Source organism: Mixophyes fleayi, chromosome 8 (assembly GCF_038048845.1).
Source record: "Mixophyes fleayi isolate aMixFle1 chromosome 8, aMixFle1.hap1, whole genome shotgun sequence".
Taxonomy (NCBI): Eukaryota; Metazoa; Chordata; class Amphibia; order Anura; family Limnodynastidae; genus Mixophyes; species Mixophyes fleayi.
In genome coordinates, this window is record NC_134409.1 from 85,018,705 (window position 1) to 85,090,793 (window position 72,089).

Sequence of the window (72,089 nt, forward strand, 5' to 3'; positions counted from 1 at the left end):
GTGCTCATTACCTCATTGCCTGATCTTGAGTCTCATTCCCTGTGAGTCTCTGAAGGTGTCTCCTGTGTTCTACTAGTGTCTTCAGTTTCCTGCTGATTCCTGTTCTACTCATCACTGGTCTCCATACCCGCTATTGTCTCCTGTGTTCTACTAGTGTCTTCAGTTTCCTGCTGATTCCTGTTCTACTCATCGCTGGTCTCCATACCCGCTATTGTCTCCTGTGTACTACTAATGTCTTCAGTTCCTGTGGATTCCCTGTGCTACTCATCGCTGGTTTCCATACCTGCTACAGTCTCCTGTTTCCTGCCTGTGTCCTCAGCTGGACTCTGATTACCGGATCTACTCACCTGTGGTTCCTACACTCGTCTCTGCCGTTCAGCGTCTCTGCAGTCCCTGCACCTCCCTGTGGACAGACTGTTCTACTGAATAGCGGTATGCCTATCTGTTATTGACTTTCTACGTTTACTCTGCATATCCGCTAGGACAAGTTTACATTCTCAGCAGCGGTATCCATACCCGCTATAGACTGTTATTGTTACGCTGCATATCTGTTTGGAATTAACCGTACTACTCAGTCGTTATATGCATAATTGTGATTGACTATCCTTTATTGGCCTGCATATCTATGCTGAGCAAGTCTCAACCAAGCAGCGCCACACATACCGTTACAGACTTTGCTGGATACGCTGCATATCTATTGGGATCAAGTTCCCCTGTGCTCTCAGTGTCTGCATCCTATTATCCTTTGTATGCTTCCACTCATCGACACCTGTACATATCCTCACCTATTAAGCAGTGGTACAACTTGCTGTACGCAGACCACTGACTTCCCTGCTACCTACCTGCACCCGGACAAGTCTTCTAACCATAAGCAGTGGTACAACTTGCTGTACGCAGACCACTGACTTCCCCGCTACCTACCTGCACTTGGACAATTCTTCTCACCATAAGCAGTGGTACAACTTGCTGTGCGCAGACCACTGACTTCCCTGCTACTTCCCTGCACCTGCTCACGTCCATCCTGATCTCCGTGTTCATATCTGCCTTTCCACAATATTAGCTAGTCGCTGACTCATTGACCAAGATTGCTGCAAGTCACTGACTTTCCTATTCTTTATTGGCATTCTCTTTCCATCTGCTGTGATATATGTTCCGCTAGTCACCCTGCTACCAGAGGACCGTTGTGTTACCGTCACCACTCTGGTAAGCCCAGTCATCTGGTGAATTCCTGGGCAAGACTCCTAGTGCCCGTGACAGGTGGTATACCAACATAGCAACCCGAAACCCCAATCTACATTCAATCCCACCTATCTTAAGGGCCCAGCCATAGAAACCTTTAAAAAAAACGATTATGCATGATGTTTAAGCATTAAATATTTCCAACAAATTTAGAAAAAATCAATCTTACTAAATCAGAAATACAAGCTTTACAAGAATTGAAAAACAATCAAAACACAATCATTAAACCGGCCGATAAAGGCGGTGGAATTGTTCTACTCGATAAATCCTATTATATCCAAGAGGCCAACAATATCCTACAGGACAATAGGACATATAAAATTTTAAAAACCGATCCTACTTCTCATTATCATCAACTACTTTCGGCCCTTTTGAAAGAAGGATTCGAAATGGGAATCCTCACTAAACATGAATATTCATTCATCAATACAACACATCCAGTAATACCTGTATTTTACGAATTACCCAAAGTCCATTAGAATTCTACACATCCCCCCAGCAGACCTATAACATCAGATATAAATTCAATTACATCTAACCTGTCGCAGTACATCAATTTCTTCCTTCAAAAATATGTTCAATATCAAAAATCATACATGAGAGATACATCACAAATACTAAACATACTACAAAACATACAATGGCATGAAGACTATTGGCTGATCACCAGCGACGTAACATCTCTATATACAGTCATAGATCACCAGCAGGGCCTCACCAGCATAGAACATTATTTATCTTTAGACCCATCATCCCATCCACAACAGACACAACTTCTTCTTGACAGCATCCAACCCAGAACAGGCGAACCTGGTCCTATGGAACAGATACATTGATGGCATAATTTTTATATGGAAGGGGGATGAAGTCTTACTGCAAAAATTCATTCAGACTCTAAACCATAACGCTTACAGCCTACAGTTCACCACGAAATACAGTAAAGAGAATATCGAAGTCCTAGATTTGTCCATTTTCATACAAAACAACTGCATCCACGCCAAGACATACCAAAAACCGGTTGATGTCAATAGTTACATTTTGGCATCCAGTAATCATCATCCACATTAGCTCCACAATATCCCTTTTGGACAGTTTACAAGAATCCGTAGAAATTTCTCCCAACTAACTCACTTTGAGGAACAAAGTAAAGCCATAATTCAACAATTACAGACAAGCTATATCCAATCACAACAATAAATTCAGCATACAAACAAGCATTATCAAAAGACAGTCAGCAAATTGGATAAAGTCATTTCAATTAATATCGAGGAAACTTGATTGTCTTTTTTTGAAATTATGCGTACAGCACGCTACGGCGTGGAAGGGCGTATCCAGCCGCAACACGTGCAATAACAGTTTTTACACTTTAGTATACATTCGCACCAACACACACATTTGTAAATAGTACACATTAATCGTAGTTGCAACACATAGTTATTTATGTCGAAATATAGTAGTGTTTATGTGTAATATTATAAGTTATATGCATATTAGTGATACATATCAGGTTAAAGTAAAAGTGTCATGTCTGATATCATATTAATCCCCTTTACATCAGCAGCTGTTTGGTGCATTCGGCGAAGAGATCACACATTGCATACTCTAGTTATTGATGTTAGGGAATAAACCTTTAATATTATGTTGACTGTAAAATGCTAATGGACTGATTGTAATTGGAGTTTTGGCGGGAAGAACAGAGCTCATCCCCTGGAGAGATGACCCCCACCTTTGGATTCCTTAGATTGAATCAGCCTATGATGTGCAACCCCCTGGACCTTCCTTAAGTCTGGACCAATAGAAGCAAGCTATATCATCTGCATTGTTTCACTGTATCTCTGTTTGCATATAAGCAGTAGCTCTCATGTAGTGTTCAGTCACATTGACCACAGTCTTCAGACCTGAATGACTGTTCACTGTATCCAGAGCGCCTGCGATAAGTAACGGCTGTACTTATTATTATTTCGCTTGAATTATTCTGCTACTTTTTGAGAATAAATATTTGTGTGTTGGAAACACAAATCGAGATTCGACAATCGTTATTGGATAGCGACAAAATGCTCATAACAATTTGGGGGCTCGCGGCGGAGGTTTCGTTGCCAGGCGATACGCAAGACCAACTGATTTCGGTTCCTCAACAATGGGTGGAGACGCGTCATATACGGGTAAGAACGTAATGTGTTCAAAACCTGAATTTTACTCTGTGTTGTGAAACCGACTGTCCGTTTTGCATAATCTGAAGGTGCGCTAACTAGAATCTAGGGACAAAAGAGAAAACTGTTTCTTTTTCTGTCATATTGCGTTTTGATATAGTGTATTGCATAGCGTATGTGTACTTCCTGCTTAGCGTATGTGAACTTCCGATAGATTTGCCACGTGGTTAAACAATCGTTTTGATAGTTATTATATGTGCATAGTATAATTACTTGTGAAAGCCTCTGAGACATTATTACTATTGTTGGGAACTTTTGATTTTCTGCGCAGAAAAGGTGTATAGTGTGTGATTTTGTAACGTAGATACACTGTTTATTGTTGACGTGCTCAGTTGCTGTCTGACGAAGCAGGTTGCCCAACTGAAGGACGGTATACAGGGCAGGTATACCGGGAGCGAAAACAAAGGAAGTTTTTGCGCGCGCTCCCAATAGTAATCACAATGTTTATTTATAGTTAGTATGTGTAAGCGTTGCGATCGGACCGCACGGCAAGGAAAGCCGTGATTGTAACTTGGGAAGGCAGCAGGGAGGAATTACATTGGAAAGGCTGGATGATTATATCGACTTTGTGCCACCAGTTGTAATAAACTCAACAGATTTTTGTGGTTTAGCCAGGGTATCGAGGAGCTGATAGCCCTTGGGTCCCACAGTGATATTTTCTGTGTTAGGGGTCCTCGTTTGGTACGAGAGGAAGCGAGTGGACGTGGCTTGAGCAAATACATCCACGGCCAGTAAGAGATCTCTAGCGGTTGAGTGTTTGTAGCATAGGGTTGAACGTGTTTGTGGAAGTGTGCTCTGCATAGACTGGTACTGTTCAACATGGGTGCTAAGCATACGCTAAAGATGGCCAGTGTACTGCCTAAGGAAGGGCCTATTGGTTCAGCACGGTTTCTTATGTGCAAGAAATATGGTGCATACGCAACTGCGTATTGTGACACGTGGGTCGAGATGACCAAAGAGTGTGCTAGGCCTTTCCCAACAATAGGGAGTTTTAATGCAGAGGTACTAAATAACGTAAAAGATAAAGTGTGGTTGATTAAGACAACGAAAGTGAGAAATAAACATAATGATAGTTTAAAATTGTGGCAAATGGAAGACAACACGTGGCAGAGCAGCGAGTGCACAGCGGAAGTAGGCGTGGTGAAAAGCGCGCGCACAACTGAAGTAGCCGTTGAGAAGCGTGGAGAACTCAGCGCAAGCGCGCCCCCGCCACCATATGTGGCTGGAGGAGTAAGTACAGCCATTATTAAAAATGGAAAAAAGGAAATTGCTAAGTTATATCCTGTTTTAAGTCAGTTTAAAGCAAGTGTTTCTGAAGAAGAGGATGAACCCACTGTAATTTCAGACACTATATAATCAAGACACTGAGACACCAATCCCACTGCAAGCCTTGAGAAAGTCACGATCACGTGACGAAACGCGTCGGCATATTCACGCCCACTTACGGTTATCGCCATATGCATCCTACTGTGGAACGCTCACTCTCTGTTTGCTAATCTACACAACACAGCCGCTGTGCAACGTTTGGAACTATCGCTATCCTTTATTCATCCACTGGTCGTTTCCTCCTTTTCATTAAGGATCTACCGCAAGTATTGTTTTCTTTCTTTTTTGCTACATAACACTGAACAGTTTACTGGATTTCTGGATACCGTCATTACCACCATCAGGACGGATATACAGCTAATCATTCATGTTTAGAACTCTGGACATTACTAATTATATCTTGGACATTTATATCATCATCAATTTTAACAATATCTATTATCGTTGGTATCAGCGGACTGTGTTTTGTTTTTGTTTTTTTACCCACATTTTATCATGGTTTTATGTTATTTAAACATCAGATTAAATTGTTTGTTAACCCATATTGTATACTATCGATTTCTCCATTGATGTAGCCCATACACATTAGACCCTTACATACCATTGACCTCAGCTACACTGTTTTATACTGCTTGATATCTCTCCTTTGTGCCATTATGCTGCTGTTCACAATGGAGAACCAACATGTCTGTCTGTGATCAGTGTGAAATATGTTAAGATCATGGGGAGAGGAGACATTTATTTTTAATAATGAGGGTTATGGTTTATTAGATATTTATATAAATTGTGTTTTTTTCCTTTATGAGACCTATGTGGGGTTAATGCAATTGCTTGAAAGATCACAGTTTTGTCTCTCCCACATCACCATTTAAATTGTTGCAGCTATTTAGCTAATTAGCTGATTTTGTTGTGATATATTTGTGTGACCCAGAAGAGTTTTGGGTCATTATGATATCCCTCTGATGAAGTTACCTGGTGCAATGAAACGCGTCAGTGTTCTTCGCTTTTTGGAAACATTTGAAGTGGAACAATTGTCCACCTACTCAACTAGAAGTGATCACCAATCAGATGAACCCTTAATTACTTTTGTTTGCTTGTGTCAGTGCTAATCACTCCTTAGAGCAGGGGTTGGCAACCTTTTTCTATCAGAGTGCCGGCTAAATTCTAGTGAAGCCCAGGTGTGCCAGTTGGGTGTGATTATATATATATAGATATATATATATATATATATTTATATACACACACACACAAGTTAACCTGTGCAAGATACTCATGCATTCTAGTCAAATCAAGCTACTTAGGGTGTTAAAAAGGTTCTTGTCATGCATTTGGGGCTAGGCCAGGCCTCCTCAGGGGAAGAGCATTACTTCCCGACGTAAGTGCCCTTTTTTAACGTGGTTTTGTCCACATGTCACCTCCTCATCATTCTTCTCCATCACCTCATCCTTCATCTTTATCGCCACATCCTTAATCTCCATCGTCTTACTGTTCTAAAACCTCTCGATACACAACGTTTCTGCTAAACACCTTATCGCTGTGCTCAATCAGTCTTCCTTGAAGGGCAGTATTCATGACCTGCACTTTCACATCACTGCTTCTCCGTACTCGTGAAAATGCGACATACAATTGTCCATGACCAAACACAGGCTCTGGTAAATAAATACCCACACGGTCAAGAGTTTGAGCCCTCAACTGGTAAATTTAGCCATTACTACCCCTCCCACGGGGGGAAGCGGACATGATGGAAGTTAACTGACTTCACTATTATAATTTTTTTGTCAAATAATGTCAGTATACCAAATTTCAGGTCAATTGGATTAGCCCTTTCTGAGAAAATAGTTTTTTACACACACACACACACACACACACACACACACACACACACACACATTAACACACGCCGCTAGGCTTATATATATATTAGATATATACACACATACATACATGGCTGCCTAGAGAAATTCATGGCCCCAGTACAGCAACTTCATGTGTCCCCCCTTATAGTCAAGCATGGGGAAAAAATGTTGTGCCGCCGCAACATTTTTTTACCATGCAAGTGGTCGTACAATTGGGGCCGTGGCAGTGCATCATTGGGGGCATGTCTAGCAGATGAAAAGCACCAGGCCACCCTCTTACAGAAAAATGCATTACTCACACATTCCCCTTTGCTCAGCAGCTTTGCTCACATATGTCCCCTCTGCCCACATGCTTTAATCACACTTGTCCCCCCTCTGCCCAGCACCTTTAGTGACACATGCCCCCTCTCCAGCACACCTTCTTCTTACCTTATTCTCCAATGCACAGCATGGGAAGATATCCAGCAGCCCGCCGATTAAGATGTGACCACTGCAGTCACATGACCAGGCGTCTGAAGATACCTGAGCTGAAGGGGATTTAGCCACTACCAATCCCCCCTGCACTCAATAAAAAAAAAAAAAAAGTACTTTTAAAATAAAAAAAATATTTTCAAAGATAGGTCTCCAGTGGGGACTCGGGCCACCAAGCAGGCCTGGGCAATTTGTAGCCGCCACCTTCCCTCTCGGATATATATATATATATATATATATATATATATTTGTTTATGTCTTATTTTATGAGGCTAATATATTAATAGTAAGGGACCAGCAAAAAAACGTTATGCCGCAGTAGTGCACATCATACCTCATAATTGTGTCCCCAATTCATCTTATGCTTCATAGTTGTGCCCACAATTCATACTTTGCCACAGTTGCCCCCAGAAACTCATAGTATGCCACAGTTGCCCCCAAAAAACACATAGTATGCCACAGTTGCCCCCCGAAACGCATAGTATGCCACAGTTGCCCCAGAAACGCATAGTATGCCACAGTTGCCCCCAGAAACGCATAGTATGCCACAGTTGCCCCCAGAAATACATAGCATGATACAGTTGCCCCCAGAAATACATAGCATGCCACAGTTGCCCCCAGAAATACATAGTATGCCACAGTTGCCCCCAAAAATATATAATATGCCACAGTTGCCCCCAAAAATATATAATATGCCACAGTTGCCCCCAGAAACACATAGTATGCCACAGTTGCCCTCAGAAATACATAGTATGCCACAGTTGCCCCCAGAAATACATAGTATGCCACAGTTGCCCCCAGAAATACAAAGTATGCCACAGTTGCCCCCAGAAATATATAATATGCCACAGTTGCCCCCAGAAACACATAGTATGCCACAGTTGCCCTCAGAAATACGTAGTATGCCACAGTTGCCCCCAGAAAAATATAGCATGCCACAGTTGCCCCCAGAAATATATAGCATGACACAGTTGTCCCCAAAAATATATAATATGCCACAGTTGCCCCCAGAAACACATAGTATGCCACAGTTGCCCCCAGAAACACATAGTATGCCACAGTTGCCCCCAGAAACACATAGTATGCCACAGTTGCCCCCAGAAATACAAAGTATGCCACAGTTGCCCCCAGAAATACATAGTATGCCACAGTTGCCCCCACAAATACGTAGTATGCCACAGTTGCCTCCAGAAATACAAAGAATGCCACAGTTGCCCCCAGTAATATATAATATGCCACAGTTGCCCCCAGAAACACATAGTATGCCACAGTTGCCCTCAGAAATACATAGTATGCCACAGTTGCCCTAAAAAATATATAGCATGCCACAGTTGCTCTCAGAAATACATCGTATGCCACAGTTGCCCCCAAAAATATATAGCATGCCACAGTTGCCCCCAGAAATATATAATATACCACAGTTGCCCCCAGAAACACATAGTATGCCACAGTTGCCCCCAGAAATATATAATATGCCACATTTGTCCCCAGAAACACATAGTATACCACAGTTGCCCTCAGAAATACGTAGTATACCACAGTTGCCCCCAGAAATATATAATATGCCACAGTTGCCCCCAGAAATATATAATATGCCACAGTTGCCCCCAGAAATATATAGCATGCCACAGTTGCCCCCAGAAATATATAGCATGCCACAGTTGCCCCCAGAAATACAAAGTATGCCACAGTTGCCCCCAGAAATACAAAGTATGCCACAGTTGCCCCCAGAAAAATATAGCATGCCACAGTTGCCCCCACAAATATATAGCATGCCACAGTTGCCCCCACAAATATAAAAGTATGTCAAGTATAATAGCGCTTCAATTTGCTGCTCTTACTTACCTTGTAGACTCGTCTTTCTCAAGAAACCTGGGTGGGAGCTGCTTCAGTAAAGCAGCCGAAGATGGCCAAAACGGAGCTTCTGCGCATGCGCAGAAGCTCCGTTTTGGCCATCACTGGCTGCTTTGCTGACTGAAGCAGCTTCACTGTGGCATACTTCGTTAATGAAACAGCTTCAGTTAAGCAGCTGGTGATGGCTGAAACGGAGCTTCTGCACACCGTTTCGGCCATTATCGGCTGCTTTACTGAAGCAGCTTTTGCTTTGGCGTGCCAGCCAAAAGTGGTCGGCGTGCCACGTCTGGCACGCGTGCCGGGGGTTGCCGACCCCTGCCTTAGAGACAGTGATAGCTCTGGTTTAACAGCTGATTACTGTGAATGGATGAGAAATCATTTAAATAACCAAAGTACAACTATGAATAAATGGATTTAACAATCAGGAAACACAAATAAGTCCACATGATGCATGTCAAACGATCAAGAACAGAAGAACAGAAGAATGTATTGTCCTCTGTAGTCCATGCTGTCACATTATATTTATTTTCAGCTTTCAGCTACAAAATATTTAAAACAACTTATTTATTAAATATTTGTTTACCGTAAATTACATTTATTCAGATAAATAACATTTCTTTCTTTTGGTACCTTTTAAAGACACTACTGTAACTCAACAGCTTTGTACCGCTTCTTCCACTTGAAACCACTGTTTTCAAACCATCCATCTGAGAATGGCGTTAACAGAACAGCTTGTACAACCTTGATACTTAACTAGGCTCACCTAATTGAGCTATCGCTGACTTGTGAAAACAAGCTGTTTTGCATTTTAAAACACTTGTTCTCCATCAAAAGGCTTTTTTGAGTTCTTTTTTTAATTAGCCCCTGAGTTCTATACCTAAAACCTTTTAAGGATAGGACGCTGTTAGTGCTAGTGTGGTGTAGTTGCCACTCAGCCCCTGGTTAATCAGTTGACCCACATTTAGGACATTTAGATTCTGTCATGAATTGGGGTCTTAGCCCTGTTTACCCCACTCGGCGGTATCATATCATCATGCATCTTCTGCCTGTCACAATGTAGCATTCCAAATCCCGGAACAAAGTGTGACTTCTGTCTGCTGCACTGGAGGCTGTCCTTGTGGGTGAGATATTTTGCAACATCCTGCCTGTTCTGAGCACCTGACTTCGTCCACCAATTAGTTCCATCTGCTGACTATAAAAGTCACCTTTCTACAAATGGCCAATGCAACATATTCCTAGTTCCAGCTTACCACCGTTTTTGTTTTTCTGCTGTCGTACACACTTTAGCCATTAACTCTTCATGTGGATTCTGCTTGCTGCTGTTATCTCAGTATTACCATCTGCTGCTGTACAGACTCCAGCCATTAACTGTTCGTGTGGATTCAGATTCCTGCTGTTACTTCAGTATTACCATCTGCTGCTTTACAGACTCCAGCAATTAACTCTTCATGTGGAGTCAATTCACTTCTCACATTATGACATTGCTCCATTTTATATAGCCTTTCCCATTAATTTACACAAGTGGATAGGTCATTGCCCATATGATCAGTACACCTATCGCCTGACATACCCTGAGCACATGTTAACATTCAGATGAACTGACTGATTGCAGAATGTTCTGTCCCTGCCTACTTCAAAACTGGGGACACACTGATGAGCAATAGATGAAGATTAATAACAAAAGGTGCTATGACCCTAATAAAAAAGTACCCTTTACATAACTATACAAATTGAAAGTATGAAAATGCTTTAACATAGAGACAAATATATCAAACATTATGCGGAAGCAAATTTATTCCATAAAAGTCACACTTCGGAATGTGTGATTATACTTATTATGCACTAATATGTAATAGCATGTACAAACCTTTAGCATATCAGTTTTTTATTGTTTTACATAGATTCCAGTGCATACCAACATCAGATATACGCAACGATACCTGTATCAAGAGATTCTGAAAAGCAGCAACAAGGTACAGCGTGCTCTGTATTGTCAAGGGCTGAATAGCAACTTGCATTTCTGTCAGGGCCTGACCTTCCTTTTCAGGATGCATGATGAGGACAAGAAGAGGTGAGGAGAATTTTTGCCTCAGTAATGTGATAAACAGCTGAAGAAGGCTAACTGCAATGCGAATGTAATACAAAATGTAGATGTTGACATCATAATTATTTTATTAAGATAAATTAAACATACTTATACATATCAGTATATAATTGGAAATAAATACACAGCAAATTCAATGGCAGTATATTATATAACAATTTAAATTTGAATGATCTAAAGTATGAAGAATATTTTCCTGTATTCACTTAATCATTCTGACTAGTAGGATTCATTCATGACATTTCTCAAAGCTGAATTGAAGGGGCTGATGGACATACTATTAAACCTGTTAGATTGAAATGATCAAATGGAGGTGGAATGTTTTCCTTGGAAAATTTAAAAGTCGTAAAAAGGTCTTATGTGCAAATGCTGCTGTACAGAACTGCATTTATTGTAAAACGTTTGGCAGTTTGCAGACAGAAATAAATGTTTTTTAACTTACCCAAACTGCACGTGACACTATAGAAAAGCTGATCATTAAATATATCACCAGAGTAACAACACTGTATAATATTTTCACTATTCAAAAGACCAAAATCCATTTCAATTACTAAACAATGTTACCTAATGATCACAATCGGCTGTGTGTTGTCATGTGGCAGGTGAAACATTATGCCACAAATTTGCTTATTATTTGCAGTCAGGCTGTATGACTAAATCTTAGCGTTTGTAGATAGGTTATTCATAATCTCCCATTTACAATGTATGAACATTTCCTTACCCATTAGCATGGATGATGTATCCTTAAATTTAAATGAAACTAAATTCACCATATTATGCACATCCACGCAAACAGTTTTGTGGACCTGTTGAGACACAATTTTTAAGTATAAATGTTATGGTCCCTTGCAGCAATACTTCAAAACCTGGTACTATAGTTATAATATATCAGAAATATTAAACACTTAGGGGCATATTCAATTGTTGGGAAATCACGCCGCGGAAAAACTAATACAAGTAATACGGTAAAATCTAGCTGGATTTCAGCTCGCGGCTCAGGGAGCTGCGAGCTGAAATCCAGCTAGTAGATTACCGTATTAACGGTTTTTCAGCGCACAATTACCGCAATAACGGTAATCGTGCACAGACCGCGGGATTTTCGGCTATCCCGCCGACAATTGAATATGCCCCTTAGTATTTAATACACATGTTGATTGCATAAAGTGAGTTAGTCGGTCTTTGTAAAACATTTCAGAGACCTTCATCCCAATAGATTTATTCAATTATAAAATATGTAAAAAAAGGTAAATCTCCATTTAGCATCAATGATTGCAATATTTATACTAATGTGGCCCTTAATTCCCTCACTCATGCATTCTGCATGTATATGGCAGTGTGGGGGAACAGGATTCCTCCCAGCTGCCAGTCACTTTGCTGTCAGACTGAAAATGAAGGACAAAAAGAGCCACCACCCCTTTCCCATACAACCATCGCCTACCACTTAATTTACTCCTACACCCTCCTTCCCTGATCTGATCACTTTCAATCTGTCCTCCAATATTCTAAGTGCAACATGTTCATCTTTTCAGATCAACTTTTATTAAACTCCAGTGTTACGGCAACCAATGCGGCATAAACCTATAGAACAGGTAGAAGAGGTGTTCACCTTTAGCAGCCGCCTTTCCCGTAGAGACTGTTTATGCTCACAGATACTCAGATGCCCCCAGGTCTTTAATTCAAAGTAGTATAGGTTTATTGTCACACAGCTGCGTACAGGTGATGACACACGGAACAGCAATCTGCAGACTGGACGGAGCACCAGAGGAGGTGTCAGGTATCGGCGCGGTCAGGGTCACAGGCAATGTTTTGGAATCCAGGGGCAGGCTATGGATCAGAATCACAGGCAATGGTTCGGAATCCGGGTACAGCCAATATGTCAAAGGTCAAAGGCAGGGGTTCAGAATCAGGAAACAGGCAATAGGTCAATGTCGCAGGCAAAGGGTCATACACGGGTAGTCAAATCTAAAGGTTAATCACCAAGAAGGCAGAGGAGCAGGCTAAGGCACAACAACAACTGAACTATAACCAGCAGGGAGGCTAAGCCCTCCCTGCCTTATAAAGCAATACTGGCCAATGGAAAAGAAGATATAATCAGCCCTAGGGGCTGTCTACTGAGAACATCTGCTCATTCTGCTCATTAGCGCGCCTGGCTGCACCTAATGCCGGGATGCGGCGCTATGCCCTGCAGCGTCCCGACCGTTGCCTAGGCAACGGCCGGGACGAGACCTGGAAGTGACATCCCGGTCGTCACTTCCGTCCCGGTCGGAAGAGAGGGTTGTGGCGGCTGGGCACCACCGCGGCTCGTAACAGTACCCCCCTTTGAGGAGGGGGTCAAGGAACCCAGACATCCAGGTTTTCCACGGAACCGTTTAAAGAAATCTTTGAGGAGTTTGTCGGCGTGCAGGCGTCTCCGGGGGACCCAAGAGCGTTTCTCTGGGCCATAGACCTTCCAATGTACCCGAAAATGGGTTTGTCCCTGAACCCTCTTGGAGTCGAGAATCTTCTCTACAATAGACTCATGGGAACCGTGCAAGTTGACTGGTCGAGGTTTGAGTCTTTCCCGAGTCTCAAACTTGGAAGACAAGACAACAGGTTTCAGGAGAGAACAGTGGAACGTATTAGACATTCTAAAAGAAGATGGCAACAGGATTAACTTTTTTTTATAATAGAAACAGGTCCAATGAACGTAGGTCCCAATTTTTTGCAGGGTTGTTTAAGCCTAATATTCCGGGTGGACAGCCAAACTGTCTCCCACTTTAAGAAAACAGTTCCTGCGATGAAGGTCTGCAAAAAATTTTGACCGAGCAGAGGCCTGAAACCAAGGCGGCATGGACTTTATTTCAAATGATTTTGAGACGGGAAGCTGTTTGGCGTACCCCAGGAGATCCAGAAGGGTTGATTGTAGCAAGAGATTTAGACCTGGGATGAAAGCCGTAGTTGCAAAAGAATGGAGATGTGCAGGTGGAAAAATGGCAAGAGTTATTGTAGGCGAATTCAGCCCAGGGGAGTAAAGATAACCAATTGTTATGGAATTTGGAAACGTAGAATCAAAGAAATTGTTCTAATGACTGGTTGACTGACGTTGATGCCAAGATGGTTGCAGAAAGATCTCCAAAACTGAGCGATGAATTGAGAGCCACGATCAGAAACAATATCTTCGGGCAAACCATGGAGACAGAAGATATGGTGGATAAATAGTGATGCCAGAGTTTGGGCATTGGGAAGACCTGCCAAAGCGATGAAGTGAGCCATGTTACTAAAACGGTCAACCACCACCCAGATTGTATTGTGACCGGATGACCATGGTAGATCTACAATGAAATCCATCGATAGATGCGACCAAGGTTTACTGGGAGTAGACAACGGCATGAGTTGACCCGACGGAAAACTTCTTGTAGTCTTGGTTCTAGCACAATCTCTACAATAGAGAACAAATTCTTTACCACCACACCGTGCATAGGTGGATCTCGGTGGTCTTGAATACTCCAGCATTTCCGGCAACCTTGTTGTCATGAGACTCGGACAGTACAGCCTTCCTGAGATGGACCAGTACAAACAATTTACCCGACGGGGTCTCCGGAGGAGTGATTCTTTGGAAATTTTGGAGAACAGCACCCAAATCCTGGGTCAATCCTGAATGAATAGAGGAAGAGGGCACAATAGGGAGCGGCATAGCGGAAGGAGCATGAGAGGACACAAAGCTGCAGGAGAGTGCATCGGCTTTAACATTCTTGAAACCTGGTGTGTACGAAATGATAAACCTGAAGTGGGTAAAGAACAAGGCCCAGTGTGCCTGTCTGGAATTTAGATGTGTTGGCTGTCTCAATAAACAGCAAATTTTTGTGGTCTGTGAGTACAGAGATGACATGAATAGCACCCTCCAGCCAGTGTCGACATTCCTCAAACGCCCATTTAATAGCTAAAGGTTCTCGATTGCCCACGTCATAATTCCTCTCAGCAGCAGAGAATTTTCATGAGAAATAAGCACACGGGTGCAGTTTATGGTCCCGAGGATCCTTCAGGGACAGGACAGCACCAGCACCTCTATCAGAGGCATCCACCTCGACGACAAACGGCATTTCCGGATTGGGATGTCTTAAAACTGGAGCGGAGGCAAAGGCAGACTTCAAAGCTTCAAAAGAGACAATAGCCTCAGAGTTCCAATTGGCGGTATCAGCCCCTTTATGGGTTAGGGCAGTAAGAGGAGCTACCATGTCGGAGAAATAATGAATAAATCTGCAGTAGTAATTCGCAAAGCCTGAGAATCTTTGTATGGCCTTCAAATTGGTTGGGCATACCCAATCCAAGACTGCTTGGACTTTGCTAGGATCCATGAAGAAACCCTCCAGGGAGATAATATATCTTAAAAACTAGACTTTTTGGACCTCAAATTCGCATTTTTCTAGCTTGATGAAGAGTTAATGTTGCTGAAGTATAGTAAGAACCTGTTTCACATGGAGGCGGTGTTGTTCCATGGATGAAGAATATATCAGGATGTCATCCAGGTATACAACGACAAAGCGCCCCAAGAACTCTCATAGAACATCGTTAATTAGATCCTGGAAGACAGCAGGTGCGTTGCATAAACCAAAAGGCATGACCAGGTACTCATAGTGACCTGAATGAGTATTGAATGCGGCCTTCCATTCATCCCCGTCCTTGATGCGTATAAGATCAAGTAGATCAATTTTGGTTAATATTGAGGCGCTTCTGAGTTGATCAAAGAGGACCGATAGGAGTGGAAGTGGGTAGGTATTGCTGATGGTGATCTTATTTAACCCACGAAAGTCATTACAGGGTCGAAGATAGCCGTCCTTCTTAGACACAAAGAAGAACCCAGCTCCTACCGGGGATCTAAAAGGCCTTATAAACCCCTTTTTCAGATTCTCCTTAATGTACTCCTCCATGGCCTGCATTTCTGGAATCGAGAGGGAATACAATCTCCCCTTAGGGAGTTTAGAGTCAGGAACTAGGTCAATAGCACAATCGTAGTCATGATGAGGAGGTAACGTGTCAGCTGCCTTTTTAGATAATACATCTTGAAACTCATGATAGGATATAGACAGCTGATCCAAAGAGACCTGGAGCAGACGAACAGGCACAAAAGGGCAGGATGAGGAACAAGACGGACTCCAGTGAATGATGTCTCCCTTATTCCAATCAATGACCGGATTGTGGAGCTGAAGCCATGGATGTCCCAGGATCACCGGAACGGAAGAGCATCTAATAAGATAGAAGGGCAAGGCTTCAAAATGTAGCACCCCCACGGTGAGTTGTAGTAGTGCCGTTTGTGAACACACTTTCCCACATGGGTTCGTGAGACCATCAGTTTTTTATTGGGAATTAAGTGCGCATATATATATATATATATATATATATATATATATATATATATTTTACATGCTGTTAATAATGGCATCCGATAGGATTATCAATGCCATTATGTCTTCAATCCGGGATATACTATAATTTTGTTCACTCCGACCACCACTGTGCAAGTTATACATTACCATTTATTGGTTTACTTGTTTAGTAGCACCAGCTGAGCTTTCGGGCAATCAAGTGAAAGGCTTGCCGCCGGATCAAGGGCACTATGCATCGGAGCCTCCGGACAATTAAGTGAAAGTTTTTTTTCCGCCTAATTACAGACATCTGGGCTCTATAAAAGGACTGGAAGAAACACCAGTCTTATTACCACAATCCCTGAGGAAGCTCATTGGTCTTTTTGACCACGAGAGAAACGCGTTGGTTAAAATACTATTACCCTACAGATTTCAGCACTGACCAGAACAAAAGAACCCAAGTCTAGCATGCTAGATTTTCATCTATAAATACACTTACCAGACATCCACTGTTTGCGAGGATTACCCAGAGCGTGCATACGCCACCTCCAATACACACGAGCTGCGGGCTTGCGATCTTCACCACCATAAGGCTGACAGGCTAGAGACGCTGCCGCACCACAGGAGGAACCTCTGCTTCGTGGATAACTTCAATTCATCCAGCAGTCATGTAAGTCACACTTGGTCTATATAGACTTTTTGGAACATTTACCACGGACTACACCTTGCTCCTATTTGCTACCTTGTTTTGAGCTGTTGTGCCTTTGCAGTGAGCCCATCGACGCACCAGGACTTTGTATCGGACATTTAGTTTTGGCAATACAGCTGTATCTCACTTGTTTTCCATCTGTTCTTTGGACATTGCTAACTGAATACCGCAATACTGTTTGTATTGGTGTCTTTATTTTTATTTTCATTTTTATTTTTACATTTTGCACAGTGCACCAATCCTACCATTCAGCGATACACCGATATGTATGGACTGACCTATCCATCCTGTAATTTTCGGCTCTGATTGTTGTTTACGTGTATATTATAAACCGTACATGATTGTACCCATGCCATTACATTTCCTCTTTCCGGCCGGAAAGTACACTGTGCATATTGTGGTTCAATAAATGCAATTATCTTTACCCTGCTACATATATTCTACTTTCTAGCGCCTAGAACCTGACATATCTATATTACAAAGGCCATAATGTACATCTCCGGGTCTTCTCTTCAGAAGTGAGACGAAAAGCACCTAGCTGCATGGGCTCAGCGGCTTCATAATGTACAACAGGAGGAGTAAGAGAAGAACTTGAGGAAACAGAGGAGTCCCTCTTGGCCCTTCTTTCTTTAAACCTGCGGTCAATCTTAATGACCAGTTGCATAAGATTTTCCAGTGAAGCTGGTACAGGGTATTGCACCAGAGAATCTTTTATTTGTTCGGAAAGACCCAAACGGAATTGGCTCATTCCACTCGCTGTCTGTGGACCAGCACCTGAACTCCGCACAGTATTCCTCAGCAGTGCGGCGACCCTGTTTCAGGGCCCTGAGATGAGATTCAGCCGAGGCGACTCTGTCTGGGTCATCGTAGAGCAGTCCTAGGGCGTCAAAGAAAGCATCAACAGACTGTAACTGAGGGCTTGTGTGGGCAAGGCTGAATGCCCAGGACTGAGGGTCTCCCTGCAGAAGGGATATGATAATTCCAACCTTTTGAAGCCTGATCCCGATGAGCGAGGCCTAAGGCGGAAGTACAGTTTGCAACTTTCCTTAAAATTGCGATGTAGGGTTCTATCCCCAGAGAACCGATCGTGCAAGTTCAATTTAGGTTCTGCAGAAAAGGCCAAGGGAGTTTGCTGGGCTTGTGAGGCTTTGGCGGATTCCTCTTGTGCAGACAACCTATGTGACAGACCTTGGACCATCTGAGTGGGCATTTGCATTTGGCCCGCCAAAACCTGAGCTGGGGAAATATTTGGAAGGGGGAGAGGGAGAGGGTGCAGTATTAGTTTGCAATGAACATAGGTAATGTTTATAGCTCCTCCGTGATGAGGTCACGTAGAACTGTGTAAATGCACATATAGCGATACTCGTTGTTGCATAAAACGGTATAGCATAAAACAGAAAAAAATGTAGCTTACCCTACATTTCCCTATGCAAGTCCCGGGAAAATGTCCATCAATTTCCTCCGTTGAGGCTGAAATTCTTCTCCGTGAGAGCTGTATTGACAGCGTATCGCCGCACACCCAATGCGGAAGTATGAAACTCAAATGCAACTACGGTGGCTGTGTTAGGTCAAAAATCCCACCGCGTTTCATCCAGTGAAGGACTTTTTCAAGGATGTTGTTCAGTAGGGGAATGTGTTCTTATATAGATGCTACTGTCACCTCATAGGTTAAGCACATAAAGCAGCTTCTTTGATGAGACATATAAGTAGAAATGAGGATAAATGAAGATAAATTTATTAATAATATTAAAAATCTTGAAAGGTCATGAAAATGAAAATGAAGGGTCATAAAATTGCAGATAAAATGCAGTGTGTCACATTCAGATAAAAATTAAAAATTAGATCTTGAGAAATGATCCCAAATCAAAATCGCTGTTAAGTACATAAGGTATAAGGGTTTTTGCCATATATATCCACTTAGTCTCTTGACATAATATATTAGATACATAATCCCCACCTCTCCAGAATTGGCTGACTTTCTGTATACCCAAAAATTTGAGTTTTGAGAATTGCATTTTAAATTGTTCGAAAAATGATTAGGGACGCTGTGTGTCTTAAGTTTTCTTTTGATATTATACAGATCTTCTGCAATCCTAACTTTTAAAGTGTGTTTAGTTTTTCTTATATACTGGAGGCCACATTCACATTCCAGCATATAGATAACGCCTTCTGTATTGCAGCTAATTGGTTGTTTGATATTGAAAGATTTGCCATTAGAGGTAGATCTAAATGTTGTAATAGCTTTAGTTTGAGTTATATTCAGTTCCTCACATGCTTTGCAATTTAAGCATTAACGGAAACCATGTGATGTAATTGGCGATGGTCTAGTCTTCAACATTGGAATGTAGCTGCTGGTGAGAATTTTTGTTCAAATTCTCCGCTTTTCTATATACAATATGCAGTTTATTGGGTAGTAATTCCTTAATATCCTGATCCAGTTTTAAAATTGGCCAATGCTTTTGAATGATCTCTTCCACAGCTTTTGAGTTGAGATTCTGATTATATAAATATTCAAATTCTTTTTTTGATAGAATCCCCAGACTTAGGCCTTCTTCCAACAAATCAACTAAATCTTTTTGATATTGAGCCGTAGGATCTTTTGATAATTCTTTACAGGTATCTTTATCCATTAGTAATCTTTCCAATTCTTCCATATATTTTGTTTTATCCATAACAACAATCCCGCAGCCTTTGTCTGCGGGTTTAATAATTAGGTCAGGATCATCTCTTAGTTCTTTCAAAGCTAGTTGTTCATTTTTAGAGAGATTGTGCTTAATTTTCATTTTTTCTGGTAAATTTTCTAAGTCTTTCTCTACGAGCTTCTGGAAAGTCTCAATGGATGACCCCTTTACAAAGCTTGGATAAAAATTGCTTTGCTTTTTGAAATTAGTGTGAACAAAATGATCTGAATTGGTGATTGTTCTCTCTATTGGATTTCTTTGATAGAATTTCTTCAAACATATTTTACGAACAAAACGGTGCAGATCGATGTAAACATCAAATTTCAGAATCTTCTGACAATGCTATCTTTCTATTAATTGCTGATGCTTTGTTGGTAATATTTTGCATTAAAGATCAAGATGTATCTTTCATATCTTTTCTAGCATGGGATTCACCCTGTCTGAATGATTCAATAGCGACTTCATCAATTTCTTTCCTTTTATTGTTAAAACTAGAGATGGGCGGGCTCGGTTCCCTGAGAACCGAACCCACCCGAACTTTGGCTATCCGAGTACCGAGCCAAGTGGCTCGGTACTCTCCCGCCCGCTCGGAATACAAAATCGAGGCCGAACGTCGTTGTCGGATCTTGGGGCTCGGTTCTCACGATACTTGAAGATTATAAATACACGCATCCACAGCAATCCCTCGCCATTTGACAGAGGGAGAGAGCAGGTTGTAGTCACAGGCTGATTAGAGCAGTGACAGAGAATACAATATTCTGATTCCAATTGTGCTAACAAAAATTGCTAAAGAAGAAAGGAGGATAGAGGATTATTTTTTTTTTCAATATTTGGCACTCAAAGTGCTTTTTGGGTGTCCCCCATTATTTTGCCTAAATATTTCTGGCTGTCAAAATTACTATCTGTCAGCAGTATCTACCAAATAATTTTTAGCACTCCCCAGTGCTTTTGGGGTGTCCCCCATTATTTTGCCTAAATATTTCTGGCTGTTAAAATTACTGTCAGCAGTATCTACCAAATAACTTTTAGCACTCCCCAGTGCTTTTGGGGTGTCCCCCATTCTTTTGCATCATTTTTTCTGGCTGTCAAAAGTCATATTTTTCAGCAGTATCTAAAACAATTTGATGCACTACAAGTGCTTTGGGCTCAGAATGGATTCAAAGCAGTTCACATATGAGCAGAATGAGCAACCAGGTTCTGTCACCAGTCCTGATGGTAGTGTTCCCAGTACGTCATCTGGGCAAGGCGATGTCAAAGTACACAGTGTTTTGAAATCAGTCAAAAAAACACACCCCAAAAATTTTTTCACTGTGTTGAAGCGAAAATGAAGTGTAACTGAGGAAAAGTTTATTTTTTGCCAACATGCAATTCTACACACGCAGTGGCAAAGAGAGAATGAGGCCTTTGCCTTTCCCTATTAGTGGCAGATTCAAAAATGTTACCGAGCCTACAATTGGTGCACAACTACTGTTACGCGTCAAAGCCGAGCTGCAAGATAAAAGTAAGGCATCAGAGGATAATGTTTGCTCTGAATCAGAAATGACACCAATCCCTGTGGAGAGTCCATCCAACAGTGGGATGTCTAATCGTGAGCATTCTGTTAGTGTACCCATAAAGAGCTGCCCTTTCAGCAGTTCTGCTGATGTGTACCTGAACAGCCCGATGTGTACCTGAACATACACCAAGTGATGATGACACTTTGTCTGTAGAAGAGAATGTGGGGGAGATTTGGGTATCCGACGAGGGCGCTGATGATGATGCGGTTGATTGTGTAAGTCCTGCACCAGAGGCAGCATTGTGGCACCAGTGGCAGCAGTTCTGGCATGTGAGGTTCTGGCACCAATTTGCACTTTCCAAACACAAGCAGGGATGATGCAGGTGGCAGACCACAACAGTTTGACACCTGGGCTGGTTTGAAGGATTTGTCAAAAAAATGTGTGACCTTGACTATAACTCCAACCAATCCTACTATTAACATGCAAAGGATGGTGGAGGGCCTATCAGGGATTAAACTGTATTTTTCCTAATTTTCAATAATAATGTTTTGGGTGTAATATACAAAGACAAGTGCTCAATTGCTAAGAGTCATTGATGAAGAGGAAGACAAGCAGGCTTGTCTGTAGATTTTGCAGGCAAATTGTGCTGCATTATATAGATAACACCCAAAGAGAAGAGCTCCATTGCTCCATTGCTAATTGTAATTGCTGAAATAGAAATAATAGGGCTGACAGTCTTGGTCTAAATCTGCAGTTACATTTTATTGTACCATAGCTCTGTCACGAGCCTTGGCAGTACTTGCAGCCGCCGCTGCTCGCTTACTGTGCTCCCCGGCGTCCCGGCCGTCACCATGAGGACCGGAACGTCACTTCCACCTATCTCCCGACCGTTGCCTAGGCAACGGCCGGACGCTTCTGCAGCGCGGTGTCCCGGCGGTATAGGAACCCGGGCGCGCACGCCCATTAGATAAATATATCAGATTCAGCCTGTGTGCTGAATTAGCAGGCATTAGCCTGCAAGTGTGCATGCTAGAGCCAAGCCCTGATTGATCCTCGGGATAGCAGGCAATTAGCCTGCAAATGTGCACAATTCAGGGGCAACCCCTGATTGGTACATCTGTGTACTTAAGGCAGTGAGGTCTGTTACCTCACTGCCGGTTATTGCATCCAGTTTGCCTGTCAGCCTAACCTGTTCCTGCTCCTGTTTTGTATTGGTGAAAACCTGTTGGACTGATTGCCTGTGTATGACCCCTTGCCTGGATTTGGACCCTGCCTGTGTTTCTTGTGACCCCGACCTCTGGCGTGTTTATCAACCTTCCTGTTTGCTTGTAACCCTTGACCTCGGCCTGTTTACTGGATCTGCTGTCTGCTGCCGGCCCTTGACCCTTGCCTGGACTTTACTCCTCTTTCCTGTGTTCTCCCTAGTCGGTACGCACTTCACGACCCTCTGCTAGTCTGCGGCCAAGTCTGTCCCCACCACTAGGGGCTCCAGCGAACACCTGACTGGCAGAGCAGACTCCGGGCTGTGCTGTACTGGCTAGAGGGGTTCCTAACATTATAACCGTCCAAAACAGACGTTCCGGAGACGAAGTTGGGATGGAAGAAAGCGGAACCAAATCGTCTCCTTTTCAAGCCCTGGCGGGCCATGTTGAGACCCTGTACCAGATGGTCCGGGGATTGTCCCAGCGTTTGTCCACCCAAGAGGAGGACCCCCGGACTACACTAGCCATTTCCGGTTCCACCAATGAACCCAAGTTGAATTTGCCGGACCGGTTCTCCGGTCCCAGAGCCCTGTTCTGGAATTTTAAAGAAAGCTGCAAGCTCTATTTTCGGCTAAAGCCTCGGTCTTCTGGTTCAGAACAGCAGAGAGTTGGAATTGTCATCTCCCTCCTGCAGGGTGACCCCCAGTCCTGGGCTTTCACCCTACCACAGTCGAGTCCTATCATGCAATCGTTGGACGCTTTCTGTAACGCATTGTGTCTCCTCTACGATGACCCAGATCGAGTTGTCTCCTCCGAGGCTCATCTACGGGCCTTAAAGCAAGGCCAGCGTTCGGCGGAAGAATACTGCGCTGAATTCTGCAGATGGTCGCCTGACAGTGAGTGTAATGGTCCAGCATTACGCAGCCAGTTTCGCCTAGGACTGTCAGAGAAGATTAAGGATTCACTTGTGCAGTATCCTTCCCCCGCCTCATTGGAGAGCCTTATGCAACTCGCTATTAAAATTGACAGGAGAATCAAGGAGAGGAGGACAGAGAAAGAGGCATCTTCTTCTTCGTCTGCATTTATTCCAGCTTCCACGGATGTTGAGAAGCCTACGCAGTCAGGGCCGCTCCACCTCCCTTCTGAGGAGAGAGACAGGAGACGGTCACAAGGCCTATGTCTTTACTGTGGTAATAAAGGCCACTTCTCCTGCTCTTGTCCATACAAACCTGAAAAAGGAGCATGTCTGGGAAAGGTCCACTTAGGTCTGCAAGTTGTTTCCCAAAGGAATGCTGTCCTGATTCCCGCACAAGTCACTTTCGGTGCCAGTTCCGTGGCCTTGTTGGCCTTAATTGATAGTGGAGCTGCAGGCAACTTCCTTGACATTGGGTTCGCCCGCTCCGCTGGGATTCCATCTGTAAAGCTCAAATCTGTTATTATAGTCTATGGCTTAGATGGGAATCCATTGCCTGGAGGAAAGATTGAATGGGAGACTCCGTTATTACACTTGAACATTGGTTTGAAATTACGACTAATGAGAGATCTCCTCTTTAAAAGGCAGCCCTTGATTTACAGCTTTATTGCTTGAAAAAGTCTGGTCTCCAGACGAAACGCGTCGCTTGTTTCATGCTGCTTTTTACATCGTGGAGTTTACAAACTTTCAAGATACATTGTATCTAAGTGGAACCTTTCCTTTTGAAGTTTGCTGTATATCCGGATTCTGTTTGGAGGTGCGCACCGAAGAATCTGACCGGACCTGCTGATTGCCGGAGTTACGTCCATACCGAGAAGGTAAATCCTTTGTGTATGTTACTAAAACGCCACACGCTGATGATAAGTTCTACCAATTCACTGAAGAGCGTTACTGGACCTGCTGTTTGCTGGAGCCATGTTTATACCTAGAAGGTAAATCCTTTATGTACACTCTGATCACCGCTATACGCTGATGCTAAGTTATATCTAGCGATTTCTGGAGCCATACATTGGAATCTCTACTGTTTAATCGCTTCAGCAATAAGAGGATTCACTTACAAGCTCCGTTGATACTAGTTATTTCAGCGACTAAACCCCAACAATTATTGTGGGATTTTTTGTGTTGACGATAATCAAGACACAAAGGAACGGATTTCTCTTTTTTATATGGAAATGTATTATAACATCTCAAGTATATATTAAGGAATCTCTCTACTTATACACCTAATAATTCACATCCAATATTGGTGTATTATTTGGATCTGAACGAAACTTATACCCTCTATATCCATCTTTACACAAGCAAGAGATTTACTTAGATCTCATCAGGGATTGTTGGACACTCCTATAGAGTCATAACCAATTTATTCTATACACTTCGCATAAAGATGCCATTATTTTATCACGCTTATAGATCATTGTGATATGTATTGATCACATATGATTTTTTTATTGTATTGTAAGATATTTTATTCTTGACCAAGAATTTCTTTTATATGTTTGTATTATTTGATTTTGATTCAAGTGATATTTATCTGTCACTTCTTCTGTATGTACATATGTGCATTAGCTAGTCTAATTAAATTTATTAACGGTTATTCTGCGCATTTCATATGTTTTTGTTTTGGTTTATATCTAGAGACTTAACACTGTCTTTTTTGAAATTGCTGCATTTGATACCGATATTTCCACAGAAAAATACTAGCTTTAGAATTAGCGCCAGAGAATCAAGTTGTTTTGTTTGAACATTGGAGCGCTTTATTCAGAGTCCATAACGTTCCTCCTTATTGACTGCTCATCGGTTCCATTGGTCCTGGGCCATCTTTGGCTTTCTTGTCACAACCCTGTTGTGGATTGGGAGAAAGGAGAAATTGTTCGATGGAGCTCGTATTGTTCACAGTCTTGCTTGACTCTGCCTCTGCGAATGATCCAGTGTATTCCGGAGCAACTTCCCTCACAATACCACGAGTTCTGGGATGTGTTCTCCAAGAAAGCTGCGGATACTTTACCACCTCACGTGACTTCGACTGTGCCATCGAGCTTATACCCGATTCCAAGTTACCCAAGGGACGCTTGTATTCTCTCTCGGGTCTCGAGACCAAGTCCATGCAGGATTATATTGAGGAGAATTTGAAAAAGGGATTCATCAGGCCATCTAACTCTCCAGCAGGAGCTGGATGTTTCTTTGTGTCCAAAAAAGATGGAGTACTAAGACCCTGTATTGACTACAGAGGATTGAACCTCATCACAGTCAAAAACACCTATCCCCTTCCTCTGATCTCCGTATTGTTCTATCAAATAAGAGGTGCAACAGTCTTCACCAAAATCGGTCTTCGTGGTGCATATAACCTCATCCGGATCAGAGAAGGAGATGAGTGGAAGAAGGCATTCAATACGCTTTCTGGGCACTACGAATATCTGGTCATGCTGTTTGGTCTTAGTAACGCACCTGCGGTGTTCCAAGATCTGATTAATGAGGTGCTACGGGAGTTCCTTGGTCATTTCGTGGTCGTCTATTTGGACGACATCCTCATATATTCTAAATCATTATCAGTACATCAGGGTCATGTCAGACAAGTTCTACAGAAATTGTGAGAGCACCACCTCTACGCTAAATTAGAAAAATGTGAGTTCGAGGTGCAGAAGGTATCCTTTCTGGGTTACGTAATCTCTTCTGAGGGATTTTCCATGGATCCAACTAAGGTTCAAGCTATCTTGGATTGGGTGCAACCAAACAATCTAAAGGCGGTACAGAGGTTCCTGGGCTTCACCAACTACTGTGGCTTTGCTGACATGGTGGCTCCCATTGTCGCCCTGACTCACAAAGGAATGGATCCAACTAATTGGTCGCCCCAAGCAGTAGCCTCATTTGAAAGCTTGAAAAAAGCCTTTGTGTCCGCTCAGGTTCTTTGACACCCGGATCCAATCAAAGCATTTGTTCTTGAGGTCAACGCCTCTGACATCGGTGCCGGTGCTATCCTATCACAGAAAGACCTTTATACTCATCGTCTACACCCATGTGCCTATTTCTCCCATAAGTTCTCTTCAGCAGAAGCCAACTACGATGTTGGTAATAGGGAACAATTGGCAATTAAATGGGCCTTCGAGGAGTGGCGGCATTGGCTGGAGGGTGCTCCACATCAGATCTCCGTTATTACGGATCAAAAAAACCTACAATACGTACAGACGGACAAACGCCTGAATCCCAGACAGGCCCGTTGGTCACTATTTTTCACCCGGTTCAATTTTGTGATCACGTTCCGACCGGGTTCAAAAAATGTCCGAGAAGATGCCCTGTCTAGAAGCTTCTTGGCACATCATGTTCCAGTCACAGATCCAGAGCCTATCATTCCTTCTTCCAGAATCCATGCCGGGTTTACCCAAGATCTGAGCATCACGCTTCAAAGGTTTCAAAGGTTAGCTCCTGATAATACTCCGGTAGGATGCTTTTTTGTCCCAGTTCATTTAAGGAAAGCGGTCCTTGCTGAAGCACATGATAATCAGACTGCTGGACATCCTGGAATTTTTAAAATATTGTAAATTCTTTCCCACACAGTATGGTGGCCATCCTTGTCTGCTGACGTCAAAAGTCATGTCCTCTCTTGTGAGGTTTGTGCCAGGAATAAAATCCCCAGGACTCGTCCAGTAGGCCAGTTAGTTCCATTGGTCATTCCTGCAAAACCTTGGACACATTTGTCCATGAACTTTATTGTTGATTTGCCACCCTCTGCGGGACACAATACCATTTGGGTCGCGGTAGACTGCTTCAGCAAAATGGCACACTTCATACCGCTAACCAGGCTTCCTACCGCCCGAGATCTGGCCGTCCTGTTCATCCAACATATTTTCCGTCTCGATGGACTCCCTTCTGATATTGTTTCCGATCGTGGTTCACAATTCATAGTGCAATTCTGGAAGTCCTTTTGTACTCTTCTCGGAATCAGTCTGTCGTCTGCATACCACCCTCAGTCTAATGGGCATACTGGAAGGGTTAACCAGTCCCTAGAACAGTTCTTACGGTGCTATACTTCAGAATTTCATGACAACTGGTCCTCTTTGTTACCCTGGGCGGAGTTTGCCTACAATAACTCATCTCATTCATCTACTCAAACCTCCCCGTTCTACTGTAATTTTGGTTTTCATCCCAGGTCTAATTCTTTATATTCCCTCAAATCTGCTGGTATCCCGGAGATTCATTCCACAGCCGCTGATCTCAAAGTAATCTGGAGGAAAGTGCAGTTCTTCTTAAAGCGGTCCTCATTTTCTGCAAAAAACTTTTCGGATCGCCACAGTACCGCCTGCTCATTCAAAGTGGGCCAGAAAGTGTGGCTTTCAACACGGAATATTAGGCTCAGACAGCCTTGTAAGAAATTGGGGCCTAAATTCATTGGTCCAGTCATGATTATCAATCAGATTAATCCTGTAGCCTTCAGATTAAAGATTCCTGGTTCACTGAGGATCCCCAACACATTTCATTGTTCTCTATGTAAACAGGTACTATACCCGAACCAATCCCAGCCTTCAAGTTTGCCGGTGAGAAATATGAACAAACCACAAAAATACATTATCCAGAAGATTCTCGATTCTAAAAAAGTGCAGGGTCAGGTGCACTTCCTAGTGCAGTGGAAGAATCGCGGCTTAGAGGAGCGGTTCTGGGTCCCGCAAAGACGACTGCACACTTCAAGACATTTGAAGGAATTTTTCAGAAAATTTCCTGGGAAACCTGGGTGTCGGGGTTCTTTAACCCCCCCTGAAGGGGGGGGGTACTGTCACGAGCCGCGGCGGTACTTGCAGCCGCCGTGGCTCGCTTAATGTGCTCCCCGGCGTCCTGGCCGTCACCATGACGACCGGGACGTCACTTCCACCTATCTCCCGACCGTTGCCTAGGCAACGACCGGACGCTTCTGCAGCGCGGCGTCCCGGCGGTATAGGAACTCGGGCGCGCATGCGGTAAATATATCAGATTCAGCCTGTGGGCTGAATTAGCAGGCATTAGCCTGCAAGTGTGCGTGCTAGAGCCAAGCCCTGATTGGTCCTCAGGATAGCAGGCAATTAGCCTGCAAATGTGCACAATTCAGGGGCAAGCCCTGATTGGTCCATCTGTGTACTTAAGGCAGTGAGGTCTGTTGCCTCACTGCCGATTATAGCATCCAGTTTGCCTGTCAGCCTAACCTGCTCCTGCTCATGTTTTGTATTGGTGAAAACCTGTTGGACTGATTGCCTGTGTATGACCCCTTGCCTGGATTTGGACCCTGCCTGTGTTTTTTGTGACCCTGACCTCTGGCATGTTTATCGACCTTCCTGTTTGCTCGTGACCCTTGACCTCGGCCTGTTTAACTGGATCTGCTGTCTGCTGCCGGCCCTTGACCCTTGCCTGGACTTTACTCCGCTTTCCTGGGTTCTCCCTAGTCGGTACGCACTTCACGACCCTCTGCTAGTCTGCGGCCAAGTCTGTCCCCACCACTAGTTGCTCCAGTGAACACCTGACTTTCAGAGCAGACTCCGGGCTGTGCTGTACCGGCTAGAGGTGTTCCTAACAAGCTCACTGCGAAACAGGAGAGGTGGAAGGGTTTAGTGATAATCTTCCTCAAACAATACTAATTCATCCCACCATCATTGGAGTCTGAGTAGTATGATGTAATTGCCGATAATGGCCTTCCAAAGGGAATGACTAGCTTATTTTAGGGCAGAGCTGTCACGATTTTTGGGCAATTCTTTTACAGCAGAGCAAATATCAAAATGTTGTGCGGACTCAACTGCATCACCACTGGGTGTCTTGGGAAAGCTATTTTTTTTACAACAAGCAGTTGCCAGAGAAACTGAAGGAGAAGACGTCCAAACAAGATGTTGATAAGTCTGGGATCCTTGCAAAGAAAATTAAGTATTTAATCGACAATTAAAATATAGTTAGCACATTTACTTTGTTTTATTTCACACTATAATTTTCAGTAGCACCTTTTCAAAATGTATTATTAAGGCAATCACCTGACTCAAGCTAACCGTGTCTGCACTTTCTTTACAGGTAACTACTTCGCTGGACTAAAGTATATTCCCCTCAAATGCTTGCCTTCTTGCAGCTGCTGCATTCTCCTACATGCTGTTGCAGAGACTAGATATTGACCCTAAATGTTTCTGGACACAAACAGCATCTCCTGCATGTCATTTTTAAAAAGTTCTGTAACACCAAGTTGATAGTGTGTGCAAAACAGGAAATGTGATGTAATTCAACCCCGCTGTAATGCTTGACCAATATTGGGGTCGTAATCAGAAATGACATATCCTCAGGAGAGTCCAAGCAGGATTAGCCATCTTTAAATGACATCCCTTAGTTTTTGAAACAGTTTGTCAGCTGTATGCCTCTCACTGAAGCCGCTGATACACAGAGTAGCCTACTTCTCAAAAATGTGACGTACCTGGGTACATGCTGCTGCTGTCCATGCTGGGGAAGGCGAATGACCAACCCATTGGGCTTTCACAGTCATTTAATCTTTAGTTTGCCCAGTTCCGCTTGTACACATATCTGTGGTTAACTGTACAGTGGGTAGAATGCCATTTTGTCGCCCAATAATTAAATTTTTAGGAACTTTCCGGTACAGGAGAGAATTAGCTTTTCTAGTAAAATGGTATAGTGATGACATTTGCTAACAGGGACAGAACACCTCATTTAAATGTCTTAAACCAACTGTAGTAATAGTGGACATTGGACGCAGATCTAACACTAGCATAGTACCTAGGGCGTCTGTGATCCGCTTTGCGACTGGGTGACAGGTTTCATTCTTGCTTCCTCTTGCAAAGGATTGTTTAACTGCCAATTGTTGGTTCAGGGGATATTGATTATGAAGGTGATGAGGGGGAAGATTGTAGGTGCTGGGATGTAGATGAGAGAAGGGAGGTAGATTATGGACTGCTTGTTGTTATTTTTTTAACCTAATTTTCTGATTTTCCCAACAGTATTTTAAGAACTCGCTGAAAAATGACGAAACATGGATGAGGATCCCAGATGGTTAAGGTCTCTACCTCTACTGAGTGTGGCTTTAAAAACACTACAAATGGATAGACAACTCTTGCCAGGATTCGTGTAAAAATAATTCCACACTTAGGTGGATTTTTGGTCTTATGCCCAGGCATGACAATGGCCTCTTTGTTATCACTGGCAAGAACTGCAGCAATTTTTCTTTTCAAGTTTTTAAAAAACATATTGTGACATAGGAGGTGGTCAAAATTGAATAAAAAATGACTGTAAATTAGTGTTAATGAGGTTAATAATAATGTAGCTACAAAATAATAACGTAATTATGTTATTTTAGCACCAATAAATGTAATTATTTTAACAAAATGCAAAACAAAACTAAACAAAACCAAAACCAAAACCAAAACATGCACCGGCGGTTTTGCAAAACCAAAACCAAAACACGACGGTAATCCAAATCCAAAACCGAATACAAAACCAAGACACGGAGGTCAGTGACCACCTCTAGTTAAAACTGAAATTATTTTTGTTATAGGATTGATATATTCTTTTAGTAGTTGCTTGTTCTGGAACATTTTTAATTAGTGTTTTTTTCATGATTGGTTGCTTGGTGTATTTTACTTTCTTGACTTGATGTTGGGAAGTAGTGTTAATGGTTTTTGGTCTCAAAGCACAGATATAAATCTCTTTTTTATCATCCAAATCCCTAAGAAATTTCTTTGATTTTCTATTTTGGATTTCTTCCTCTGATTTAGAAAGTTTATCTTGTGTAATAATTGATCAATTTTTAAAATCTTCCATTTCCTTGAGAGGTTCAAAAGTTCTATTAAGAGTCTCTAATTGAGACTCTAATGATTCTAAAGACTTTGATCTATCTTCTATGATTAATTCCATTAATTGATTGGAACATTGGTCTAAAATAGTATTCCATTTCTTAAAAAAATATCTTTGAAAAGGAATAAAAGTGAATCCAAAGTCTCCTAGGTATCACATCTTTCTCTAGATATTTAGTTAATGTGATAGTTTCCCACCACTGCCTTGTTTCTGCTTGGCATAGTTTTTCAAATTGAAGATATTGTGAGCAAAAATAGTTATTGGCATGAACATTGCTGGGGGCCATAGAAATGTTATCTTCAATAAATAATAGATTCACATCTATGTTCCTATTTTTGTGTGTAACATAGTGAGTGCTGCTCGCCATAATAGATTGCAAATTCAAATGATGTAAGGTAAGCGCTCTCTGGTATGTATGCAGCACCTCTTAAATAATATAGATAGGGGGAGGGAGAGGGCGCAGTATTAGTTTTCAATGAACGTAGGTAATGTTTATAGCTCCTGATGATGTCACGTAGAACTGTGTAAATGCACAGATAGCGATACTCGATGTTGCATAAAACGGTATAGCATAAAACAGAAAAAAAGGTAGCTTACCCTACATTTCCCTTTGCAAGTCCCGGGAATATGTCCATCAATTTCCTCCGTTTATGCTGAAATTCTTCTCCGTGAGAGCTGTATTGACAGGGTCTCGCCGCACACCCAATGTGGAAGTATGAAACTCAAATGTAACTACGGTGGCTGTGTTAGGTCAAAAATCATCCAATGCGTTTCATCCAGTGAAGGACTTTTTCAAGGATGTTGTTCAGTAGGGGAATGTGTTCTTATATAAAGGCTACTGTCACCTCATAGGTTAAGCCCATAAAGTAGCTTCTTTGATGAGACATATAAGTACAAATGAGGATAAATGAAGATAAATTTGTTCCATTTTCATCCATGGGAATAGTTTCCCGTTCTTCACTGGCCGGTTATAATGTTACGGCAACCAATGTGGCATAAACCTGTAGAACAGGTAGAAGAGGTCTTTACCTTTAGCAGCCACCGTTCCCGTAGAGACTGGTTATGCTCACAGGTACTCAGATGCCCCCAGGTCTTAAACTCAAAGTAGTATAGGTTTATACTCACACAGCTGCGTACAGGTACAGGAGATGACACACGGAACAGCGGCGGACCAGCGATCTGCAGACTGGACGGAGCACCAGAGGAGGTGTCAGGTATTGGCATGGTCAGGGTCACAGGCAATGGTTTGGAATCCAGGGGCAGGCTATGAATCAGGATCACAAGCAATGGTTCGGATTCCGGGTACAGGCAATATGTCAAAGGTCACAGGCAGGGGTTTAGAATCAGGAAACAGGCAATAGGTCAATGTCACAGGCAAAGGCTCAGAATCCAGAAGCAGGAAAAGGGTCATACACAGGTAGTCAAATCCAAAGGTTAATCGCCAAGAAGGCAGAGGAGCAGGCTAAGGCACAGCACCAAATAAACTATAACCGCCAGGGAGGCTAAGCCTTCCTGCCTTACAAAGCAATACTGGCCAACGGAAAAGAAGATACAACCAGCCCTAGGGGCTGTCTACTGAGAACACCTGCTCATTCTGCTCATTAGCGCTCGCGCGCCCGGCTGCACCTAATGCCGGGATGTGGTGCTATGCCCTGCAGCGTCCCGACCATTGCCTAAGCAATGGCTGGGACGAGACCCGGAAGTAACGTCCCGGTCGTCATAGCAATGGCCAGGACGCGGAAGAAAGGGTCGCGGCGGCTGGGCACCGCCGTGGCTCTTAACATCCAGAAACTGTGATTGCTGGGGTAACTGATAATCAATTAGAGTACTACACTATTGCCAATTGCCAATGTGCAAGTATAGTTTCTATTGGACCACAAAAAAAATAGCTCCAAAGCCGTTCAGTTATATAAATCAATAAGAAAACTACTAACTTTCAAAAATATTATGGCAAAATTTAAATAATTAAAAAAAATGGCTTAAAAGATCAATTAAACTTTAAGAAGTCATATTAAATACACGTTAAAAACACAAGCTTCATAATTATTATGAAAAAATAAATACAAGGAGCAGAATAAATCAGCAGAGTAGGAATAATCCTCTCCACGCCATTTCTTCAACAAGTGCCGTGGTGGTTAAACTGCTGGGTCCACAATGTAGGTCAATAAGTATAAACCATGTACCATGTTAATTGGTGGCCACCTTACAGAACTACAGCCTGCTTACACCAATGCTGTAAACAGAGCGATTATTATGAAACCTAAGGACTGAGCCCACATCTACTTCACATTGGCCATTACCATAACTCTCACTCACTGTCCCATAAATAATTTGATCTAAATTACTATTTTATCTGTATATTATTTGTTTATTCAGTATGCCTGGTCTTTGTATTTTGTTTTTATGTATCATGTAATGTGTTATGGATCATTGCCTCCTCTATACGTCATGTACGGCACTGCAGATCTCTTGTGGCACCTTATAAATGAAAGATGATAATAATAATAATAATAATAATAATAATAATCATAATAATCATAATAATAATGAGTGATTACAGAAGCAGTTTTGCTGTAGAGAAAAAGGATGTTCAGAAATATTGGTTTGTATGTATTTTCTACAACTATTCTTTCTGAATACAAGAAGTATATTGATTGACATAAAATACATTACAACACATAAGGAAGGATATGGGATTTGTAACACTTAGCGATTCCATTCAGAGAGATAGGTTAATAACATTAATAACAATATTTTTGCTGGTGTTTAAACATTTTTATCTTGTAATGGTCATTATGACGAACACGCTCTCAGCTGCTGTGACTTTGGGGGTGTTCACTGTATGAGGTCACACGATTCCAGCTCGCAGTCTCTCTTTACCTATCTCACAGGTTATAGACCTACTGAATCGCCCCCAAACAGCGCTCACACACTTCAGGTTTGCCACCACATATTGAATACGGGCAACAGGACCCCAATATACTCCCACACTGGTCCACAATATATGTCCCACACTGGCACACAAGGCTTCTTGCTATCAGCAAGACCCACACCAGCAAGCAAAGGGACTCCAGACTGTTACATAAATGTAAATGCAAGCACACACTAAGCTTGTTAATCAAATGTATTAACAAATCACACATTGGCATTTAAAGGGTTAACTTGGTTGAGCTATTTCTTCTAAACAGGCTAATGGATTCGTTAGAATATCAAGGACGCAACATATTAAATTATAGATTTAATCTACAAAAGTACAGGGCATACAGATATAAAAAGGAATTAATAAACCATTAATAGATTGAGATACATACACAAGCAAAACAGTTTAAAATAAAAGGGGTTACCTTCAGAGTGTCACTTACATGAATTGCATACTCTGTGCCATGGGAAATTGGCAAGGAAGATGGACAGCTTATAAATGTGAATTAATTTCCCAAAAAGTCTGACCCCTTGCTATACCTGGTCTCAGCCTTTTAAAGACACTTCCACACCTTTTTCTACGCCCAGGGGGTTGTGGCCTATGACACTTTTTCAATTACCATTTGCATGTTGCCTGATTTACTAACCAATTCTACTATGTGATCTAACTTTTCTGTAGAGCGTCACATCGATCCAATTTTATCATTAATAAATCCCCTATGACTCTGTTCATCTTTTGATACCAAATACAATGAAATTATGACAATGTGACATACCTTTTCCAAAGATATGTGATTTTAGCTGTTCACAGATACCACCCATACCTGTCATTCACAACTCTGGTGTGATTTCTGCTCCTCAGTATTGATTGGCACCCGGATTTCCCAAAATATGAATTATTTTCATTGGAAGCTCATATTTCTATATACCTGTATAGGCCTGCAAAATGCTGCCTTGGGCTACAAGGATGTCCAGCTGTGACCAACCCCACAAAGTCTATTCAGGAGTCCAAAAACTAACTTGTGTCAGGATATATCTCAGAGCAAGAGTTCTTTGAAGCTACCATAGATGACACTCTTATCTTCTCACACTGGAATGTGCAAAGCCATCAAATACATTTACATCAAACTTTCTGTCTTCCCATTTTACACTTACGTAGCTGAACTTTTCAATGGATTCATTTGATAGAACATATTAACACTGTAGTTAGGATTCATCCCTTATAAATAACTAAGTTCCCTATGTTCACGACAGACATGTATAAAGTCAGAATCTAATACAATAGGGCACTGTTGGATATTTTGCTTTAAATCATATAAACCCGCCGTCAATACTATCAGTAATGATGGCATGTTTTTATTGCTGACCTGCAAATTGTAGCAATGCTGGAAATAAATCAGGGAGGAAGTTATTAGCCAGGCAGAGCAGCAGATGGGCTCCCACAACTCACTGGGAGAAGTTATGGCTCCATCCCATGTTTTGTCCAATATTTGCTCTATCACGTCAAGTAGAGAGTTGTTAGAGAGAAGCACTGCTGTGGCTAGAAAATAGATAATATAGTTGTCATAGAAGAAAGTTGAAGAAATTAAAATGTTTGAATCCCTATAAAAAGACAAGTACAGTAAATTAGTATCCATACTGAAAAAACAAACTAACTGATATGATTGATCAGTTAGATTGTTCTTCATAGATCAGAGGACTAAACTGCGACCAGAAACATATATTTTGCAATATGTAAAAATAATGTTCCCTGTCTTCTCATACAGAGTACTGTTACAGACTCCTTTATTGAAAGGTACCACAGTCTACCCCCACAGCTTTCACTACCTAAGCCCATGACACAATAAATTATATATATATATATATATATATATATATATATATATATATATATATATATATATATATATAATGACAAACAGAGCTTGCTATGGCTTTATTTTGTAAACAAACTTCAATATATATTTTCATCTAAGGGCTATATGTAGCGAAAATACATTTGAAGATTGCTTCTCACTTCCAAGCACTTAATGTAACCTCCTGATTTTCTCCTTTTGTTTACTCCACTTTATTTAAACAATTTTAAAAATAATATATTTTGTGAACATCATATGCCCTTGTATTTTAAAAAAAAAAGTAAAAAAACACATTGGGCCTGATTCATTAAGGTACATGAATGCTTGCCATATTTGTGTTAAATTGCACAGCGCATGCCCAGAAACAAACTACACCAGATACACATGTCTATGCAATTCATCTTGGAGCGCAAAGGACACTTACGACAGGCTGCGATTTTATGAGCGGATCGGGGAGGGTAATGGGCAGAACGTCACTGGCTTAAATCTTGCACCTCTAATGACTTCTTCACATATATTTCTATCTACCACTCTTATCGAAATGCTCTGGAAACTGCAAAACAAACATACTTCCAATCTCTTATCTATGCTTCAATACATTTAAATCTCTTCTCAATCCTCCCACCCCGAACCCTTCAGCTACTATCAGTGCCAAGGATCTTGCTTCCTTCTTCAAGGACAAGATTGATAAGATCAGACTAGAAAAGGTATCCTCTTCCTCGACAAGCAATCAGCTCAATTCCTTACCACTACCCTCTGACACCCTCTCTTCATTTGACCCCACAAATGAAGAAGAAATTTCTACTCTCTTCTTATCTTCCTATTCTGGTTTACAACTAGAAAAAAGACCGCACCAGGTGGTCCATATAATTCCTCTAGGTATATATATATCAGTCTGGCTACATAGCATTGACTATACCACCTGAGGTTAGGTGCACCCGATCATAGGCTTACTAGAAACATAAACATGAGAGAAAAAAGAAATGATCTAAGTGGGGCACTCAAATGGACAGAAATTCTTTAATTTATATACATAATATGCTGTTAAATACTCATTTATTAATTCATTGTTAAAACATTCCATTAGCGAAATATAAAACTTGTATATGAATAACACCATGAATAAAGATAACTGTTAAAAAGACAAATGCTAGTTTGTCTAACCGCGACACTGCTCTGATTAGGAATCTACTTTGATAGTTTATTGTGTAACATGTTACTAAATGTTCTATTCATACCATATCCCTCTGGAAAGACTTGGTGTAACATAAAATAGTTTTTATTCTTACATCTTATTAACCAGAAACAAAGGTGGAATGAACTAATGAGGATTATAGAGGAGCTGCTGGTATTACACACTATTATGTGTTGAATATATTTCTTCTATCCACTGTGTGCCAGCTTATTCCCTCTAAAACAGCTGGTGGTCATACCCCTGAATTAACCTAAATAACGGGTTAGCTATTTTCTAGATAGGTTTTCTATTAGATTGTGGTGGGGTAATAGTTACTAGGACCATCCCGCTAAATATTCAGTGTATATCAGGATTGTCACTGCTAGCTATTACTATCCTTCCATCTGGCTGTCTCGCTTCTCTCAATTTCTCACTCAGCGAGCAGCATAAAAGGATTCCTAACTAAACAACCTCTATATCGCTAAATAGCTTAAATTTAATTTGACAGAGCAGCGAGCGCGGCATCCGCCGACGCGCGTTTCGCTAAGGCTTTTACTAAGGCTTGCCTTAGTAAAAGCCTTAGTCTTTTTTCTCTCATGTTTATGTATCTTCCTATTCTACCTCCTGTCCTCTTGATCCTATTGCCTCGCAAATTGGTAGATCTCTGTCTCCTGTGCTCATTTCACCTCTAACTAAAATCTGTAATCTCTCGCTCTCTACTGGCATCTTTTCATCACTTTACAAGCACGCAGTGATTACTCCTATTCTAAAAAAACAAGATTCTGACCCAAACTTTCTCTCAGCACCTCTGCCCCTCCAAGCTTCTATAGAGACTGTTGGATCCTCTTCAGTCTGGCTTTCGTTCTCAACACTCCACAGAGACTGCGTTGACTAAGGTTGTCAATGATGTGATCACTGCTAAAACTAAACGCCATTACTCTCTCCTAATTCTCCTGGATCTCTGGGCTGCATTTGACACTGTTAACCACTCTTCTCATACAAACGCTGCAATCCCTAGGTCTTCAAGACACTGTTCAATCCTGGTTCTCATCCTACCTTTCTAATCGCTCTTTCACTGTTAATTTCTCTGGGGGTCACCTCTGCTCCGCTTCCTTTATCAGTTGGAGTACCGCAAGGCTCAGTGCTAGGTCCTCTGCTGTTCTCTATCTATACTGCTTCTCTTGGTAATCTAATAAGTTCATTTGGATTTCAGTATCATCTCCATGCGGATGATACCCAAATTTACCTATCCTCTCCTGATCTCTTGACATCTTTGTTGTCCCATGTAACTGACTGTCTTTCTGCCATTTCATCTTGGATGTCCTCTCGCCAACTCAAACCTAATTTTTCTAAAACAAAGTTAATAATATTCCCACCCACCAACAAGAGCATACCTGACATTCCTATCTCTGTTGATAACATGACCATAAATCCCACCCCACAAGCTCGCTACCTAGGTGTAATCCTTGACTCACACCTATCCTTTGTTCCCCACATTGACTCTATATCTAAATTATGTTACATACATCTAAAAAACATTTCCAGAATTCGCACATATCTCACACAAGACACTGCAAAAACCTTAATTCATGTACTTATCATTTCCTGCATTGACTATTGCAATTCCCTCCTTACTGTTCTTCCCCAAAACAGACTCAAATCCCTACAATCTATTTTGCACGCTGCGGCAAGATTGATTTTCCTTGCAAATCGTTAATCCTCTGTTGAATCACTCTGTATGTCTCTACACTGGTTGCCTGTTTTCTACCGAATCCAATATCAAATACTTTTACTAACCTACAAGGCCATCAACAAAGCTGCACCAACATACATCTCCTCTCTTGTCTCAAAATATCTCCCAATTCGGCAACTCCGTTCTGCAGAAGATCTGCGTCTCTCATCCACCCTCATTACATCCTCCCATTCTCGGCTACAGGACTTTTTTCAGGCTGCACCCACTCTATGGAATTCTCTCCTTCCTCGCACAATAAGACACCCCTCTGGTCTACAAACTTTCAAGCGTTCTCTGAAAACCCACCTCTTCAGACAAGCTTATAATATTTCTCAACCATCCTCTTAACCTCACTACATTACCCTATTACCACCCATTACACAATTTCACACAAGACAAATATCCCCTGATCAACATTGTTGTGTGACAGGATCATTAAGCTTATTAGTCACTTTTACTTTTCGCAGTCTGGCTGGGCCGAAATGCAAAATGTAGACTTAACCTCATGTGTCATACTCCCATTGTCCCATAGATTGTAAGCTCGCGAGCAGGGCCTTCTCACCTCTTTGTCTGTTTTACCCAGTTTGTTTATTAGTTTACTGCATTTGTCCCCAATTGTAAAGCGCTACAGAATATTTGGGCGCTATATAAATAAATGATGATGATATGCATGTAGTCAATTTACAGTAAGGGTGTGCCAAGCTCGAGCGCATGCACCAGCAACCGATTCATGCTTTCAAAATCTCTAAGTCATATCACTTGCATCAGCTACAAGTCAGGTGTAACTGTCAATCAATAGTGATGATGGTAGCGTATTCAGACTAGAACACGTGCCTGCAATTAAGGGCAACTGTAAAAATGCATTTTATGTACAGTAGACATTAATAACATCCTGATAAATGTATTTCATTGAAAAAAAACTGTTATTAATGTTTTCAATGACTGTCATTAACAGGTGACGATAATTACAATTTTTTTTAGTTTTTTCTGTATGTTTTGTTGGGACTTTATATTCCAAATATTTACTGTGCAAATCATCATCATCATTTATTTATATAGCGCCAACATATTTCATAGCGCTTTACATTTGGTGACAAAAAAGTAAACTAATAAACAAACTGGGTAAAACAGACAAAGAGGTGAGCATATCCAGCAATGTTGTGTCTGTCTCAATACAGCAAGTGCCATGTATGCAGAGCGTATCTACACCCGTATTCAACAAGTGATATTCCTTTGGATTCGATTTTATTTGAATACGTATGCTGGATTTTTAAAACATGCTCAATGTGTTCCTTTTGTGTGCCTTAGTAAATCAGGCCCATTGTCTTAGTACATCAAAACACAAATAAGAACAGAGATTTTGAAATATAAACTAGTGTCCATTAAGGTTTCCATATCTATGTTCACACAAACTCATAAGTATAGCGTTATGCAAACTACTCATAAAATATGAGTATTCCAGCAATGTCTATAAAGTTATAACTGAAATAATTTACCTCTCATCTTACAGCTTGTGCTAGAGTCATGAAGGCTGCAATACAGAAAGTTCAGTGCCGGCTTGAGAATGCTCACATTGCTTGGACTGCATTTTCCAGTTAAATTGCTCACTATGAGATTAATGCAAATTAGTATTTATTTATTATAGCGTATCAATCCTTAGCATATAGTTATATATATATATATATATATATATATATATATTATATATATATATATATATATATATATATATATATATATATATATTTATATTACCACAACAATAGATATACACTGGCGCTGTCCACCACATCAGTTAGTATTATATATAAAGGTTCACAATACTATATAGTATCAGAATAATAATTAGTAATTAGAAGTCCACAATCACTTCACTCATGTATGAGTGGCAGCCACGTAGAAGCCTGTATCCAGATGGTCAATCCAGAAGAAAATAGTCACTAGAACAAAGCACAGGCGGGGCGCCTCATAGTGTTATACCAGGATATCTGGTATAACACTATAAATATCCGGCGGATACCGTATTTATCGGCGTATAACACGCACTTTTTTCCCCCTGAAAATAGGGGGCAAATGATGTATGCGTGTTATACGCCGATATAATGTTAAGAAGCCATGTTTTTACCATATACACCGCCGATATACCGGTAATATTCCGTACATACCGCACAGCAGCGTGGATCAGTAGCAGCGTGTGGAGTGTGAAGCAATCAGTAGGCAACGGCAAGCCGCGCCTTCCTCACGTCTAATTCTCTTTTTTTAAATTTAAACTTAGGTAAAAAGTATACCACTGCAGTGTGACTACTGGTATCCCTAATGGATTTAAAACAAAAGCGTGGAGCATATACAGCTGCTTTCAAGTTGAAGGTTGTGGAATATGCCAAACAACACGGAAATAGGGCTGCAGCAAGGCATTTTGGAGAGCCACCAACAGAATGCACAATACGAGAGTGGCGAAAAATGGAAGAAAAACTCAAGACATTATCAAAAACAAAATGCAATTTTCGCAGCGGTATTGTTAAATGGCCAAAATTAGAAGAACAGGTGAAGGAATTTGTAGTAAATCATAGAAAAGCTGGTATTGCTTTATCAACAAAAATGATCATTATTCAAGCAGTGAAAATCAGCAAAGAGTTGCAAATACATGATTTCAAAGGAACAGCATCATGGTGCCAAAGATTCATGAAGAGGCATGAGCTTCGGATGCGAACAAGAACCAGGATTGCCCAGCGTATGCCGGATGATTATGAAGAGAAGATAATACATTTTCATAAGTTTATTATCAAACAAAGGAAAAGAAAAAATTTTGAAATTGGTCAAATAGGCAACATGGATGAAGTACCACTCACCTTCGATGTTCCTTCAAACAAAACTGTGGAAGCAAGAGGTGCCAAGACAGTAACAATTAAAACTTCAGGGCATGAAAAAAATCATTATACCGTGGTCCTTGCTGTCACTGCAGATGGAAACAAGCTGCCACCATTGGTCATTTTTAAAAGGAAAACTTTGCCTAAAGAGAAAATTCCAAGTGGCATACAGGTGCATGTTCATCCCAAAGGTTGGATGGATGAAGAAGGCATGAAGCTTTGGATTAGAAATGTGTGGGTGAAGCGCCCAGGTGCTTTGTTAAAGAAGCCATCCTTGTTAGTACTGGACTCATTCAGATCTCATCTTACAGAACCAACAAAGAGAGAATTTCAAATATGCAAAACAGAAATAGCTGTCATTCCAGGAGGACTTACATCACAATTGCAGCCATTGGATGTTAGCATTAACAAGCCCTTCAAAGCCGTAATGCGTGAAGAATGGAATAAATACATGTGTGATGAAAACCAACATGAAATGACAAATTCTGGGCGAATGAAAAGACCTGGCATTTCAAAAGTTTGTCAGTGGATAAAGACTTCGTGGGACGCAGTTAAAGAAGATATTGTTATCAAATCTTTTAAGAAATGTGGCATAAGTAATGCTTTGGATGGTGAAGAAGATGAGCTGATTTATGAAGATAGTAGCAGTGAAAGCAGCAGTGTTCATTGCGATTTTGAAAATAGCAGTGAAGATGAAGAGTTTCTTGGTTTCCCAGATAGTGATTTCTGAGTAAACTTTTGTAAAAACAAAATATCCAAGTTTCTTTTGTTAAAACAGTTGCTTTTACTGTCCTTTTACATTATTTACCTTATAAGTGGTAATAATATTAATAAAAAAAAAGTTCTGAGCTACCCTTATTTTGCTTCAAAGTTTTTATTTAGAAATTTAAATTTTTTTCCTGAAATTTCCCTCTTAAAATGAAGATGCGTGTTATACGCCTGTGCGTGTTATACGCCGATAAATACGGTATTTACATTCAAACCAGCGGAATACACGAGCTGACAGTGTGGCGACTGCAGACACCAGAGACCCGGTGTCCATTGCACGAGATACAGCTGCTTTTAAAGGAAACATCTTCTGGCTATTTTGCCCATATTCCTGGGTATCCATTGTATGAGATACAGCTGCTTTTAAAGAAAAACATCTTCTGGCTATTATGCTCATATTTCTGGTACGCATATGAATTATTACCTATACACAAAGTGGTGTGTGTTTTCTTGGGCTACGTTGTTCTATACATATACCCTGGTGCATTCTTGAATATCACACCTTTTTGAACATTCTGTGGTGTTTCACGTGGTGCATTATCCTTTGCATTACAATATTATACTATGTTTGCCTTTTTCCATGCCTTTGGATTGTTCCTGAGCTGAGATTCAGTATTACAACTCCCTAAGAGGATCCACTCAAGTCTAGATTATACATCTTTACCTGACGGTACGCATATACATACACATTTTTTTCCTTGTTGTCCTGGTATAACACTATGAGGCGCCCCGCCTGTGCTTTGTTCTAGTAATATATATATATATATATATATATATATATATATAATATATAAATGCTTAGTGGCGTCTGTCTGTCTGTGTGTGGAAAAAAAAACAAGTTGCAGCGCCACCTGCTGGGCAGGGTTATACACTGACCTACTAAATTCTTAGTGTGTGTGGGAAAAAAAAATTCAAAAAGGGCTGAAATTTGGTAGGGCTCAAACTCATTTTCGTGAGGTAATTTTACCTCATGAACACACATGTGTAGAGGCGTGCGTTAGTGTGTGTGTGTGTGTGGAAAAAACTATTTTCTCAGAAAGGGCTCATCCAATTGACCTGAAATTTGGTATACTGACATTATTTGACAAAAAATTAGAATAGTCAAGTCAGTTAACTTCCATCATCCCCCCTTCCCCCCGTGGGAGGGGTAGTAAAGGCTAAATTTACGAGTTGAGGGGTCAAACTCATTTTCGTGAGGTAATTTTACCTCATGAACACACATTAAAAAGGGCGCTTGCGTCGGGAAGTAACACTCTTCCCCTGAGGAGGCCTGGGCTAGGCCCAAATGCATGACAAGAACCTTTTTAAGACCTTAAGTATCTTGATTTGACTAGAATGCATGAGTATCATGCACGGGTTAACTTGTATATATATATATATATATATATATATATTAATTAGAGTTAATGCAATAGAGGGATTTTATATTTGTCAAACCTAATATAGAAATGTGTTTATATGAGAGACAGCTCAAAAATATAAAATTCCTCAGTTAGGACTAAATAAAATTACCTATGGAGAGACAATATTTAGAGCAAGGCCATGCTTCTAGATGTATATGTTTTCAGAACCTAGAATTTGTTTCCCACTACTTTAGGTGGGAGTGGGATAAGGTAGGCAATCTGATTCAGAAGCTCAAACAATGCGAGTTTTGGCAATTGTGGCAGATAGGCCTTAATAGATATTTTGACATGCAGGGAATATCTTGATTTAGGTTTATTATTTCCAACCTGGCATTAGCATCTTTTATTAATAGAGAGGCAGTATCCTCTCTTTTTGAATTCATGATTTGTTAAGGTAGGTGATTTGGTTCAGGTGGGATGTATTGTTTGTGCAGTTGCTTTTTAGACATTTGTATTGATTAAAGAATATGTTGTTTAGGCTAGGTACACACTGGAGCTTTTTTGTCCAATAATCGTGCCAATCAGCCAACATACGGCAGGAACAGGCTAATGCAAAAGATATTTGCAGAAAATTCTATGCCTTCAACAACTTTCCAAAATGAATTTGTCTGGCGCCAGGCAATTTGCAATACACAGGAAAGGGGTTGGGTATGCAAAACAGAGTATGTAAATCCAGACAAGACTTTCAACAATATTTTAAAAGCGACAGATGTAATTTCTGAAATTACTAAAATTAGACGTGTATAAATAGTGACATACCGCAATGCACACAAACAGACGTCCCAACAGTCAGATTCACGTCACTTGTAAGACCATTAAGGGGGCAGTGTGAGGACCCGCTGCATGTATAATGTTTTTTACAGTTGTCGGGATTTAGGTATTTGGTGTATTGACTACCACTAATCTGGGTAAAATGACCCACTTCATACCACTAGCTGGACTATCATGTGCAAGAACCTTGGCCTCTTCACATATTATATCTTACAGCTAAATGGACTCCCTGTTAACATTGTATTTGACCATGGCTCCCAGGTTGTTGCTACCTTCTGGAAATCCTTTTGCACCCTGCTCAGAATCAAGCTCAGTCTGTCTTCTGCCTACCACCCAAAGTCAAATGGACAAGCCAGGTAAATCAAACCTTAGAACAATTCCTCCACCTTTATGTCTCAAAATTCCACGATAATTGCGATACCCTCCTCCAAAGAGCAGAGTTTGCCTACAATAATGCTGGTCTCTCATCTAGACATTTCAACTCAAAGAAATTACCAGCGCTTATTAGAATGATAGATAAGTTCCTACTGTGTATATCAATTGATGTAATCTCAGTATTAATAACAGATGATTTATTAAAATGTGGTAAACACAAGCATATAGATATTACAAATGCACAGATGCTTGACATACATCTAATATAAAAGTCATCTATTCAATGAACCAAATTGTCTATGATAATTATATCCATGATAAACCTAGACTTCAAATGATTCTAATAGATCCAGATACTAGAAGAGAGATTTATCCAAGTGCTAATAATTGCAGTCAGTTGATGGTTCTCTCAAATGGCCAAAATCTCATATCAGATTTCCAATTAGTTTGATAGAATTGGGAAATGAAAGGAGAGACTTGTATCCAAAGTTTAGAATACTTGCAGTCAGTTGGCGATCTCACAAATCCCAGTGCTACCGAACTCGCCTGGTCCGATATGTCTTTGTGTGTGAAAAGGTGCAGCGTTGTTGGGTGGTGAGGTCCCGAAGTCAGTTTGCGTTCCAGCATAGAGTGCACGTGACCATTTCCTGGTGTGATGTAGGGGTGTTGACAACACATTTCGTCACGTGAACGTGACTTACTGAGGGCTGTATGGCTGGTGGTGGTGTCGTGAGATATAATACTAGCTCGATCGCGATTGGTTCGCATTAGTACTGCATTATATCACAAGGTCCGTTGTTTATGTCCATAATTATTTGAATAAACGGAACCCCCTTTCCTACTTTTTAGCTTATTTCTTATTTTAGACAAAATGCTACTCCACAAGTTTCTGCTCAATAAAACAGCTATTACATCTTATCTGCAATGGGACAGATTTAGTACATCTCAATGCAATTGTAGTTATCTTCAGGTATTTTTACAGTACTTTAGATGTTCAGTCTCACTTAAAGTGTGAACTTTGATTATATATTTAATTATAATGTTATTGGATTTGGGAGAAGGTGCATGTGTCCCTCAAGCAAACCTCTTTGAGATCTAAACACTTTGCTGATCTGCATTGGAGAAAATGTTCTCTTAAAGTAGATGTAACAGACTTACCTCCCCCACGCTCCAGCGCTGTCCTCTCCGAGCTGTCGGGGCGTTCTTTTCAAATGTCTTCTATATAATGCTGGCACTGACACTTGCACAGTATCAGTGCAACTAGTTTGTCGAGCTACTGACTCCCTTTACTACTCCTTGTGATCCCCTGTGTACCAAACTCTGCCTGTTTCTGACCAAGTGCTGCTGATTTCCTCTGTACCGAATTCTGCCTGTTTCTGACCTTGTGCTACTGATCTACTGTGTACTGAACTCTGCCTGTTTCTGACCAAGTGCTGCTGATCTCCTGTGTACAGAACCTTGTCTGTTTTGGACTACGGCTGCTGATCTTCCGTGTATCAGTCCCTGGTTGACTGCATCTCAAGGTACCTCTCTTTTTCCCTATTGTCACATCCTAAAGCAGTCCAGAGAGCTGCGAACTGCAAGTTCCCAGCAGCTAAGCCCATCCTTATTGGTGAAAACCAGGGAACTCATTAGACTCCACACCTCTGGTCTGCCAGTGCCAATTGGGATTGACATAGTGTCACACCTGAGGATCTGTCTGTACCCAGATTGGGTTGTGTCTCTGGAGCTGGACTGATGGCTACATGGACAAAGCTGGGTGGCCTGATAATGTTCCTCTGCATGCAGTGAAAGGACTGGTGCAAATGGTGATTACACTAGCAAAGGAGAACAAACAGGATCTTTACTGCTGGACCGCACTTTAAATGGAATGGAGTAACTGGAATGCTGGAAGAGGATTGCTGCAACCGGACTGGAACCGGAATGCTTTAACAAGAATGCTGTATTCAAAATGCTGGAAGTGGATCTCTGTAATCGTACTGGAATCGGAATGATAGAAGTGGACAGCTGTAACTGGACTGCAATTGGAATGCTGTAACCAGATCGCTGGAAGTGAATCACTGTAACCGAAATCCTGTAACTGGAATGGGACTGGAGACAGAATGCAGACTGCACTGTCAGAGCTGGATTAATAGCAAGACTGTAGCAAGAGAGATAACAAGATTGCAAACTCCTGCGAACCAGGTTGGCGTCTGAAATACAACGTTGCACTGGCAACAGGTAAGGGCTCCAGGAAGTCCTTTTATAGTTGTTGTTGATTCCTGATTGGACTGCAGTCAACTGGGCAGATGCAGCACTCTGAGTTGCTGAGATGTATCAGGTGATTATATCCAAGATGGCAGCTCCCGTGAATTGGTTTTGGAGAGAGTCTGAAATGGAGGCTGTTATCACTTGATTGGCTGAGAGGAATCATGTGACCAAATGCAAGATAGCCGTGCCCCCATACTCTGATTCTGGAGGGATCTCTGGAGTGGAGACAGACTGGATAGCATCTTACAGAGAGGTCTGAAACCAGCAGAGCCTGAGGACCGCAGGGACAACTTGGAAGGGCAGCAAAAAGGACCCTTTTTAGGGGGTTTACTTTGGACGTCTGTGCTTGTTCTTGGTGTTTTTGTAGTTGTTGCTGTCGTTATGAGTGTCACGGTACTCCCGATTTCCATGGGAGGGGTCTTTTGTTTTGTAGGTTCCGCCGTGGCGCAACTTGGTGATCCTAGAGGGGGAGAAAAATAGGGGGGGGGTTGTAGGAGGGGGAGAGAGATGGGAGGTGGGAGGAAAGAAAACAGCAAATATAGACTGGATGCAGTACAGACAATATACTGGCGTGCTATGTTTGCAGCCTGATGTTTATAGCTTTTGCAGATTTCAATGCTATAGCTCTTTTGCACAATGTCTATAGCTCAAATGCGGTGTATATTGGCTGTATAATGTGGGGGTGACTGATGTCTGATAGCTTTCTGCTTTTCTCTTATAGAGAAATTGCCAGTGGTTTATAGCGGAGTTTATAGCTCTTATGAGTCTAGCTCTCGTGAATGGCATTAATGCTTAAGAGAGCTAGTGTGTATAGCTATGATGCGACTGGGAGTGAGGATATGTTTATAGCTCTGTGTTGTTTGTAAGGGGTGTAGTTATATGGGAGTGTTTATATGGTATATTCAAATGATACAATGCAGCTATGGGTGGTAAATGCGAGTGGGATTTCTGTCAGTGTTGTGTGTGTCAGGTGAATAGGAACGCTCTATTTGCAGAGTGCTCTTATAAGAGCAGTTAGTTTATTTGGAGATGGGCTTACTTTGTGCCTTATTTGAGCCCTGTGTGGCGCTTCCTTCTCCCTGCAGTGTTGATGTAGTTTGGCCGAGTGGCTAGTTCACTGTGCGTTCCAAATGCCGAACTTCCGGATAGTGGGTGGAGCGCACAGTCGCCTGTGCGTTCCACTGCTGAGTATTCTCACCGCTGGTCTTTTCTCTCGGGTCTTCTTACGTTCACCCCCACATTATGCAGTCAATATACACCGCAATTGAGCTATAGACATTGTGCAAAATAGCTATAGCACTGAAATCTGCAAAAGCTATAAACATCAGGCTGCAAACATAGCACGCCAGTATATTGTCTGTACCGCATCCAGTCTATATTTGCTGTTTTCTTTCCTCCCACTCTCTCCCCCTCCTACAACCCCCCCCCCCCTATTTTTCTCCCCCTCCAGGATCACCAAGTTGTGCCACAGCAGAACCTACAAGACAGAACCTGAGAGCCTGGTGTGTGACACATAGGTCTTACTAGATTGCAACAGTAGGCTCTCTACACAAAACATTAAATTTCAGCAACCCTGCAAATAACTTGATCCCAGGTTTATTGGACCATTTGTAATCATCAAGCAAATCAACCCTGTGGCCTTCAGATTGGATCCCCCATGCTCTCTCAGAATTCCGAACACCTTTCCTTTCTCATTTGTCAAACCTGTGTCCATGTCCAGTAAGTTCAGGACCCAATGTGTTCACAGACCTCGCCCGGTTAAGGCCGATGCACATCAGGAATTATAGAAAATACTCTAGATTCAAAAAGAGTCCAAGAACAAGTCCACTTCCTGGTATACTGGAAGGGTTACGGCCGAGAAGAACATTGTTGAATACCTCGGAAACATCTGCATGCAAAATAATTACTCAAGGAGTACTTCAAACAGTTTCCACGGAAACCAGGATGTCCGAGTTTCTTAACCCCTCCACAAGTGGGTATACTGTTACCCCCTCCTACTTACTTCCTCTGGTCGCATCCTGACTGTCATGGCAACAGCCGGGACATCACTTCCTTCTTCTTCATCCCAACCGTCACCATGGCAGCAGCAGGGATGTTCTGTATTTAGTGCCATGTCCTAGCAAGCTGGACAGCCGGGCGAATGTGTGTAGCAAAAAAATAATTTACAGCCTGTTGAGGCCGATTTGGTCCACATGAGTTGCACCCCTCTGATTGGTGCATATTAGTAAATAGGGTAGGGAGGGCTTAGTCTCCCTGCCGGTCATCGTTTTCATGAGCATTGCTGACCTGCTCTGTGGATACTCTGCTGAACTTCTGATTGACCTCTGTTGTGACCCATGGCTTGTGTCTGGACCCTGCTTGTATTCTAATTGCCCTCACCTTTGGCTTTGTTTCTGGATATCCCTGCACGCCACCAGGCCTGACCATTTGGCCTATCCCCGATTACTTTGCCTGCTACAGACCCCTGAGCCGGATAGTGCCTGACCATCCACTTTTTTCTTGGCTACCGCCTCCTATCTACCTGCTGCAGTATTGCATATACACTCCCACTACAATAAAAGTTAAGACCTGGGGGCATCCAAGTACCTTGAAGCGCAACAAGCTCTATGGGAAAGGCGGCTGCTATAGGCAAAGACATCTATCACCTGTTCTGGAAGCTCATGTCAATAGCCGCTAACTGTAACACCATAATTATTCCTTTCTAGAAGTTCTCTAAGGATACCAAGAGGGATCTCATACTCTTTATTCTAGTAAAATTAAAGATGAGGTATTATCTCTTTGCTGTTTTAGAGTTTTTGATGAAAAGTAACATTTTCTGCAGAGAGTTCTGCTTCATTCATATCTGTTTAACTCAGTAAACAGGTCAAACATATTTGGCAGGGGCAAATTTAAGCAATTGTGCCATTAATGATTTCTGTGCTGAAGTAAGTTCTTGTGAAGATTAAATAAAAATACCTATTATTGATGTCTCTTATTTTTTTCTTTTAGTTATGCTTCATCCTTCTGTAATTCCTCTGTTTAAGGGTCTCTTAAACTCTTTGGGGTCCCCAGATACAATAAATTGTATTGTTTGAAATTTCTTACCATATGGGTTCTGATCTAAAAAAATGTTCTGTGATTTTGAGTATTTTGATCTAAGGGTTTCTGTAAGTACCAGCAGTTTTAAACATCACTGGCCTGCCTTCAACACTCAGCAGGCAACTGATTGCTAGCCTTCACAATTACAATTCTTAACAGAACCCAGCGGGGCTCAGTCCCAGACTAGAGATGACATAACACCTCTCTCGGGTGTTACCAATAACCTCCAGTACTGATGCCACATGTGGGAATCACCAATCAAACAGCCACTATAAGAACCTGCTTAGTGCACTCCTCAAGTGCCTGAGTATAAATTGTGTCCAATATTCCCGCTCCAGGACTATACTAGGAAGTATAACCGTTATTCATGTTTCTTCAACTCCTATGTCCAGTCTCCTCGACAGCAGTATATGGACTGTACTATGGCTCGGCAGAGGTCAGCCTTTCCTAGCTGCTGTTCTATGTCTTCCTCCATGGGGAGTCCTTCAACATTCCCAGTCCCTGTCCTGGTGAATAGGCGTGCTTTTTCCGCCCTGGTGAATTTGGGAAGCAAGTTGACATTAGTCTCCAGTTCTTTGGTCACAAAAGAGCTGTCTGCAAGGTTACCTAAAGTGAAGGTGATGTGCATTCATGGAGCTACTGCAGAGTACAAGCAGTCTCTACTACCAATTACCCTAAAAGTCCAAACGGCTGAGGTAGTGGCTATTATAGCCCCAAAACTACCTTACCCCCTTATCCTGGGGCATGACTTTCCCATCTTCCAGGAGGTTCTTAGTGACCGGATCCGGCTGGACATAAGGGCAACTGACACACTGGTGAAAGTCCAATCTTAAAGGAACCTGTCCAACTCTAACTGGGCCTGTGAAAAGAGACAACAGAGCTGTCGCCTATGGTTGCTAAATACAGGTCCACGACCGCTATTCGCCCCAAGTCTCACCCAAGGAAACAAAAGGGGAACTTGAGCCAGTCATTTACCAGTGACACTGTCATGGAGACTTTGGGGTCAGCAGAGAAAGCTGACAACTGGTTCCCAGTTCCAAGACTCATTTCATTGCAGGATTTTGCTAGGGATCAACATAATGATGCTAACCTAGAAACTGCATTTAGATATGTGGCAAAAATTAATGGTGTGGTGAAAGCTGCCAGGTCGGCAGACAGTGTACCGTATTTCTTTATTAAAGGGGATTTGTTGTATAGGGCGCAGGTACATGTGCCTTTAATATTAGAAACCGCACACACACATCTTTGTCGGGGTCATTTAGGAAAGGATAATACTCGGGAAAGAGTTTTACTACGCTGTTACTGGCCAGGAATACATAGGGCTGTAAAAAGCTATAGCTTATCCTGCCCAAACTGTAAAAATACCTCTCCAAAACCTGACTACATGGCCCCATTCTTGTATAAGCAGAAGAGAGACAGAGTCCGCTAGTTGAATAAAAGTCAAGAATGACAAGTTAAATATGTCTCTATTCTTAAAACCTGACATGAGACCCCACTGAAAGGGCATAGACTAGGACCTAAACTTAAAACTGCAGTTGCCCACTTCCATAAAAATGCACCGACCATAGTATCTACTTCACTGGGGTTGATGGAGCCAAAGGGATGCGTGTATGACAAAGAGGGCAGATTTGCACTCCCCGCGGAGTCCGCTTCGTGTAGCAGGACGAAGCTAAAGGGAGGGGTATGTGGCAATTTGGATACGTTTCCACCTTTTACTAGAGGAAAGAGTGGTGGTTTCCCTGGAAAACCAAAGCCTATAGGTGCAGAGAGGGTTACATCTGCACGAACACACACACACGCAAAGCACAGGAGACCAGGTGCAGCACCTGGATCTAAGCAATCAAGAAATCAGCTAGAGTAGTGCTGGGGATGAGGCATAAATAGCTATCTTGTGTTGTGGGTGGGAGACTGGTGCCAACAAGTGACCAGTGACCAGTTAGGGACCTAACTGCTATAGCCAGTGTTTAGGGCTATTATGTTTACTGCTGTGAATGTTTCATTTCTTTGCTGAAGACACTGCCAAGACTGTTTATCCATCCTGACAAGTAAAATAAACATCAAAGTGCTTCAGAAAAACTTGTGTGAGGAGCGATCTGTTTGCATGCTTTTCACACTGTGATATCCTACATCGCGTGCTGTTTGCAAAGTTAACACACTGGACAAAAGGCCACTCAAGAACACCAGTAACGACTTCCTGTGGTGCATTTAGACTAAAAAGGACATGTTGGTTACTCACATGAATATACTTAATTATCCTTAATGAGGACTTCCTCTCAAAGCTACACAACAGACATCTCAAACAAATGCTTATTGCATCAGACATATACCCCAGAAATAAATGCATTTCCTATACAAAGTGCCACACGATACAACAAAACCAGTACATTTGCAATTATATAAATAAGCGCCCTGTGCTATTTCATTTAAATAAATTCATACAATAAGTTATTTATAAGTGATCCAGTCACACTCCTCCCCCCTTGGCCATGCGGGCAATGAGTGAGCCATGTTCCCACAATTTGGTTCATGGTCCCGCAGTCTCTTGAGGTTATCAGAAGTGACCCGGGGGGTCCAGCTCTTCCTGCCAAGACAGTCCATCCGCATTGCTGTGAGCCTTTCCTTGCTAGTGAATTATGTGAAAGTCATAAATTTGATGTGCAAGGCTCCCTCTCAATAGTCTGCCATGCTTCCCTAAGGTGTTTTGCAGCCACTTTAAAGGATTATGATCAATCACCATAATAAAATGTCGTCCATACAAATAAGGCAGAAGTTTTTTCACTGCCCAAACAATGGCCAAACACTCCCGTTCAATTGTGGCATACGCAACCTCCCGATTCAGCAGTTTTCAGCTCAAATAGGCCACAGTGTGCTCCAGCCCATCTGGCCCCACCTGGCTATATAGTGCTCTCAGTATATACTGTGAGACATCAGTCTGCACAATAAAGTCCTTGTCATAATTGGGCGCCATCAGTACTGGAGCGCGAACCAGGGCTTCCTTTAATGACTGAATTCCAGCTCACAAGCGGGTGTCCAGTCAACTACTTTGGGGAGTTTCTTCTTAGTGAGGTCTGTCAGGGGCTTCACTACAGTACTTAAGTCTGGGACGATATGTCTGTAGTACCCTGCGGTCCGTAAGAAGGCCAGTGCTTGTCTTTGGGTTGTGTGCCAGGGCAAAATTCGGATTGCCTCTACCTTAGTTGGTTCTGGCTTAACCCTACCTCCCCCCACACGATGACCCAGGTACTGCACCTCTGACATACCAATTTGACACTTGTCTGCTCTGATGGTCAGACCTGCCCACTGAATTTTCTCCAACACTTGCCCTACATGTTTGAGAATTGCCCCATAAAAGTCCAGCTTAAGTCCATAATAAATAATCAATAAAAAACATAACATAAAAGAGAGAGTGCCTACATCAAAGCATAACAACATATCGAGCATATACCAAAAAATTACAAAGAAGAAGTAATTAAGGCTTACTGACGTATGTAAAGCCATATTTGAAAACTACATATGTCTTAGAAATCTACTGGGAGTGAAGGACAAACAGTCATAGACAGAGAGGTATGCCGGACTTTGGCCTCCTTATGGAGGCCTCAGACCCCGCCAGAGTCTGACCCAGTTTGCATTGGTGATCCAGCGCTTCACCATATCCCTTAACTTCCACATCTCGTGGAGAATGCCACCCACCACCACCACTTCACAGGGAAAGACCTTTTTTTATGGAAACTTGACACCTAGCGTTCCAAGTGAAATATCTAATAACGAACTAGAAAAAGGTTGCCAAAATCAAAGTCCAGCCACCTATCTTTGAATGCTCTATAGACCCATTCCGGGTAACTGAGCCCCTAAAGGCAAGGAGTGCCCAAGGATGTGGAAACTCTCCTGTAACTCTCCCGTAAATTTCTTTGTTTAAGGGGCACTCAAGCAAGAAGTGGTCCATAGTCTCCTCCTTCCCCTGCCATTCCACCAGTGGACAACCACGATCATTGGCACTTATATAATTCAGGTTTCCTCTAACACAGAATCTCCCATGGAAAGAGAGCCAGGCAATATCCCAAAATTTCCGAGGAACTCTCCTGGAATTGACCAAAGAAAGACCCTCAGAACACACATCGCCTGGGCAGTCCCTCAGTGACAGCTGAACCCAAAAGTAAGAGTGCAGGATTCTGCTCTCCAACTCCCTTCTAGAGAAGTACCTGACTTCCCCCTCCATCAGGCCCCAATGCCTTGTCACTTTTAATCCTAGAGACGCATAGCCCGGGAGGTATCTATGTCGCACTCTGAAGCTCCTTACCCTGCCACCTTCCATACAAACATTAAGGAAGTCTCAAGAAAGAGACTACTAAGGTGCAACTTTAAAAAAGTTCTTAGAAAGTACTGCACTGGGTTAACCATATCCAGGTCACCTTCCCGCCTTGATCTGTAGGTCACAGTTCACTTGATCAGGTTCAGCCTATTCCCCCAAAGCAAAAGGAAGAAAACTGCAAAAACCCTAGACCATAAAGACTGCAGCACAAGGCACACATAGTTAATGCACAGAAACTCCGGGATCAGGTAGGCCTTCACAAGGTCCACACTTCCTTAAAGGAAAGCTTCCACATCATCTAGCTCTCCACTTTCTGAGAAGCTTCCTCCAGTTTATCTCCCAATTTTGCTTGGCATAATCACCAGGTCCGAACTGAATTCCTAAAATCTTGATCTTGCTACGGACCTGGGGAAGGCTGTCCGGAAGGTCGACCTGTCAACCTTCCTCACCTATCCAGAAAACTTCACTCTTTTCCTGGTTTACTTCCGAACCACTGGCCTCGGATTACCTGCAGACCAGAGTTGCTACCTCCATTGCTTCCACAGAACTCGACAAAACGGCAGTGACATCGTCCACATCGGCCACCACCTTCAAAGGACACTCCGGACCCAACAGCATCCCTCCTATCAAGTCGCCTTCAATCCTTTGAATGAAAGGATCTATTGAAAACACATACAAGAGGGGGCTCAGGGGGCAACCCTGCCTTACTCCAGAGTTCACCACGAAAGACGCACCCACCCATTCACAAGAAGGAAGCTCTTGGCCTGTTTGTAAATAGTATGAAGCCAATTCACCACCAGCACTGGAAGATCACACCCCAGAAGTAGATCCCATAGGTACTCGTCGTCCACCTTGTCAAAGGCCTTCTACTGATCAAGAGCTAAAAGATACTTTTCCCACTTCTCAGCCGACCGCTCAATGACCTCCTGAACCCCCAGGACAGCACTGAAGGTATCTTGGCCCTTAACAGTACAATGCTGTGAGGGGGAAAGCACTTGACCAGAAATCTGCATCAGTATATTAAAAAGCACTTTTACCAAAAGCTTTCTGTCGGTACTGAAAAGGGTTATGGGGCACGAGATCTCAATAGGCGACTGATCCTTCCCTTGGACAACAAAATAATGTCAGCAACCCTCAGAGGTAATAAACCTCTCTCCAGGCTCTCATTAAAGACCTCCATAAAGCCAGAATGTCCACAAAGATCTTAAAAAACTCGGAGGTTAATCCATTCGGGCCTGGAGATTTATTTTTATACAACTCGTCTATGGCCATTCTGACTTCATCCACTGTTATCTCGCTACCCAATGACGCAAGCGAACTGCTCAGATCCTCAAGACCAGGTGTTTCCGTCAAGAACTGGTCCATCTTCTCACTGTCTAGTCATTTCTCAGACAAGAGATCAGAGTAGAAAGACTGCACAACAGCAAGGATACCTTCCTTATTCTCCCTGAGAACACCCTCAGCATCGTACAGGGCCCTCACCTCTTTCATAGCTACTGTCTTTCTACAGTTCAGGCAAGGGTCGGGCGAGTGGTACTTCCCGATATCCCTCTCCAGAACCAGGGAAACAAATCACTCATATTGCACCTCCCTCATCTGAGCCTTCACTTGGGAGATTTTACCACCATCTCCCTGTTCAGAAATCCAAGTTTTCTTCTTAATGCTGAATAGGTATTTTCTACTAGAAAGTTGTTTCTAGCTACCAGGTCACTAGAAAAGGACCTGGGGTTTCTTCTAATACCTCCCACCACTCTGACCTACTCCAACCTGCCACCAAAGTGTCAGTTGGGATTCAAAGAAGTCCCTAAAGGACTGTCTTATATCCCCTTCCGCTAGGAGCTTAGAGTTCAGGAGCCAAAGGCCCCAGCCTTTCTGAAGAGTCTCTAAGGCGTTCAAGGATACACCGAGATAAACATGGTCAGATAACTCTACTGCCTTTAGCTCAGGAGCCAATGTTTTCGAGCTCTCTTTAACAAAAAATCTTTCTATCCTAGACCTCCAGCTACCTCTATAATAAATGATGCACGTGTGGTCTGGAAAATGTCGAACGTGCACATCCACTAGACCTGCCTGTCAAGTATTACTAACTAGAAAAATGAAATCATAGCCCAGAGAGGTCCTTGAACCTTCCCTTATAACAGTGTTAAAGTTACCGCCAAAGTCTATCTGCCAGGCCGAAAAAAGATCTGAATTTATCTCCCTGAAAAGACGCTTCCTTTCCCACTTAGATTGGGGACCATTGATGTTAATTAATCTCAGATCGTGTCCTCTCAAGTTTACATCCAAAACCATACATCTACCTACTTGTAACTCTATAACTCGTTGGCCAGTTGTCATGTTAGCAAAAAGGACCGCCACTCCACCAAACGGCTCGGCCGCAAGAGACCAGTATAAAGGACCACGCCTCCACTCCCATTTTGCCTTATGTAGGTCCACTAATCAACTTAATCTGGTCTTTTTCAAAAATAAGAAATCAGCCTCAAACGTGCTGAAAAAATTAAAGGCCATGTAATGAGCTTGTTTGGACAGAATGGATACCACGTTAATGGTGGCAAACCTTATGGGCTGGGAAGCCATCCTTCAGCTATAGAAGTAGGACCCAAATTATTTCTTCTTTACTTGTTTTACTTGTTAGGCTGTTTGCCCTGATCCCCAACCCACAGAACTAGATGACGGAGGTTTCACCTTTAGCAGCCGCCTTTCCCTTAGAGCTAGATGCGCTCACCGGTACTCGGATGCCCCCAGGACTTATTTCCATGTGTAGTATGGGTTGGTAATACAGGACCACAGCGGCGGGCTAGGAGACTGGTAGAAAGCAGTGGGTAGTCAAGACGATAGCCAAGGTCAAGGGTCACGAGCAAACAGGATAGTCGGTAAACACGTCAGAGGTCGGGGTCACGGGCTAGATAGCAGGGTCCAAGGTGCAAGCCAAAAGGGTCAGGGTCACAAGAAACAACAGGCAGGGTCCAAATCCAGGCAAGGGGTCATACACAGGCAATCCAGCAGACTATCCACAGTACCGGAACAAAAGGGCAGAGCAGGTCAGCAAACTGGTAACAGATAGCTATAACCAGCAGTGAGGCTGCAGACCTCACTGCCTTAAATACACAGATGGCCCAATCAGGGCTTGTATGCACCCCTGCAGACTAATTAGCAGTACAGAGCCAGACCAATCAGGGCTTGTCCTTGAAACACACAGTTGCATTCTAATGTCTGCAAATTCAGCCCCCTATATTAATTAGCCCACAGGCTGTGCCTGTTTTCGGGCATGCGCCTGGCTTCCAGCACTGCCGGGACACAGCGCTATGTGATAGGCGTACGGCCGTTGCCATGGCCACAGCCGGGCAGGAACCGGAAATGACGACCGGGACGCCAGGGGGCACCAGAAGCAAGCCGCGGCGGCTGTGAGTACCACCGCGGCTCGGGACAATTTCACAGAATCTTCATCAGAAGATCCCCACCTTTTTAAGCATACCCCCACTGGCAAGATATCCCCATCCTGGAGAACTATCTCCTCCCCTACCAGAACCACCCCACCAGACCTAACCAAAGAAGACTCATTATCCACCACCTTATCTACCCTACAACAACAGATCTCAATGTTTCATCAACCAAGGTTCTGACACCACGCTTTGCGGGTCAGTGGGTCTCCCAGGGACTGAAAAACCTGATTTGATGATGACAGGGGAAGATGAGAAGATGAAAGTCTGAGTATCCACGTTCGAGTCAGAACTCACCACCTCCAGATGAGAAGGTCCCGGAGGAAGGGAAACCAGAGCCAATTCCTCCACAGTAAAGGACTTAGGGTGAGAAATCACTTGCTGCTTTAGGAACTTTTCCTTAGATATCTTAATTAACAATATTTTAGCCTGTACACCAGATTTATCCTTAGGTTTTCTATAATCAGAGGACCCAATCTTTTTCGAGACCCGGCACACCAGTTACTATCACTCCCCCAAGAGTCCAGAATACCAAACTGTGACAGTATGAACAGGCCATTATGGACTCCCCTGGGGAACCGTTGGCTAAACAGACTCTGCGGCTGTTACTCCATAGGGTAGAACAACAGGATGAATGTCAACGCCAACTCCTTCAATGCTTCCAGGCATTGGCCTCCAGAGTGGACTCTATTCAATCCTTGCCCACATCCTTCCTAGAGCATCCTGTATCTATTTCTGCAATTGATGGATCTCGTATCTCCAATGGTCTCGTTAAGAAATGCACTCAGCCTATTCTTCTACAAATAGGAGCATTACATAAGGAGATGATATCCTTTCATGTTTTACCCTCTTCTACCAGTCCTATCATTCTGGGACTACCATGGCTCCAACAACACTCTCCTCAGATGGATTGGACCACTTCTCAAGTTCTATCTTGGAGTTCAAACTGTTTTAAAAATTGTCTTTCTCGTGTTCATCCCCTGGCCTCTACTAGCATCTCGTCTGAACTTCTACCCAGCTGCCTTCCAATATCCAATTCCAGTATCTGTCATTTCGGGATGTCTTTGACAAAGCCAGATCGGAACATCTTCCTCCTCACCGGGCATGGGATTGTCCTATTGATCTTCTACCTGACCAAATGCCTCCGCGAGGTCGTGTATATCCTTTATCACTGCCAGAGACCCAAGCCATGTCTGAGTATGTCCAAGAGAATCTTCAACGTGGATTTATTAGACCTTCGTCTTCTCCTGCTGGGGCCGGTTTCTTTTTTGTTAAAAAGAAGTATGGGTCTCTTCGCCCATGTATTGACTACAGAGGTCTTAACGCTATTACAATTAAGAACCGATACCCCATTCCTCTCATCACTGAATTGTTCGACCGTATAAAGGGGGCCAAGATTTTCACAAAGCTAGACCTTAGGGGAGCTTATAACCTCATCAGAATTAAAACCGGCGATGAATGGAAAACTGCTTTTAACACTCGTGACGGTCACTACGAATACCTAGTGATGCCCTTCGGTTTATGTAATGCCCCTGCAGTGTTCCAAAGCTTTGTTAACGAGATTTTCAGAGACCTCCTCTATGATTGTGTCGTGGTATATCTGGATGACATCCTGATCTTCTCCCAGGACCTTCACTCTCATCGCCTTCACGTGGCAGAAGTCCTCTCACGACTCCGTAAGAACCAACTTTTTTGCAAGTTAGAGAAATGCTTGTTTGAACAACTTCAAATGTCATTCCTTGGCTACATAGTCTCAGGCACAGGATTAAAGATGGATCCAGAGAAGGTATGAGCTATACTTGAGTGGCCTCTCCCTTTGGGGTTGAAGCCTGTACAACACTTCCTAGGATTCTCTAATTATTACAGACGTTTTATTAAAGGATATTCCACCATTGTGGCACCCATTGTGTCTCTCTTCTTCTCTCGCTTTGACATTCGAATTACATTTAAACCTGGAGAAAAGAACAAACGTGCAGATGCTCTATCTCGAGCCTTTTCCTATGATACCGAGACCGAGGAGGTAAAACCTCGTCCTATATTAGATCCCAACAAGTGTATATTAACATCTACTCTGTCTCCAGACAGTACACCACCACCAGGGAAGACTTTTGTGCCATCTGATTTACGAAAGAAGCTTCTGACCTGGTCCCACTATACTCGTTTTGCTGGTCATACTGGGGTACGTAAAACCATGGATTTGGTCTCTCGCAATTATTGGTGGCCAAAACTTCATTGTGATGTTAAAGACTTTGTGGCTTCTTGCGAGATCTGTAACCAACATAAGTCATCTCGTCAATCACCTACTGGACAATTAATCCCGCTGCCCATTCCGGACAAACCATGGACCCATCTGAGCATGTACTTTATTACCGACCTACCCCCTAGTAAAAAGTATAATACCATCTGGGTAGTGGTAGATCGGTTTTCGAAAATGGCTCATTTCGTTCCACTTGTTGGCCTTCCATCTTCATCTGTCCTTGCCATACACTTTATCAAGCAAATATTCCAGTTGCATGGTTGCCCCACAGAGATCGTCTCTGATTGTGGAGTTCCGTTTGTGTCTAAATTTTGGCGAGCCTTATGTAAAGTTCTTGGTATCCAGTTATATTTTTCCTCATCCTACCATCCTCAGTCTAATGGACAGACAGAACGTGTAAATCAAGACTTGGAAACTTTCCTCAGAATGCTCTCTAATGCCAATCAAGATGACTGGGTAGACCTTCTACCTTGGGCAGAATTTGTGCATAACAATGCCCTTCATGAGTCAACTTCTACATCACCTTTTTCTACTGTGTATGGGACTCATCCATCATTTCCCAGATTTACCTCCCTCCCACCCACCCAGGTTCCTGCTGTTAATCTCGTTCAACGGAAATTCGTGTCAATCTGGAATCAAGTGAGGAGTTGTCTTAAGAAATCTTCCAAACGTTACAAGTTTGCGGCAGATAGAAAACGTCGGGCCGCACCTGCTTTCAAGATAGGTGATAAAGTATGGCTCTCTACAAAGAATATCCGTCTCAAAACCCCTTGTATGAAGTTTGCTCCTTGCTTTATTGGACCTTATACTATTTCTAAAGTCATTAATCCAGCGTCTGTGAAATTATCGTTACCAGCTGCTCTTCGGATCTCCAATTCTTTTCATGTCTCTTTGTTGAAACGGCTGGTCATCAACCGCTTTTCGTCTACCCATACTTCCTCTATAGTACCTAAAGTCCTTCTGGATCAAGAATTTGAGGTTAAACAAATACTAGATTCAAGAGTCTGTAAAGGAGGTTTGAAGTATTTAGTAGACTGGAAAGGGTTTGGTCCTGAGGAACGCTCCTGGTTCGGCGCTGCGGATGTCCATGCTCCAGTTCTGGTTAAGAACTTTCACAAGAAGTTTCCATCGAAGCGGAATCCTAAGTGTGTGGTGCCCACCTTTAAAGGGGGGTACTGTCACACGGCGCTTATTCGGCTTCCATAAACAAAGACTAAGACACTCACCTGTGCCTCATTAGCAGCCCTCAAACCCTTAGTCTGATCTGCACATGTGCAGACTGAGCACCTGTTTGTTGCTGGCAAGATTCCTATTGGTCTCAGGTTCTGGCTCTAAACTTGAAAAGGCACCTCCTCCCATTCCTCTGGGTCTGTTCATTAAGTTACCTGGCTGTTTAGGTTCCTACCTATTCTGTGTGCTCTCACCTGGATCGTCAGTGCCTCTGCTGTGTTGCTGTTCAAAGGCTATACTGCTCACCTGGATCGTCAGTACCTCTGCTGTGTTGCTGTTCAAAGGCTATACTGCTCAAACTGCACTTACCTCTGCTGTGTTGCTGTTCAAAGGTTATACTGCTCAAACTACATCTCCATGGACTGCACCACTCAAGATCATCTACTCCACATTTGTCTCGGTGGCTCAGTGGTTATTACAGGTCGTATCATCTGAGCTGCTTGCTCTTACCCACTCCACTTTGTTGCTGGACTGTTACTTGTACCTCCTGTATCGTGCTGTCTCATTGTGGTCCCATATACCTGCTGCATTACCATCTCCACTTTGTTGCTGGACTGTTACTTGTACCTCCTGTATCGTGCTGCCTCATTGTGGTCTCATATACCTGCTGCATTACCATCTCCACTTTGTTGCTGGACTGTTCCTGCTATCGCTATATTTGAATACACTGATTATACTGCTATATTGTATGCACTCATACTGCATTGCTGGTGGTACTGCTCACCCTGTTCCTATGTTCCTTGTGCTTAATTACCAAGACTTTCTGTGATCATTCAAGCCTCATTAAATCGCTAATTGTACCTTATCCTGCATCTGTTGTCTATTCGCTGTCTGGGTATAGAACTGACATTACCAGTGTGCCTACTTCACACCAGTTACTATCACTCCGCCAAGAGTCCAGAATACCAAACTGTGACACATTGATTAGGCAAGAATGGACGGCCATCAGTTAGTATGTGGCATAGAAGTTGATTGACAGGATGAATTGCAGAGGTCTTTAAAAAGAAGGGTCAACACTGCAAATATTCACTCTTTGCATAAACTTAATGTAATTGTCAATAAAAGCCTTTGACACTATGTAATTTTATTTCAGTATACCATAGCAACATCTGACAAAAAAGGTCTAAAAACCCTGAAGCAGCAAACTTTGTGAAGACCAATATTTGTGTCATTCTCAAAACTTTTGCCCATGACTGTACTTCCAAACTTTGGTATTCAACCCCATCATTACTGGCAGCTGAATCTGCCTTCCTAGTGTTAGTAGGAGGAAAGCTGCTTTCCTCTGGACCCAGGCTAGGTCCAGGTTGCTGCATCTCTTCCCCAGTAGCTGGACACTTCGGTTTCATGGCCAAGAAGTTACTAGGTTTCTCAGTAGCTGGGCCTGGGCCTTGGCTAGGCCCAGAAGCCTGGAGACTTGCCTCCAACTTTGCCCCACAGACTTGCCTCCTAGTTCTTTGGCCCGGAGTAGGTCTTGGAGCCTGGGGACGTCCCTCCTCCTCTTCCCCAGGATCCTTCATGGGTTCCTGGACGTTGTGCCAGGAATCTCTCTGGTTCTTACTAGCTCTCACAGATAAGTCTTGTATCTGCTACAGCTGAAACCAGACTGAGGCTGGAATTGTTTTCTATTGAATACTTGCAACATAGCATACAAATACATAACCAAGGGTGACACCCAGACTTTAAAACAAGAACTAAGCATTGGGATTGCTCCCATCGAAGCTAAAACAGAGAATTAAAGGGCTATGCACATAAAAGTCCAGTATAAGAACAAAATATAAATAGGGTAAAAAATGAAAAAAAAAAAAAGGTGCCACCACTAAACAAGACATAACCGAATACAAAATATAACACACATTACACCCGCTACAAAGAAGCAGACTGTAGATGTATGTAAACCATACTTGAAAAATACTTTTAACCAACAAAATCTAGGGGGGGTTGGGGGTGAAAGGATAGTGAGAAAAAGCCACTTAGAACGGGAAGACACCAGACTTTGACCTCGCTACGGAAGTCTCAGTACCCGCCAGAGTCTGAGCTAGTTGTCATTGGTCATCCGGCGCTTCTCCATATTCCTCAGTTTCTATACCTGGTGGAGAATGTCACCCGTCACCATGTCACAAGGGAGGATTTTATGTCTAATAGAAACCTTGCATTCCACGTAAAATAGTGCAGAAATCACCTAGCCTTGAATGTCCCATAGACCCATTTAGGGTAACTGAGCTCTGAAAGGCAAAGGATCTCCAGGGACCTGGAAACTCTCTTGTAAACGTCTACTTTAAAGGGACACTGAAGCAAGAAGTGGTCCATAGTCTCCTCCGCCCCCAGATACTCCTCCCATGGGCAGCCACGATCATCGGCACTTCTGTACTTAAGGTTCCCTCTCACATAGAGTCTCCCATGAAAGGAGAGCCAAGCAATGTCCCAGAGCTTCAACGGGATTCTCCCCGAATTAACCAAGGAAAGCCCCTCCAAACTCCCATTTCCTGGGAAGTCCCTTAGTGACAGTGGGACCCAAAAGTGAGAGCCCAGGACTCTCTTCTCCAACTCCCTTCTAGAAGAGCTCCAGACCTTCCCCGCCCCAGGCCCCAAAGCCTTGCACCTTCAATCCCAAGGAAACGGGTGCAACTTTAAGAAAGTTGTAAGAAAGAAAAGCACTGGTTTACCCAGGCCACCATCCTTCCTCAAATGGTAAGTCACCACCCGCTTGACCAGGTTCAGCCTATTCCCCCAAAGCAAATGGTAGAAAACTTCATAAACCCTAGACCATAAAAACTGCGGCAATAGGCACATATAGCTGACATACAGAAATACCGGTCTCCAAAAAGGTCTTAACAAGGTCCACCCTTTCCCTGAGAGAGTGTTTCCACCTCTTCCAGCTCTCTTCTTTCCAGGAAGCTTTCTCCAGTCTGAGCTCCCAGTTTTGATTGGCGTAAAAAAACTGAATACCTAAGATCTCTTTTCCTGATTTGCCAACGAGCCACTGGCCTCGGAGTACCCGCAGACCAGAGTTGCTACCTCTATTGCTTCAGCGGGACTCGACAAGACAACAGTAACATCATTGGCATATTCCACAACCTTCAGAGGACATTCCGGACCCAACTGCACCCCTCCTATCAAACCGCCTTCAATCCTTCGAACAAAATAATCTATTGCAAACACATACAGGAGGGGGCTTAGGCGGCAACCCTGCCTCACCCCAGAGTTAACCACAAAAGATGGTCCTACCCAACCATTCACGAGAGGGAAGCTTTCGGCTTGCTTATAAATGGTATGAAGCCAATTCACAACCCAGACTGGAAGACCATACCTCAGAAGCAGAGCCCAAAGGTACTTCTGGTTTACCCTATCAAAGGACTTTGACTGGTCTAAAAGGTACTTCCCCCACTTCTCCGCACGACACAACTCAATGGCCTCCCGAACTCCCAGGACAGCACTGAAAGTACTTCGGCCCTTCACAGTGCAATGCTAAGAGGGAGAAAGCAACTGGCTGGAGACCTGCACCAGTCTATTAAAGAGCACCTTCGCAAAAATCTTTCTCTCGGTATTGAGAAGAGCGATGGGGTGCCAATTCTCAATAAGCGACTGATCCTTCCTCTTAGACAGCATAATAAGAGTCGAAACCCTCATTGAGGGAGGCAATAAACCTCTTCCCAGGATGTCACCAAAGATCTGAAAAACTCAGATGTTAAACCATCTGATTGACATCAAAGACCATACATCTACCTACCTCTAATTCTATAACTCGCCGAACAGTTATCATGCCGGTAAAAACCATCGCCACCCCACCTTACGGCTCAGCTGCAAGAGACCAGTAGGAGGGCCTCCACTCTCTTTTGGCTTTATGTAGGTCTGCTAGATGACCTAATATGGTCTCCTGCAAAAATAAAAAGTCAGCCTCAACTGTGCTGAAAATTCAAAAGGCCATGTAACGAGCACAATCGGATAGAATAGACGCCACATTAATGGTGGTGAATCTTATGGGCTGGGAAGCTATCCTTCAGAGTTATAAAGTAGGAACCAGCTCACTTTTTCTTCACCTGTTTCCCTGATTCCTCATCGGAAGACCCCTCACCTTTTATAACTCACACCGGCCGATAAGGATTCATCCACCTGGGAGTCAATCACCAACCCGGCAGGGAAACCCTCACCAGCTTTGGCTGCGGCAGAACCCGCAACCTCTACTGAAGACACACCACCATCCTTCACACTATCTACAGAGTCTATACCTTCACTCCCTATATCAAGGGGAACGTCAGTGGGTAAAGCACCAGGATCAGGGATTGGAGCAGGGACTGAAGCGCACACCTCAGATACATCTGTTGAAGGGACTGGACCAAAGGGGACCAGGGAGATGGGGGCAGGAGGGGGAGGGGCTAAATCCTTGACAGAGGGAGCCACCAAAGAAACCAAAGACGTTTTAAGAAAACCAATCTTCCTACAAGGGTCTATAGACCCGGCCTTAGACTTGTCCTTCGGTTTGCGATAAGCTAGCGGCTCACTCAGAGGCACACTCAAGGACGTTTTATTTTGCAGTATTCGGTCTAAATACCAGATTTCCCTCACATGTTTTCACTACCTCACCCTCACCATCACTTTTACCCTCTTCTTCACTGGAAAAAGCAAAAAACTGATTAGACAGTACAAGATTCACCTTTCCCTCGAACTTTCTTACTCTTTTTCCTCTGCGTAAAGCATGACCCATCTCCTGCATTAACTGGCACCATAACAAAGTTATCTGACTGGATTGGAAATGCTACCTGAGGAGGGGTGAGGACAGACACAGACAGCACCCGGGCAGGACCAGCAGATGCCTCTACGCTCACCTCCCTTTCAATGTTTTCTACTGCCTGAACCAAATCTGCATCTGGAATATCAATCGAGCCCACATTATGGGAGGCGTGGGGGCACCAGCTAAATGGATGTCCCATCATCCCGCATAAATTGCATCTAATCTTATCACTGGTATGGCTCTCGTGCTCAGATTCCCTGCAGTGCCCGCACTTAAGAGATGGACAGTTGGCACTGAAGTGGCGGAAGTCCCCACAGTGGTGACACATCATCGGCTGGCCCGGATAGAAGCATTGTATTCTATAACGTCCTAGGAATGCCGCAGATGGAATATGCGACAGACCAGCCTCCGTTCACCGCAGGTCTACCGTGGCCGACCACCCGCCACCCCAGACATCATAGCTCAGGTCAGGCACCTTGACCAACAGGGACACTAAGTTTGCATAACGCTTAAGCCAATATGTTAAATCTGATACCGGAATGGACCCGTTCCTGACATGGACAGTCATCTTGACCCATTCCTGACTGGTGACTGCCACTGCCCTGAAATTCACCCACGGAACTGTCTGCCTACATCCACCCCACTTGGTCCAAAAGGCTTGTAATCCACTATAGTAGATGAAGCTCACATCATACTCAGGTGTATTCACAGGGTGAATGCAGACAAACAGGTCCGAAGGCACAAACTTGAAAGAAGAAAGAAACATTTTCAGGAACTCTGCCCTGCTACGGAGGTCCTTGCACATATATTTTAGCTGATCTACAGTTCGCCTTTTGGGCGGTTGACCTTTTGAGGGGGCCATAACAGGCCTCTTTGTACCAGAGCCAGATACAATCCCAGCATACGAAAACACCCCTGGAACTGGACTGGGGACCGGAGCAGGGATAGAGGGGGGAGGAATTTGAACAAGGACAGGGAAGGGAGCAGGAGGGGGGACAGGGGTACAAGGAGGTGGCTCCAAGGCTAAACCAACTGCAGGCATACCAGACACATTATCCTTAACCCCCCACCCACCAGAGCCCGTACCAGCTAAGACACTCGTTTCTCTTATGTTTCTTGTACTACAACTAGCCCTTTGAGGGAGCATACCGTGCATCTTTTGGGACATATTTTTTGTATTAGGACTACTGCTCTTTTAGACCTTTCTGACACTTGGATTGGGCCAAAGATTGTATCAACGATGTGGCACTGAACCCCATTATCTGAACCAACCAACTGCTTTTACATTATCCGGCATTGTTGTCACAATCCCAGAACCCATGACCTTAGTGCTCACTGGTCTTACAAAGGCAGCTTCACATGGATTATTGCTACCAGCACACTGAGAGGCAGCTCTACAGTCTGACCTGGCTTCACAGCACTATTTTCTATTGCAGAACGAGGGGTTGTACTGCCAGCATTTAAAGGGGTTAACACAGTGCCTGCACACTGACCATAGATTTTCACTGAAGTCGCAGAAACAGTGCCAGTACTCAAAAGCAGTGATGAGCGGGCTCGGATTATCGCAATCCGAGCCCACCCGAACAGTGCGGATCCGACTGCGATCCGAGCACTGTTTGGGTATTTCCGGTGGGGAGAATCAGTGAAAACGAAGCTGAGCTCCAAATCCCGCCGTCGGATTCTCGCGAGACTCAGATAGTATAAATTCCCCGCTTGCCGACGCCATCTTCAGTCGGGCTCAGATCAGGGAAGAGGGAGGTTGGATTTTTTAGTGGTGCTGTCTGTGTCCTGTCACTCTGTCCTGCTGAATCTAGTGGTTACTTTGTCCTGTGCTGTCACGGGCACTAGGAGTCTTTACCCAGGGATCACCAGGTGATAGGCTTACCAGAGCAGTATAGGTGGTAATATGGTACTCTGGTAGCAGGGTGATCACGGAACAGGAAATAGCAGATGATGAGATGCTCAGGAAAGTCTATGACTAGCAGCACTGGCAATATGGAGGTAGTAATACACGAGGAACTGTATGGACAAAGGACACGTGAAGGTAGTCAGTGGTCTGCGGTAGCAAGTTGTACCACTGCTATAGTGAGGAGGAATGTCCAACAGAAACGAGGAGGTGATGAGAGTCAGCGGTCTGCGGATAGCAAGTTGTACCGCTGTCTGAGTGAAGGAATGGAATCCAAGTGGAGATATCCGGGGAGTCAGTGGTCTGCGTTAGCAAGTTGTACCACTGCTATGTGAGAGGATACTGGAACAGGTGAAACTGTAAACAGGAGTCAGTGGTCTGCCACTAGCAAGTTGTACTACTGAATATATATGTGAGGAGGTGCACGGGGAGAGACTGCAACACAATATATACACGGGCACCTTGACTTTGATCCACAGTAATATGCACAATATAAATGTATAAATGACTGAACAATACTGCCAATATAGAAAGTCTCTTGAAGTAGTCCAGCATAAGATAACACAGTCAATGATGGCAATAGACTCAGCGGATAGCACACTCCAGAGGAGAACCAACACAGTCCAGCAAGGTATGCAATACACAGCACAGTCAATGAGAAGTATGCATACCGTGGTTCAGGAGGCAGTCAGACAGGAGTGCAGAGATACCTGAACGGCAGGAGGCCGGCAGGATGCGAAGTCCCTGGATGGGTGAAGCGGTGGTCTAGTAGGTGCAGCGCACGGGAAGGTAGACCAGCAGGGAACACAGGAAAGCGTGGAGAGCGGATCAGCAGTAGATGGATGAGTAGTGCTGAGGAGTAGCAGCAGCGGGTCTCTGCGGGAACACGGAGGTAGCCAATAGCAACCAGCAGGTGCAGTAACGATGGGACACGGGAGAGCAGAGTTGAACAGGCACTGTTGATCACGGAGAATAGCGGGTAGCAATAGTGGAGGCAGACTCAAGAAAACACGGGAGCGTTGACAAGGACTGAAGACTGAAGCGCACAGAGGCAGCGGATAGGAATCAGCCAAACAGTCACGATGAAACACAGACGGGTTGCAGGTTGAAGACTGTAGTGCACGGAGGCAGCGGATAGGAATCAGCTAGCAGTCACGATGATGAAACACAGACGAGTTGCAGGTTGAAGACTGTAGTGCACGGAGGCAGCGGATAGGAATCAGCTAGCAGTCACGATGATGAAACACAGACGAGTTGCAGGTTGAAGCCTGTAGTGCACGGAGGCAGCGGATAGGAATCAGCTGGCAGTCACAATCATGAACAGGTGAGTGGATGTGGTTGAAGCCTGTAATGCACGGAGGCAGCGGATAGGCATCAGCTAACAGTCCCAATGATACATGGTAGAGTTGAAGTGATTAGAAGACTGTAGTGCACGGAGGCAGCGGATAGGAATCAGCTCACAGTCACGATGATTCAGTAGATGGTAGAAGTGGTATGGGAACCACAGTAGCAGAAGTGGTTTGGAAACCACAGAGGTAGAAGTGGTTTGGAAACCACAGGAATCAGCAGGGCTGAATAAACAAGGAAACACAGGAACACCTTCAGAGACTCATGGGGAATGAGACTCCAAGATCAGGCAATGTGGTGATGACCACAGGTGCTTAATATAGGGAGGTTGCCTGATCTGCCAATTAAGTTAAAGGAACATACACTGGAGGTATAGAAAGGGCTGCGCATGCGCAGTCCCTCAGGATGGAGGACGGCCACGGTTCCTAAATGTCCGGGAAGAAGCACTCACAGTCCGGTGAGTGACAGTACCCCCCCTTTTAAAGGTGGGCACAGAACGCCTGGAACCGGGCTTGTCCGGATTTTTGGAATAAAACTTCTTCAGAAGGGCAGGAGCATTAAGATCTTCAGCTTTGATCCATGAACGCTCCTCAGGACCAAAGCCCTTCCAATGAACGAGGAAACGGAGGACTCCTCGCGAAATTTTTGCATCCAATACCTCAGTAATCTCGAAATCCTCCTCCTGATGAACTTGAACTGGCTGCGGTGCTGAGGAAGGAGTCGAGAAACGGTTGATGATGAGAGGTTTGAGCAAGGACACATGGAAGGCATTGGAGATCCGAAGATTCTTAGGAAGAAGAAGTTTAACACATACTGGATTGATAACTTGAATGATCCTATATGGACCAATAAAACGAGGGGCGAATTTCATAGATGGAACCTTCAAACGAATATTTTTGGTAGATAACCAGACACGATCTCCAATTTTTAGTGGTGGAATAGCCCGCCTCTTCTTATCTGCGAAAGACTTATATTTGTTAGATGTCTTCTTTAAACAGGTTTTGACCTGAGACCAGATATTTTTGAAGGTCTGACAAGCAGTCTCCACAGCAGGAACTTGGGTGGGCGGGAGGGCAGGAAATTCCGGAAAAGACGGATGGTGACCGTAGACCACAAAGAATGGAGTTTTGGATGATGACTCATGGTACATGTTGTTATGGGCGAATTCAGCCCAAGGGAGCAATTCTACCCAGTTGTCTTGGTTGGCTGAAGAGAACATCCTAATAAAAGTCTCAAGATCTTGATTGACTCGTTCCGTTTGTCCGTTAGATTGCGGATGGTAAGACGATGAGAGTGCTCATCGTATGCCCAAGGTTTTACAAAGGGCCCGCCAGAATCTGGAAACGAATTGTACTCCTCTATCTGACACAATCTCAGACGGACATCCATGGATGCGGAAGATTTCTTTAATGAAATGTTCAGCCAGAGTAGACGAGGAAGGTAAACCGGACAGAGGGACGAAATGAGCCATCTTCGAAAATCTGTCTACCACTACCCAAATAGTATTGTGATTCTTACTTGGTGGCAAATCAGTAACGAAATCCATACTAATATGGGTCCAAGGCTTGGACGGAATGGGTAGTGGTCGCAGCAACCCTGCTGGAGTTCTGCGGGAGGATTTGAACTGAGAACATAAATCACAGGAAGCAATAAACTCTTTGACGTCTCTCCTCATTGAAGGCCACCAGTAACTACGAGAGAGAATCTCAAAGGTCTTATGTTCACCGGCGTGTCCAGAAAAACGAGAGGCATGGAACCACGAAAGGATTTTCCTCCTCAGAGTAGGAGGCACGAGGGTCTTCCCAAATGGTAGCATTTTGGTGGATGAAGCAGCCAGAGAAATACATTTGGGGTCTAGAATAGCATGGTTGGGAACCTCTTCTACATCAGAGGACGTCACAAAAGCTCGAGATAGAGCGTCAGCTTTCTTGTTCTTAGCAGCTGGTTTGAAGGTTATAATTAATTCAAAACGGGAAAAGAAAAGAGACCATCTTGCTTGACGAGGGTTCAAGCATTGAGCAGATTGCAAATATGACAAGTTCTTATGATCCGTGAAGATCGTCACCGGATGGCGAGCTCCTTCCAACAAGTATCTCCATTCCTCTAATGCAGCTTTGATGGCCAGCAACTCCTTGTCCCCGATAGTATAGTTTTTCTCTGCGGGCAGAAGACCCCGAGAGTAGAAGGCACAAGGATGTAATTTTTGTTGCTCCGAGCGTTGGGAGAGAATAGCTCCTAAGCCCACATTAGAGGCATCTACTTCTAGGAAGAAGGGGAGTGTCACATCAGGTTGTCGCAGAATGGGAGCAGACGAGAAGGACTCTTTGAGGATTTGAAAGGCTTGGAGAGCCTCAGATGACCATTGCTTAGTATTAGCCCCTTTCCGAGTTAAGGCCACAATGGAAGATGCAA

At 43.1% G+C, this 72,089-nt stretch overlaps 1 long non-coding RNA gene across 1 annotated transcript; it reads right to left on the reverse strand.

Moving 5' to 3' along the window:
• Positions 1-10,785: 10,785 nt before the first annotated feature.
• On the reverse strand, positions 10,786-44,794 carry LOC142099408 (uncharacterized). The gene is made up of 5 exons (XR_012678538.1): positions 44,745-44,794; positions 40,444-40,554; positions 35,553-35,725; positions 11,782-11,866; positions 10,786-11,078 (listed from the first exon to the last, which is right to left on the reverse strand). It is a non-coding gene; the product is annotated as an uncharacterized LOC142099408 (long non-coding RNA).
• Positions 44,795-72,089: the final 27,295 nt, after the last annotated feature.